Source organism: Equus asinus, chromosome 8 (genome assembly GCF_041296235.1).
Source record: "Equus asinus isolate D_3611 breed Donkey chromosome 8, EquAss-T2T_v2, whole genome shotgun sequence".
Lineage (NCBI taxonomy): Eukaryota > Metazoa > Chordata > Mammalia > Perissodactyla > Equidae > Equus > Equus asinus.
The window spans coordinates 15,705,996-15,778,084 of NC_091797.1; the positions used below are offsets into that span (position 1 = coordinate 15,705,996).

The 72,089-nt window shown below is 40.0% G+C and overlaps 1 protein-coding gene across 1 annotated transcript; it reads right to left on the bottom strand.

Moving 5' to 3' along the window:
- Positions 1–379: 379 nt before the first annotated feature.
- Positions 380–54,665, bottom strand: TFAP2D (transcription factor AP-2 delta). Its single transcript, XM_014834652.3, has 8 exons — positions 54,627–54,665; positions 53,130–53,627; positions 49,287–49,347; positions 39,094–39,259; positions 38,801–38,919; positions 23,626–23,767; positions 17,841–17,954; positions 380–599 (listed from the first exon to the last, which is right to left on the bottom strand). The coding sequence occupies exons 1-8, from the start codon at positions 54,663–54,665 to the stop codon at positions 380–382; spliced, it is 1,359 nt and encodes a 452-aa protein (XP_014690138.1).
- Between the last annotated feature and the right edge of the window lie 17,424 nt (positions 54,666–72,089).

The following is a 72,089-nucleotide window of genomic DNA, read 5'->3' on the forward strand; positions in this document are numbered from 1 at the left end:
CTAACTACATAGTTGGATAAGAAAGTGCATCAGTTAGATGTGAAAAAGCATATGCTGTCTCTCCAAAGTCCAGAAGTGCTTAAAAACTGTGATGTATATAATTCGGAACAATAAATTACGTGCACAAAAGGAGTTTATCATAACATAAAATTAAAAAGTGACAATTTCATCACACGGTTACACTGCTGTTTTCCTTTTTTTTCTTTTTTTTTGGTTTTGTCCTTTTTTGTTTCATTTTTCATTTCCATTTTTGTTTTTTATGGAGGGTTGGGGGAGGGTAGAGGTTTGGTCCACTGAAGATTAATCACCCTCAATGATATATATATTAGAAAAAATATCAGCAGCAAGACTCTCTGGAAATAGATTCTGTTTGATGTAGCTAGTCTGTCTTTTCTGTTTTGCCCTCTTTCACGGCAGCCTCTGAAGTTTTCCGCAGGGGGGCTTTCTCCGAATTGGCATGTCCTTGGCCAGAATCCGCTGCTCCGCCGTTTTTGTGGGTAGTGTGTTTTTCCAAGTAGTTCAGCATTTCACTGAGGACTGTTTGGAAAGTGCTTAGGGCTGCACATATTGCTGGAGTCCCAAAGCCATGAGTGATCAAACTGGAAATGAGAAGTGGTAGGAAAAAGAGATGAACAACTTACAGCATGAGGCAGGACAAAAAATCCTCTCATTAGATCCAGAATATTAAACAGGCATTTATTGTATTCCTAAATGGTGCCAAGCCTTGTGGAAGTTAGAACATGAGTCAATGTATTGCTTTTGACCATAAGAAATTTAGGACATATTTGGAAGAAGACTTGTCATTGATAGACTTGATGTGCACTAGTTATTAGCAAGTCTCAGTGTTTAGCACATGACTTGATTCTGATTCTATGTCTCATTAACAACCAGAAAATACAACTTTCTATGTGTGGGAATCATTTGGTTTTTGAGAACGGCATATATACTTGTATGGGCATAGATCACACAAGAAGAGATCAGAATTGGCTGAGTGTGCCTGATGGCCAGCTATTCCTCTAAATCCATTCTTCTTTTCTCCATAGTAATGGAGTTTTATCTGGGTACATGGCCATCCAGCTGGAGGCTACATTTCCAAGCTTCCCTTGCAGCTAGGTGTGGACATGGCACTAACCACCCCTCCCCACCCCACTAGAACATGATGGGAATTGTTGTATGTGATTCCCACCTGCTTAAAATGAAATTGAGTGCCCTTTATTTCCTCTCAAAATAGTTCTGCAGCTATGCAGATGAGGATAATCACCTTGGTGGTGAGGACAGAACAAGATGGAAGGAACCCACTCACCTCCAGTCTCCTAAATGAGAGAAAAATAAAATTCTATCTTATGTAAGCCACTCTTTGTGTTAATTAGCTAACTGATTAACTAATAATCATAACTAATGAGCAGATGTAAGGAGCATTGTGGTAGCCTCAGCATAGGTAGCCCTTCCAACCATGACAAATATCATCTCTAGTTGAACAAATGCATAATTATAGATTCACTCTCCTTGTGAACAGAATCCACCCAGATTGTTCATTTGGTTAATTGTTTCTGAAGTGACACTCTGCCAGGTTGTTCTCCATAATTCATTTCTTGTAATAATATAGAAAAACATGCTTGACATATGCATAACGTAACATATGCATATGTTATAATGTATATACAATGTGGCACATATATTGTACATTCACTAAATGAAGCTATTAACTGCTTACAAGTCCTTGGTCCTAGGCTGTTATAGTCGCCATGACATTAGCAGTTTTTGAATCAGATAGTACCATCCTCCATAATATGTTAACTAGTTAGTTACCCCTCATAGGGTATATAATCTTTAGGAGCAAAAATAATAAAATCTTAAAAGAATGCAAATGAGGAATTTAGGCTCCATGGCAGCCTACTGATATGCCTCAGTGGTGATAATAATAGGATCTACCACATGGAATTGTTATTTACCTTAAGCCATGCAAAGGGCTCAGGATGATGTCAGACCTATAGTAAGTTCTCAATAAATGGTAGATATTGTTGGTTGTGGATATTCACGGTGAGAGTAAAATTTTCTGCAGGTCCCTTATTACACTCGACAAGTTGCTGGCATCTTTCATCTGGAGATTTTACAAAGCTTGCCCTATGCCTAGGTCATCATTAACATACATTAAAAACAAAAAAGACTTCAGTCTCCAATTATTTAGAAAACAAGGATGGTCAGTACTTGGGCAACTATGCATGCCAAAATTTGTAATATAAAACATCACCATAGTTCAAGCGTATGCATATCTTTGTTGCAGTGTCTTGCTTTGCTGAGCAGGAAAATTGACTTCAGCTCCATTTCTACAAGGAGATGACTAGAGGGGAATTCGTCTGCTTTAGGTTCTATCAGGGAGGCTGGACAACAAATGGAACTGATTAGAGTGGTGGAAGAATTAATTGTGGCTGTGCCCACAGAAAGACCTGAGTGAAGCCATCCATTAATGTCTAGATGCTTGGCCTTGGGTACAACTGCCTCATTTCTCATGCTTTATTCCTGTTTAGGGCTCCTTGTACCATTAGATGAATTTTGTTTTCCTCTATACTGCCATATCCTCTTGGTTGTGACTGCCCTCTTCACCTATAGCTGAGTGTGCAAAATTTAGTTTCACTAGATCAAATATTAAAGTTAATAGCGGTATTTGAGTTCTGACCATATGCCAGGCCCTGTTCTAAGTGCTTTATTCTGTATCACCTCATAAATCCTGGCAATAACACTAAGATGTAGGTATTATTATTTCCAATTTACAGATGAAGAAACTAACAGCCAGAGAATTTAAATAATTTGCCTGAGAAATCTGAAATTCTGTAATGCCTCTGGACTTATGTTATTCTCAGGCTGAGGCTGTGTTTTACTCCTTTCCTTTGAGAAATCACTTTCTCCTGGCAGTTTTAGCTTGGTTTCTCTGACTTTGTTCTATGTGCAGACTTGTAGGCCTGGAAGATGATGAGTTTTCTTACTCACTTTCTTGTCTAAGACTAAGGTTTTAAAACATCAAGTACAAAGTGGAATGGTTTGTATAAATGCTTTAAATCTCCATGTCAAAAAGAGTTGTTGCCATAATTAAAGATTCTTAAATTGGTATCCCTTCTTGGCTGATGGTCTTGCTTGCTCCTAAAATATGTGTCTGACCATTAGCAGGTTGCGTTGTCATCTGCCATGCACTGAGAACCAGCTGTACCAAGTCTTCACGTTGGCTCTGACCTTAGGCACTTTGTGACTGAGCAAGTTACTTAGCCTGGTAAGATGACAATGGTCTGATTAGAACATCTGCAAGTTTCTTTCTACCTCTAAGCTTCAATTTACCAGTATTAATACTTATGGTGCTCTTTTGCAAACCCACATCATGGACAGAGGTTATGGAAGTTGAAAGACCACTGAGCTGAACAGAGAAGTCTAAAATTGAAATTGGAATATTCAACATAAGCAAAGTAACTACTTGAAGTGTTACTTTTCAACATGAAAAACATTACACAAATTTTGCTAGTTTCCTTAATTTAACATTACTTGCACATAAAAAATATGTGTGGCACACTGCATAGGATGATACTTAATGCAAAGGATAGCCTCTGTTCTAGCACTTTTTAGTGAAGTTTATGAAACCAAATAATTAAAGCCATCTAATATTGTATTAAAACAGCACAGAAAAAAGTGTGAAATCGCAGGATAATTGAAAAGAATTTCTGGGAACATCATGCTATTCTGCTAGCCCCAACCACTCCGGAAAAATAGGCGCATATTTCATTCATAGTGACATACAAAAAGGAGGAAAGCGATAAGATGGAATCTACAGGAAAAAAAAACAAAAACAGAAATGATAGGGCTGACTTTCAGTCCCAGACTGAAATAAACTAAGGTAATCTATAAGGTAATACACTGTAGTCAAATCTCCAAAATCTCTGATAATGGGGATCATTTTTTGCCTTTAGAAAGTCTTATTTTTCAGCCACAGACTTCATATTTAAGTTATACTTGGCATTTGCATATATTTTCATCAGATTAACATCAGAGAGCCTTTCACAAGCAAATATTACCTAGGTCAAATTGTAGCCATGATGGTTTGAAGTAGGCAGTCAAAATCCAGCAGTTCTTCTAAAATCAGATTCATCTAAAAGTTTATCCTCAATGAGACGAGGGAAGGAGACAACTAGCATTGTGTTAGATGTATTGTCTTCATGCCACATTTTAAAAATGTTACTGAACAGTGGCAGAGGATACAAATGTATCAGATTTCTTAATATATTTGCATTTCCCAGGTCTCCTTCCTTCACCCTTTGTAATGAAGTGTTCTCGACTTTTTTCTTGAAAGGCTTATCTCTCTTCTTTATCCTCAACCCTATGATGGCCATTCCTATTGCACACCTTTGTCCTTCCTCTTCTTTTCAGCCAATCTAAAGTCCACTCACCCTTCAAAGCTCCTTGGGCAATATTGAGAAAAAGGAATTAGTTTCCTGATTCTTTGATTAAGATATTGAAAAAGGGGTGCTCCTGCCAAAGCATAGAAACTTGCCAAAGTGATGAGAAGACTTAAATAGAATTCTAAGGAGAAAGGAGTAACGGTCCCCCCCCAAAATGTAAAATTAGAGCTCAGAGAAGACAATGGGAAGAAAATAGACAGGGGAGGGTAAGATCTCAGTCATCGAAGCGAGGAAGAGGAGTGGGAGCCCTAGAGCATAAGTGATAATCGAAATCTACCAGAGTTTAAGTTAAGAGACAAATAAGATGCTGTACATATCTCTAAAAACTTTTCATTTGGGCTCTTACTATAAATTGGTAATCAAAATTATAGCCTAATCTTAAAAAAAAATACAAAGAGTGTTAAAACAAAATAAAAACAAAACACAAACCAACAGCAACAACAACAAAACCAAACAGGGCTGAGATGAAGCACCTATGCTCTCCCTGATATTGTCTGCTGCCAGCATTTGAGGATTAGTCACCATCAGGAGGCAGCAGCTCAGTAGAGAAGGGGTGGGACTCCAGTGTAGGGAATAATTGAGTTAACAAAAGGCTCAAAGTTCCTTGGTTTCATCAGGGAAACTCTTATGCCCAGGTAAGTAGGATTTAAAGTTATATTCCAAGAATGGAGAAGAAGAACAATGCAGGGATAGGCCCAAGGCTTCTCGGGGGAGAGAGTGCTATGTTAGCACATGGAAGATTAAATGGTCATTAAGATACTTTGCTTTCTTTAAGGAGAGTTTAATCATTAAAATTGGCAATGGTATAATTAATGGAGTTGAGACTTTTTTAAAAGTATGTATAAGAAACTCCTATTTCAGGATAGAGAAAACACAGGTGTGTTTCTGAGACACTGAGTTTGTCAGGTAATCTTTGAAAAATCATGGAAGATGGGAGAGGAAGTAGTGAAATGGAACAGAGAAACATGCTTTAATAAAGCAGGGGAAAAAGAGATTTTAGCAACTCTGGGTTATTAAATTACATTTAGTTAGTCCTTTAACAAATTTCTTGAGATATTTAAAAAAATCAGATTTATTTGGTTTGAATTTACGTACGGTAATATTTACCCTTTTTAGGTATATAGCTCACTGAATTTCAACAAATCCATACAGTTGTGTAACAACTAACATTAGCCAGAAAGTTTTCTTGTGCTCCTTTTCAGTCAGTTCACTCTCCCCAGCCCCCACCCCTGGGAATCGGTGCTCTAATTTCTATCCCTGCAGCTTTTACTTTTTCCCCAAAAGTCATCTAAATTGAATCATTAAGTCTGTAGTTGCTGTAATTTGTTCATGCAATGGGTTATTACAAATCTGAAGTGTTAACACTTAAAAAATAGAAGTGCTCACTGAAGTGCTGGATGGGTTCAGTAAGGAGCCCAATATGGTAACTGTATTTCCTTTTATGAAAGTGTTATTAGAGCAGAGCAGTAGCAATGCAATTTACTGTAGGATTTTTAGCAATGCATCTGACAAAATCTCCCAAAATACCATCTGATAATTTCGGGGGGAATAATGAGGTAGATGACAGCAGAGTAAGGCAGATTCACGGCTGGTTGGATGACAATACCCAACGTGTGGACTTAAGGGCAGTTGTTAACCTTGAAGGACATCTCTAGGGGAGTGTTGCAAGTCTCTCTCATTAATTCCACTCCGCGCAGCATGTTAATTGACAATGTGGTTGAAGCCATCATGGATTTGTAACTGCATGGCTGGCATTAAAATAGAGGAAAATTACATCATTGGGTAGCAGAACCAAAGTTCTGAAATATCTTAATGCGGCAAAAGGCTTAGTTGGTGGGCCCAAATCAATGATGTGACATTTAGAGGAGATTAAGGAAAACATATCCACTTGCAGTATAGTGAGAGAGCAATTCTTAGGGAAAAGTCTTATGGAATCAGTAAGTCTAAATCAAAAAAGCTAGGGTCAAAATTTGAGGTTTAGAACACAGCCAGCCAGATTTGGAAGCTATTTTTACCTTGAACTATTTTCTCTCTCTCTGCCTAACTAGATTCCAGCTCATTGATTTCATTTTTCTATTACTAATTTCACACCGAGGAGCAGGAAGTTTCTGACAACTGACTGTGAGCAATGCAGTCACCTGCTGGGAAAATCGAGACTGCGATGGTTTATGGTACCTGATGTTAGAGAAAATGTAACTTACATTTAACAGTCATCTTCTTAATTTTATTCATGGTTTTAAAAACTCTTATTTTGCTAGACCTCCCAATTAACATTCTCTAGAGCATCTTTCTGCAACATAAACCATCTCCCCTAAGCATTAGGGTACGTTCACATTTCAGTAACCTGGGAGACACCACAGGGTAGAACCACGCTTTCTAGAGAGATCGTTTATGTGTGTGTGCGTGCCCACCTGAGGACCCACACCTTTTGCCTTTTTACAAGGTGGTGTCCTAACCTCTTCTTGACCAATGAACTTGACTTAAATAAGTTCTACCAATACAGACTTTAACTTTTTAAAAGAAAATATATCGCAACAGTTCAAACTGTATTCTCTGTCAGTGGGGTTAAAAATGAAGAAATTGAGACTCAGAAAGGAAAATGGTAATCAAGGATGGAAGAGAAGAGACTGCAATATGAAAGAGAATAAATTATAATCCTTTCTTCTTTTTCCTTGTGTGGTTTTGCTAATGTGACAATCCATCTTTAACTCAGCATTTATACTTATAACTACTTGACATTAATGATGAGGGCTATCAAGACACTTCCGTATACTAGAAATTTCACAAACTTCTCCTCATACCTGTGATTCCTGGGTAAGTGCATTTTTTTCCTCTAGCCAAGGTCTTATGTATTTATCTTTAAAATCTCCAAAGCTTCAGTGTTTACTTGGGATGGAAGTTAAAATAGGATTCTGAATGGACATCTACCAGAGGAATAAGAGCTATTTGACTTTCCTTAGTCTGAGTAAATATAGTTTACATTTCACTAGAAATGTATGCTAGAGAAATGTCACAAAGCTGTTTCCATATTGCTCTAATTGTCCTTCAGAAATGCTTTATCGTTTTTATTGATTTTGTCTAAACTAATTTAGATTAAACCACTACAGCAATTTTCTGAAACACAGCCTGAAGCAAACATCTATGGAATCTCCCCCTGAATTCTTCCTATCTTGGCAAGAACTGGGCCTGGGATCCAGTACATCCTTTCCACCTCCCTAAGCAAACACTGATTTTATATGTATTGAAAAAAAAATGAAAGCCACATTAGTATTTGCCACTGAAGACTGGGCCATTCAGTTGTGTCTGCCAACCATGGATGGATTTTTTCTGGCTTTCTTTTGAGATACAAAAAGCTGGAAGTAGTAGATACTATGATGCTACAAACTAGAATATTGAAAATCAAGAAAAAGTAGCGTGCCATCATCATTTAGGCAATTAGAGTAAAAGGTAATTTCATTTTGTTAAATTTCTACTTTCCACCTGGAAAATGTTTGACAAACAAACTTCTCTTCCTCCACTTCTTTTCACAGGGTAAATGTTGAAAAAGTTTGGGCTAATATTCCTATTTTATGTTGCATCGTTCCAATGGGTGTTTGCTATTATATATCTTTGATTTCTCAAATTGCATACAGATGGCACTGTCGCCAACCTCAGTTCTGCTTCTTGGTCTCCAGGAGGCATGCAGGCAGCAAGATTTAAAGAAGAGACAAGCCTTTTCCTTCCCTCCTGGATTATTCAGCTACTTCAAGCTTAGGTCCAAATGTAGCCCGAGGCTCAGTCTGTATTTCCCACTACAGCTTTAGGTAGCAGCCAGAAAAATGTCTTCTTGCACTCTTGAGAACAAATGTGAGGTCAGGAGGCTGGAAAACAGACCCTGGAGAACAGCAGCAAAGGATTGTGGGGCTTCTCCGCAAAACCTTACTTCTTTCCAAAGCTATGTGGATAAGGCACTTCATCTCTCTGAAGCAGCACAACCCCAGAACAGGCCACGGAGAGAGACCTCACTCGGAGGAAAGTAGCTGGACTTATCCTCCCAGAACCTGATGGCATCTATCCTTTGTAGCCTAACTGGTTGAGGAAATAGAGGAAAAGGGAAACTGGTTGATTGTGCTCATTTTCTACATAGATTATATTGTCTAATGGACCCAAGTGCTTCTAAAATGGAGTTTAATTAAGGTGCATAATGAAGATATATGGTTCTCTGGTGGCAAGGTTTCTTTGAAATCTATTCATTAGCAAGGCCTTGGCAGCATTCACAAATGTTCTATGGTTCCTTCAGCTGGTGGTTCTCAACCCTAGATGCACATAAGAATCACCCGGGAGCTTATTAAAAAAAGACCCGTGGGTCCCACCCCAGAGATCTTAGTTTAATTGGTCTGGGATGGGTCCAAAGCATTAGTATTTTTTAAATAGTACTTATTCAGTTTAAATTCAGCTAGGGAATTGAATGTTTTCCCTTATGGCCAAGAAATAGCACTTAACTGCTGTGTCTGCTATTCTTCCCAGGAAAAAGAGGATGATAAACTTCTTCAGCATTTCCCCTAAGAACTTCTGCAGTATCTTAGCTCCATGGGATGTTAATAGGTAGTCTGAGAGAAAACAGTTTCTGTGATCAAGTTTTGGAAACATGGGGCTAAGTATTGTGATCAAATGTTGGAAACATGGGGCTAAGTAAGCACTCCTTCCACTCAAAAATGGTCCAATTCAAAAAGTTCTGGGAGCCCTTGATATGCTAATGTGCAGTGGCATACTTCAAGAGGAGTGTAATAGTCAGAGTTTCTTGATCCAAAAAACAGTTGACCATGAGAGACTTTCAAGGAGCATCTCTTGGGACTAGTGCTCTATGAAATTCACTTTGGAGAAATGTGTTTCTGATGCCCTAAATCTCCTCCAGGTTGTGAGATGTGTTGCCCATCTATTGCCCAAACGTCACATTGTTCCTGCTTTTCTCAGCCACTTACTGAGGTCCCAAAGGGGAATGGATCCTTGTGATCCATTTTACTTCCATCCAGCTCATTAGCAAAGGAGGCTAAGGATACAGTCATTGCACACCCATCAGGAGAGACCAGAGTCAATCACATCCAAGTCAACTCTCTGATGGCAAAGACATTCTTTGACATCTGCATCCTGTTTTTTACATATGGGAATAAAGCTCTTAGGGATAAATGAACCATTTCCTTATATTTCTCTCTATCAGACAATTCACATTTTCTACTTAGAATAGGGCAATAGAAATGCTAAGCTTAGGACTCTTGTGCTTTTTTAGATGAATTTTATTCAGTTGTTGACTTTTTACTTTTTTAAACATTGGCACCTGAGCTAACATCTGTTGCCAATCTTCTTTTTGTTTCCTTCCTCTCCAAAGCTCCCCAGCACATAGTTGTATATTCTAATTGTAGGTCCTTCTAGTTGTGCTATGTAGGATATCACCTCAGCATAGCCTGAAGAGTGGTACTAGGTCCGTGCCCAGGATCTGAACCAGTGAAACCCTGGGCCGATGAAGCAGAGTGCTCAAACCTAATTTGTTGACCCTAATTTGTTGACATTTTTTTTTGGGGGGGGGCGGGGAGATTAGCCCTGAGCTAACATCTACCACCAATCCTCCTGTTCTTCTGGGGAGGAAGACTGACCCTGAGCTAACATCCGTGCCCATTTTCCTCTACTTTCTATGTGGGATGCCTACCACAGCATGGCTTGCCAAGTGGTGAGTAGGTCCGCACCTGGGATCCGAGCCAGTGAACCCCAGGCCGGCGAAGCAGAACATGCAAACCTAACTGCTGTGCAACTGGGCCAGCCCCTCTAAATTGTTGACTTTTTAAAATGAACAAGTTGCTAAAACATAAAGAAATGAGGTCATATGGAAACACAGCATAAATAATGATTTAAAATGGAGCAGTAAATCAAGAATGGGGTAAATCATTGTTGGTCTAGAAGGAGCCTTAGGGATCATCCAGTTTAACTGAATCAACTTTATAGATAACATGCAAGGGCTGGACCAGTGAAATGTCTGCTCTAAAGCCACACTTCCAGCTGGCAGCCAAGAGGAGACTGAGCTAGACCACCTAACATCCCACCTGAGAGTTTCCCACAATTCTGTGCTGTCTCCTTACAGACTCTCCCCCAATCCGTAGTTCAACAAAGATAGAAATTATTTCAATAAAAGTTGACCAAATTTCTTCCTCAATATATGCATTCCTCAAATTAATTACTCACACATGTAGTTATTATGGGCCATGTTTGTAACTTCTTGTTGGAAACAGTTGCCTCTGGTTTTCTGTTGTTTGAATTACTAGTCTCCTACATGCTGAACCTAAAAACCCACAAAAACGCCATCCAATGACCTACAACGGATGCTTTTATGTCTGTCTCTCCTGCAGCATTTGGTTTGGTGCCATGCGACTTGTGAAGTACAATAAATATTGGCAACTGATTTAATTCTTTAATTTTCTGCTTAAGGTTAAGGGAATGTAAGTAATTTTATGTAGATTCATACAAGAAGTGCATCATGGTTCCATTTGTCTGCTAAGGAAATGAAAGCTGTTGTCTGTTTTATTTTTAGTCCACATTTTTGCTAGTGAAAGTTTTACTTCAAGAGAGACTCATTTTTACTCTTATGTAAATACAGACTGTCCTTTCTTATTTAAGTAGTGAACAAGACCCGATCACTTACAGGTACATTTTTCTTTGCACCTGGGAACGGCACTCAGTTTTGGAGTTTCAGTTAAAGTTTTAAAATTTAATTTCAACCTTACACGAAGGAGCTTAAGTTTGGGGAACACAAGATTTTTTTCTTCACAATTCAGGCCCACTATTTTCAATATTCTTAAATAAAATGGGCTGAGACATTCCCTTTAATGGGCAGAACATCCTGAAAGAGTCTTAATCATTTTATTTCTTAAATGCTGAGCCTAGTTGTGCAATTTATTTCATGACGTTTTCTTTTGGGATCAGAGATTTAATTGAAATTTCTTCATTTCTCTTCCGACATTAAACAATACTTGCACAAGATTAAGAAAGTCATCCACTGCTGAATACCTTCCTCGCCACTTTCCCATACCAAGAAAATGAAAAAAGAAAACCAAAACCTGAAACTATTCACATTTTAGGCTCCTTGGAGAAGAGCAAACATGTTCACATTTAAACAGGACAAACATCCTCTCTTCAGCATGTTGCCAAGCACACAGCTCTCAGAAGACACCACTTGAGTTGACTGGAATGCATGTCATACGTGGAACACTAGCAAAAACAGGGATGAATAGCCCAGAAAGAGAAAACTCAGAGAGACACGAGAGCTGCCTTTAGAAATTGGGAGGGAAACAGGATTAAAATGACTCTGTAAGGCCCCCAAGGATGGGATGTTAGGGAGACAGATGTTGCCTCAATGGAAGGAAGCCATCTCTAATAGAGTTGTCAGAGATAGAAGGGATGCCTAGGTAAGAAAAGAGCCGTCTATCATTGAAAGTTTTCAAGCCTGGAGTGGGTAACAACTTCACAGGGATGTTGGAGAGAAGATCCAAATATTGAAGGAGAGTGGAAAACGTAAGGGCCTTCCAACACTGAGAATCAATGAAGAAAATTTAATCACCAGCAAACACACATATATCTGGGACTGCCTATACATTTCTTATTTCCAACATGTTATGGGAGCAATGGGAGGGTCTGTTTCCAAAAAGGTGTGATGTCAGTAGACTTTTTGAGTCAAATAGAAGAATTAAGCACATTGATCATTTCGCTTCTCCAGCTCATGGTCCAATTAAAACACCATGGCCCTGGGAATGAAGCAGTGGAGAATACAGGCAAGACCTAATAGAGATATTACCATAGTCTACATTTATTAACACATTTATTGGACACAAACTACGTGCTAAGTACTGTGGATAGACAGATGAAAGCCTTTCCTAATTACCCTAGGTAATTGTACTCTGCTTAATCCTCTATTATAAATCTCTCTCATATATTAGAAGTCTTTGTATGTAATTGTCTTCTACAGTAGAAGTTCATGGAGAATGGAACAATCGTTTAGTCATCTTTGCACCACCTGCCATTAGCACAGTAAAATGCAAGAAACAATAAAATTTCAGCCTCCTAATGTGGGTGCTGAGGAAGAAAACGTCCTCAATTTTCTGATAGGCCATTCTCTCTGAACTGAGCGTTACAGATAGTCTAACTTCCTCCCCTTACGTAAATTGTCAGATGTGCTTTTGCTTGACTTCAGATTCAAGGAGATCTTAAGACTGTAAGAGACAAAGAAGGGAAAAGTTGTTGAGATTTCCCGAGATCTCAAAGAGAGAAATTCTTAACATTTCAGAAACTTAGGGCTCTGGGTTTCTATCTGAGCTGAGTCTGTTCTGTCCGCAAAGCCCCATGCCACCTCTGTCTAATTGTCATCCCCATTCCTGGGAATCACGTCTTCAGGGTCTTCTGTAGATTTCAATCAAATCTCTTTCCTTTTCTGTAGGTGTTGTGGTGTCTGCTGTGTTCTCTACAGCGATACACACTTTTGATGGTACTCAGTAAATTATAAATAATGAACAAACCTGCCTCCTGTCATTTGGATGGAGACAAGCAGCTTTCTAGGCCATGAATCAGGAGAGGGGTCACTGCTATGCACACAGTTTCCCAGAGCACCCTGATATGTCAACTGCCAAGGAAAACTGGAAGTAATCTGTGCTTTACAGGGTCAGAGCATTCCCTAGCTTTACCTGCACGTATTCAGCCTGCTGAAAGTAAGCCACAGAGCTCAGGGTACCAAATCAGCCACCCTATGAGGTATAATGCAGGTGGTCTGCGTTGGGAAGGAGATTTTGACTAAATAAAATAGTAGCACACGTTGAGACTACTAATTAGAGTATGCTCTCTGCCTTTGCAATCACGCTGTGTCCTCACTTCTTTCCAGCCAGCAGTCAGCAAAAACACTGGAAAATCAGACTCTGCCACTTGACTATTTTCAAAGTCAGATGTGATGCGCTTCCTTTCTAACTCATTTTTCTCTTGAGTTCATGCTTCTATCAAAATTAAATTTATCGCTCTCAGTAGGAATTGATGACAGAGACACACTCCATGCGGACACCTTTTTGCCCAGATTATTAGCGCCATAACAAATGTAGAATCTTTTTACGATGTTAGTGTACAAGACAGAACTTTACATAACTCTCAGTGGCACTTTACAATGAATTAGAATTATTTTTCTTCCAAAGGGAAAAAAAAGCTAATAGTCTAGGGATATCCTGGGACTATGGTTCTTAAAGCTGCCTAACTATCAGAACCAACTTCAGAGTTTTGCAAATAACACAGAGTCCCGAGTCCAATCCTAGACCTATCCTATTGAATCAGATCTTTAAAAGTGTACTTCCGTCCTTGAGGTTTTTAAAAAGTTCCAAGAGAGATTTTGCTGTGAAGCCAGGTTTAAGGGCTATACCTATAAAGTGGGGAGTCTTTCTCAAGTCAGGCGACAAGCTGACTTTTACTGTTCTATTAAGATATTCTATTGAGGCTTCTTTTAATAAATGCATGGTAAAAAAAAGTATGCACATTTAAATTCAGTCTACATCAGGAGTCTTCAATTTTGGTTTTAATTGGAAATGTCAACCATGTATCTTTTGTTTAAAAGGCTATAGTTTAAGACAGGCAGAAGAATGAACTTGGACACTTACCTTACAACACATACAAAAATTAACTCAAAATGGATCAAAGACCCAAATGTAAGACCTAAAACTATCAAATTCTTAGAAGAAAACATAGGGGAAAAGCTTCATGACTTTGGATTTGGCAAGGATTTCCTGGATATGATGCCAAAAGAACAGGCAACAATGGGGCCAGCCCCGTTACTGAGTGGGTAAAGTTCCATGTGTTCTCCTTCGATGGTCCTGGTTTGTGGGTTCAGATCCCAGCATGGAGCTGCTCCACTCATCAGCCATGCTGTGGAGGCATCGCACATGCAAGGTAGAAGATTGGCACAGATGTTAGCTCAGGGCTAATCTTCCTCAAGCAAAAAAAAAAAAAAAAAGGAAGATTGGCAATGGATGTTATCTAGCTCAGGGTGAAACTTCCTCACCAAATAAATAAATAAATAAATAAATAAAGCATAGGCAACAAAAGTAAAAATAGGCAAATTGAACTACATCAAAAAGTTCTGTGCATCAAAGGATGTACTCAACAGAATAAAAAGGCAACCTACAGAATGGGAGAAAATATTTGAAAATCATATGTCTAATAAGAGGTTAATTTCCAGAATATATAAAGAACTCCTACAACTCAACAACAAAAAAGCAAATAACTAGATTAAAAATGGGCCAAGTACTTAAATAGAGATTTCTCCAAAGATGACATAGAAATGGTCAACAGATATGAAAAGATCTTAACATGACAGTTCACCAGGGAAATGAAAATGAAAATCAGGATGAGATATCACCTTGCATGCATTAGGATAGCTACTATCAAAACAAAAACAAATCAGTATATAACAGGTATTGGCGAGGATGTGGAGGAATTAGAAATCTTGTGCACTGTTGGTGGGAATGTAAAATGGCGCAGCCACCATGGAAAACAGTATGGCAGTTTCTCAAAAAATTAAAAATAGAATTCCTATGTAATATAGTAATTCTACTCCTGGGCATATATATACAAAAGAATTGAAAGCGAGATCTCAAAGAGATATTTGCACACCCATTTTCATAGCAGCACTATTCACGATAGCCAAGAGATAAAGCAACCCAAGTATCCATTATTGGATGAATGGATAAGCAAAATGTGGCATATTCATACAATGGAATATTATTCAGCCTTAAAAGGTAGGAAATTTAACACATGCTACATCACAGATGAACCTGGAGAACATTATGCTAAGAGAATAAGCGAGTCACAAAAAGACAAATACTGTATGATTCCACTTATATAAAGTATCTAGAGTAGTCGAATTCATAGAGACAGAGAGTGGAATGGTGGTTGCCACAGGCTGGGGAGAGGGAAAAATGGGGCATTATTTAATGGTTATCTAGGGTTTCAGATTTGCAAAATGAAAACGTCCTGGAGATTGGTTGCACAACTGTGAATATACTTAACACTACTGCACTGTGCGTTTACAAATGGTTCAGTTGGTAAATTTTATGTTATGTGCTTTTTACCACAATAAAAAGAGATGTAACTTAGGAAACTTGCTATAAAGTGAATTTTGCTTAAGTGATTTCTATCATCCTACTACCTTCCATTATGAGATCAGAAGATTTCATCTAAATAAATAATCTGGAAGGTAGTTAAAGCAAAATAAATGAAAAATCTGGCAAACATTAAAAAGGCATAATAAACAGGACATGATGACTTTTTGATATCAAAATACTCAACATATAAATAATAATACCAAAATTTTATAGATGACACTTGTATAAGTAGATATACCATGCAGTGTTAAAATATTTTAAAGTATGATTATATGTTTCAAATTGTTGTGACTGAGAATCTGCAGTCATGTATACTCTTGAGAGTTTTACACCAACATATCTTTCATTTTTAGAGGATGGGAGGAGCAATTTACTGAATATTTAGCTCTTTTCTGGGTAACACCAGTCTAGCTTGCCTGTGTTACACCAGACTGGCCTGTTACAATACTCTGCACAGAGAGGTGGAGAAGAGCATATAAAGCTCATGTAGGAGACATTCAGCTCAAGTTTAGAAGTGAAAGTTTCCTTTAAAGAGTTCTGTGGCATTATGTTGGCAACTAACGAAAGTATCAACAAATTAGCAGATTGTGCCTATGCTGAGCAAACAAATGGTTTGCCTATTTATTTCACACTGTAACTAATATTCAATTTACACATTGATGCTCTATTTTGTTTTCAGCCTGAAAAAGGAAAGCTCACTGTCCAGTGCAGGCTGTGGCATCTGTCGTTGGAAATAACCTAGGAGATACGACACAAAATTTGAATTCTCTGTATTTTGACAGTAAGTTCCACCTGAGAGTAAATTTGTAACCTAACAAACTTCCTTAAACCCAGAATTGAAACTGTATAAAAGTTATTAAGTTATGAATTGAACTGCTGTAAAAATTATAAATCTCTTTAGTGTGTACACAAATAAAAGTGTGGAAAATATTTGCACAGATACGATAGTGGAGCAATCCATACCTTTTGAACTTGGATCAGGGGTGGAGTAAACAATGCATCATTTATTGAATGCTTACTTTATATTCATTATCTCATTTTAGCTCACTACCACCATATAGTGGAGGGGTTCTTATTTCACTTAAAGCTGGGGAAATAGAGGCTTGGAAAGAGTGGACGTTACCCCAAACAACCCAGCTCACATGTATAAGAGGCTGGATTTGAAGACGGTTCTATTGACTCCAAAGCCTTCAGCTCTTAACTTCTGGGCATTGTATTTTCTCCTGGTTTTATTACACTCGCTTCACTAACCCAATTGAGTGGTAGGAAAAAAGTCCTGTGAAATATACCCTACATTTGGTGCATTTTTAGAAGATAAATCCTGAATTTAGGCTTCAGAGATGTATCTATTACCTATTGAGGAGCCTTGTAAAATTATAGAAAATAAAATATTCTATTTAAAACTGTCTGATGTTGCAGATAAAATTCCAATCTAGTGAAATACTCATTATTTTATATAGTGGAGTATCCTCCTCAACAGCATTACAATCATTGAGAGATACTGAAAACACTTTAAAATTTAATGTACAATAGTCTTTCCTCAGCATTGTTTTTAAACTAAATGATAATAATTAAAAGATGATAAACTATTTTTCACAGTTCACATCTCATCAAGTAAGGCAGTAGAATTCTAGAGTTTTAAAACTAGAAGTCACCTGAATAATCATCATCTTCTTTTTCACATTGCATCTAGGGCATAAATTAACCAGAAAAAATATTCTATTCTCTTCCAAAGCATCTCAGAAAAATGAAAGTTAAAATATGCTTTCAATAATACATTCTAGGATCTTTAAAATATGCTTGTGTAGTCTAACTTAAGAACGATTTACAATTTTTAATTGGGTAGAAATTATTAACATACTCCTGGAAAACCAGTCTATGATATCTCATTCATGTCTGTCATATCATCTGTCCATTTAGCAATTTATCTCACCAAGATAAAGAACTGTTTAAAAATTTCAGAATTCTGATCCAAAAGAGCTGTTATTTGAAATAATAGTGTTCACAATTTCCTGGTGATTGCACAAATATATTAAATTTTCTGATCTAATATGCTTCATGCATCATTTATTTTTATAATTTGATGTTAAATGCTTGGAATTTCAAAACATTCAGTCACCATATGGATATATAAGTGATATCTCTAAATGGAACTGTGATAGGAATGCAAAAATATCTGGGTTAGTAAGGATGGTTAAACAATTTAAGAGAGAGTCTGAGCAAATTGGAAAACCAGTCTTACCTGAAATGCGTTAAGTGTCTCTGGATGTCCAGGTCTAGAATTGGAGTGGGTCTGGAGGATCCCAGTGGTGATCGATCTTGACTCAAGAGGTCTTGGAATTCTTTACAAATTTGCCTAAAATAAAACATTCAAAATTGAAGTTGAACTCTTGAAATGGGGCTTTAATTTCATTCCACAATATTTTACCAAAGATTTGCTTTCTCTTTTAAAAATGGATTGGAAAATTTCATAAAGCAAGCTCCAAAGTTCCATCCACAACATGCAGTTGAAGTTCACAATGGCAACTTTGCTCTCAAGCGTTATAGTATTGAAAAACTTTTCAAGTAAATAACAGTCCATGGGCACTGACAAAACCAATGTTCATTGTTTAAGGTGAATATTCATAGATTAACCTCAGGATAAGGAAAAATCTATATGAAAGGATCACAATTAATAATTGGCTTTTAAAAAATTAAGTGGTGATTTTTTGCGGGATCTCATATTTGTAAACAATGTTAAACCAAGTTAAAGGCTTATTTCAGAGCCATGATTCAAGTACTTTGGAAAATCTTTTTTCCCAAAATTTCATTATAATTCAGACTCTTGTAGACTAAATTTCTATTTTAATATTTGAAGTAGACAATCACTTAGAATTTAGCTCACTAGCCTCACAAAAATGATTATGTTCCATGTAAGATGGTTTCTTTCAAAAAAGTACCCTTAAGAGCATTTTTCTGCTGCTTTTCTTACATTAAATGATTATGATTTCTGGTCATTGGTTTCAGTTTAAATTACCACATTACTGTGTATGTTGGATAATGGTAAAGCCCTTGCGATACACAGTCCAAATGATACTATTCTAAAGAAGCAAAACATATAAAGAAAATAGTTCTTTTTTTAAATAACAAAACACTAAATTAATGCAATAGCTGAAGAGTGAAGTACAGGACTGCCAAGAAATTGCTCAAAAGAATCCATCATTGGGCCAACTCCATGACCTAGTGGTTAAGTTCAGCACACTCTGTTTCAGTGGCCTGGGTTCAGTTCCTGGGTGCAGACCTACACCACCCATCAGCTGCCATGCTGTGGCAATGACCCACATACAAAATAGAGGAAGACTGGCACAGATGTTAGCTCAGGGCAAATCTTCCTCAGGAAAAAACAAAAGAGAGAGAGAGAAGAAGAAAACTCCATCATCCAAGTGAGGCCACTCCATATTCAAGGGATGGTGTGACAGTGATTAGGATTTTTGTCTAGATTTACAATGGGCAGTCCCAAAATTTAATTATGTAGCCCTGACCGTAATTATCAATGTAGCCAAAGACAAGAACAGAAGGGTTAAATTATTCCTAGCATATGTCGCTCTATGGTCCCAGCCACTAATTCTTCTCCAAAGCATTTGTGTCACTGACAAATAACTATTAAAAAGTGACAAATGTCTTGAAGCACAAATAGTTGATCTCTGAATTAAAATCAGTGGAGCCTTATTTATAATTAGGTGCCTAAAATTTCTTCCAAAGATCATTTGTGATTTTTTTTTAAATTAACAATGAGCCTCAGGTTTATTGCCAGTGTTCAAATATTGTGTCATTTCATAGAATTTGCCTTTTACATTTTGAATGCAGGTGAAAGTAAAGGAAGGTCCTAGGGAGAGGAAAAACAAACAAACAAACAAAAATAAGCCCTTATCAGCTCTAAATCTGACAGGAGCCTCCATATCCCCCTGCAACTGCCGTTTGGCGGGCATTGTTATCTGTCCTGCTTTGTGCTATTTAATACAGTTAGAACTAAAATTTTAAATACAGACTCATGCTATCATTTTTCACACTAGCAATACGGATTACTATGTGGTAGGCTGTCGATGCAATCCATTATTACAAGGAATATTGAGGTTGTTTAGAGAAAATTCTTTTAGTTTTCTATCAGATTAAGACACATCAAAAAATTAAAATAAAGGTTGAAACATTGCTTTAGTGTTTGAGTTATGATATGGGAATTATTTGGATAATTGAACAAATTGATTTATAAGTTGGCAAATCAACTTCCTTACTGTATAAACAGTACAGCAAGTTACAATAAACAAAGTTGATGAAGAAATGAGGAAAAGGCAAAATGTGGACAAATTTAACTTATGCTAAGCAATTCAACTACACCACACACGAAGCTGTATCAGGAGAAGTTTCAGAATTCTCAGCCTTTGATATTCAATTCTGCTGCTTAATTCACTGACTTAGGACAGCTTCCAGACTTAAAAACAGATGACAATTTTGTAGGTTTCCCTTAGGCAATTATCATCCTCATCTCATTATGACAGTTACAGAGTTATTATTTTTATGACTAGTTTCATTCTTATTTAAACTTTTATTTATGACGCTACAATAAGAAATACTCATTGTTCAAAACAAAATGTCACATTATGAATTACATAACACAAGATGATCTTCGATGAATCATAAATTCTAACTTTATCACTTACATCATTGTCCTTAAGAACAGAAGTTTTTGCTGACATCTGAATGTAAAGTTCTATGTTTCTCCTTTTTTCGATTAATGTTATGGTAACAAAACTTGTTAACTATTCTGCTTTACCCTAATGTAGATTAAATGTTAAGCATATTTAGCTCTAAATTCAATGAAGAGGCTTAAATGTGTTTTTCATGAATCAAATAGACATTTTGCCTGGTACATTTTTAGAATTCAAAATTTGTGTAACTTAGTTTCTATCCCTCCTCCTCAATACTTGTTAAATTACACCAAAATATTTGGTTAATCAACAAAACAGTAGAAATAGAGGAATTAGGAGGCTAATCACACTTAATTATTGGTCTGCTTACAATTGTATACTTGGCAACATAATCAAATTCAATGAAATCTGGTATTCATAGAGGTAAAAAAGCAATATATAAGCCAATCTGACAATGCAGATCAGAAACTGGATCTCTCATCCAAAGAATTTTGGATTTCATATATATTTTTGATACAAATTATCACAGTCTGGTGAACAAAGGTGAGCTGACTAGAATGTAATGAATATCCATGTAGGCTACTTAATTCCAATTTTGAGCATTTTAATTGAAAATATCCAATACTTTACCATTGTAAACTTAGAAACTGCTCACAACACATGTTGGATCCATTCATATGTTGCAGAAAATGGATACTATTCCTACACATCCCTTAATTTATCTACTTCTATTGATGACTATTTGTGTTGTATATGTTTGCTATGACTGCAGTTTCTAATTCTTTAATTCTTCTCTCATATTGTCTAATAAGAAGATGAGATGATATAAATAACCAAAAAGACAAAGAATTTATAAAGACTGTCTCCTAATTTCTAGATGTTTATGGTCTATTTAATCTTATGTAAAATAAGGTAATAGGAATTAGTGAACTCAATTCTTGCTTGACATTTATTGGTCTGCAAATGTCCAGCTATGGGCAGAGGGATTAAAGAAAATTACATGTTTTCACAATATTTTATGAAATAAAAGTTGAAAATAGCACCTAAAATAATATATATTACTTAGATCCAAAGTAAAGGAAAATGTTACTCTGTAGTTGAAACCACTCTTCTAAAACAGATGTCTCAGCAGAACTTTGACAAATATGGAAGTACTTCTCTTACTTCCCCCAAGTTCTTCTAACATTTACTTCTGTAAAAACAAATTCTTAGCATCAATTTGAATGCATTGACTCCCAAACACTTCAACAGATTGATGGGAGCTCCCAAGAAAATGGAAAATTGAGTTTGGAATGTTAATGGTGGCACTGCTGTGGGTGGTACGGGTGAACAGTTGTACAATCATTCCTGGGGGAAAGAGGACAAGACGAAGGATTTCTCTGAATTAGGGGGTGAAAGTCTTAGAATATGCACAATGAAACCACAACCATGTAATTTGGAGGTAGAGAATATGAAGGTGTTTTCTCCTGAGTAATTTGCATTTGGGGGTAACAGTGTCACTCAGAGGTATCACATAGGTATGCATATTGGGAAATCCGTATGATCCTGCCAGCTAGAATGATATTATGCTTTGGGAATACCTGGGGGACATTACCTAACTTATAGCACTGTATATTTTTCTTGATCCATCACATGTCTTTCTATTTCTCCTGAGATTATATTTAGGATCAAACCAACTAACTCCATGTACTGTCAGTTCCTTTTGGAGAAACTGAAATACGACTGATGAATGCATCTCTCAGCCAAGAAACTGTTTGGAAGAAGGAAAGAACACAAGCAAAATAGGTACAAAGACCCCCCAGGAGATAAACCATGCAAAAAGCCCAAGTGCAAAATTCCACTACCAAGTTTTCAGGAGCTTGCACAGCACAAAGTTCCTCCCCAAATTTTAAGTCCAAATTTGATACCTGCCTTATAATTTTCTTTCTCTAACTCTTGGTCTTAATTCTCTTTCCCCTTTAGCTCCTTGTGTTGCCATTTCCCTTCTCCTGTTGCTACCACATTTTGTTTTCCTTCTCTTTGGGGCAAGATGAGAGAATCATCTAGTACTCTCAGAAGAGCGATGTATGAATATATCCTAAACCCAAACAGTGACAGCTACGAGCAGCACAAACCACACAGAAGAGACTAAAGTGTCTTGGGCAAGCCTGTTGGGTGGCAGGTGTCCCACATAAACCTTTAAATTTGTAAACAAACAAAACACAACAAAACAAAAAAACCCAAACCTATGTGACATTAAAGTTGGTACAATGAATATTTAGTTTTGGTTTCATGCAATTCGAACCAATTTAAATTTTTTAGCTAACATGTAGTAAAGTCATTTTTTCATCAGTTTCCAAGAAGCAACGTCTTTAAAAATATCTACCATATACTCTCTCTTTAAAAGTTTTCCCCAAATAAACTAATTTCTAAATGATAATTTAACCATATGGGACTATTAGTTCTAAAATATGAATAGAGAGTTAGGAAATTAGATAAGATTATTAATGGTCTCCTTGTAGCAATAACTTATTTTAATAAAGAGAAGAGAGCAAGAATTAGCTACCACCTGAAAGATTTTTCTCTAAAAATTTGAACATGACATGCAGCAGCACTTAACAGTTCTGCTGGGTTTTCACACAATAAATGCAGTCCTTCCATTAATTATCAAAGACCTTTCAAGTCGAGAGAATTTGAAGTCATCTTATGCAAGCTTCCCCTTTCCTACATCATTCCCATTACTATTTTAATTCACATTTTAATTGGACTTTCTACAATTTTCAGAAGGTTTCACATACATTATACCTTTTCTTTTTGACAATATCACCACAGGGGGTGGGGCACTACAGGGATTATTTGCTTAATTATACACAAGAAATGATGGGGGCATTGATGGCGATCTTTGGTCCCAGAGGTCTCCCCGTTACCTCTCAAACATCTGGGTCCTCATCTTTTGTCACATTCCCCAAACACTCATAGTGTTTTAAGATCTTTATCCTCATTTATTAAGGCACAGTGAGTGGCTTAGACCAAATTACACAGCAACCAATGGCATATATGCCTGGAATTTACATCTTCTAAATATGCTTTTCTCCTAGGAATTCCTGCTTATTCTTAGGAGATTTTCTAAGACTTTTCATCAGTGTCAGTGACAGCCCCATCACTTATCAAGGGCAGTTGGTAAACCTTGCTATGGGCACAAGACGGTGTATGTGGGGGGGAGTTGTGGAGGGTCCTTCTTTCATACATCTTGTGATGCTCCCTTGTTTGAGAGAACTGATATTTTCTAGACTGTTTCCCTCATTCAAAGAAAATGGAAAAACTGAGAATGAAGGCATATAGAGGCTTCCCCATTCTGCTTACTTGGTCGCTAGGATCATCTTTTTTCTTGCTGTCTGTTCTTTCTGTTCCATATGTTGTCTGGCAAGATGTTCGCCTACTGCTTTGGCTGGAAACTCTGTTTCACAAGTGTAGCCAAAATCCCGAGCCAAGTGTAAAGCTTCCCCTGTTGGCAGACAATAAAAGTCAGTTCGTTACGAATGTCCAAACTCAATAAGAATACCCTTATTCTTCTCAAGCCTCATTCCTGGTTGTGGTCAGATGAACCATTTTTCCTAATCATTCTAAACAACCCAAGAGAAAGGACTTTGGAGGTGAGGTGGGTGGGATGAGGAGAAACTGAGAAACAGAAGCTGCTTACCAGAAGCTACTTATATCACACCTATATAAGCATTGTCTATAATCTGTACATGTTTATTGACATTACGTTGATATTATATATAATGCAAGCTATTGTATTACAAGTATCAAGTGAATGTTAGAGATAAAATGTTTTACATAAGTTCAAAAAGAGAGAAGGTGGTAATCATGGAGAGGTGATCAGGCAGGGGTATGTGGAAAATTGAGGGGAAAACCCAGAACAATTCTCTAGGAATTTTGATTCCCCTCGAGGCTCTGGCCACTAGACCAGACTGACATCTGAGGTCCTACACGTTAATGCCCTGGGGAAAATGTTTCATGGGCATGTCATTTTCTTGCTGCTCACCCTACAACCTGTTCTCAATATATCCGAAATATTCACATATCTTTTCCATGAGACCTATTAAAATATCAGCAAAGGGTCTTAATTATTCAAAGGAGTTGGAACACTTTGAAAAGGGAGATAAATGAATTGTATCAATTTCATAAGATTACATGGCTAAAGAGAGTATATTGCATGATGGTAGTCCTAGCATCATTAGGCTCTATGGTAGGCTTCAGGACCTTTTAGCACGATGAACAATGCTTTTGTTGTACATAACTTTTATTCGTTCGCAAAATCTTAAACCTGAGTAAATTTTTAAGAAATGGGGTAAATATGGCTTATTGGCAAAGTAAGATTTGGCAATGGACTTCAGTCTGGAAAACAACGGCCAGTATTTTTAAAGCTCAATCAAGCCAAATTATACTTGACCATTAAAACTTTAAAAAAGCAAGATTTCACTCCATTTACATTGAGCGCAGACTTTGTTCAAGGCTCAGGGCTCAGTAGGAGTAACAGGGAGTCTAAAAGGACACCAAAGATGGTCCCTGTTTCTAGGAAGATGACACTCATACCAATAACAGTAGCAACAACAACAACAAACACAAAAAAGCCTCAGCAGCACTTTATAATTTATATCACACCTGTATGAGCATTATCTATAATCTGTACACGTTTATTGATATTACATTGATATTATATATAATGCAAGCTATTGTATTACAAGTATCAAATGAGTATTAGAGACAAAATGTTTTACATAAGTTCAAAAAGAAGACAAGGTGGTAATCAGGGAGAGGTGATCCAACAGCCACATGGTCAATCAAATTTTGCCATGAAGAAATGAGACAATAGGCTTGATGACCAAATCACATGACCCTTGCTTGGTGGGTGGACAAAGTAACAGTCTAAGAAGTGATGGATTTGATCCTGCTTTATACTCATAGAATAACAGAGTAGTGGATGAATTAATACCAGAAAGAAATAAAAATGATTAATATTACTATAGAGAAGAAGGAAAAGTTTATAGGTATACAAAATAAATATATAAAATAGGCTAGTTAGTATCAACGAAAGTTTCCTTAGTAAAGATATTATTTTTTCTCTAGAAAAAAGAAATCTTAATCTTTCAAATTAGGAAAGATATTTATAAAGATTGACAAAGAAAATTGTTAACAATCAAAACCAGGAAAACATTTTAGGATGGTATAGAACTGAGAAAATAGAATCCTGCAAGTAATTTTCCCTTTAATTATTCTTGGATACCTTGCCTTTCCTACAGCTAAAAATCCTAAGGAAAAAAATGTAAATAAATTCCTAAGGATTTTTTCCAAACATTCTAATTATAAAAATTTCGAACATATAGCAAAGTCGAAAGACTTAGACAGTAAACACCATATGCCCACTCTTAATGTTATACTAAATTTGTTTCATCACATATCTATTCAACTTTCTTTACCTCTACTCATCCATCAATCTATGTTAATTTTGCTTCATTTCACAGTAAATTGTAAACCTCAGTATCTCCCTAAAAACTTCAGCACGTAAATAATTAAATAGAGTTCAATATTTGTTTATAGTTTTTTTTCCTAAAAGCTTTTATCTCAAAACTTTTCCCTGATATATATTAAGAAGAAGAAGGAATAAGACTAAGAAGTGTTTAATGATGGCTTATTTGTACGATTTATGCCAACTGAGTAAATTGGAACTGGTGAGATACCTACCCTTGTATACTTGACAGAAAAGCACATTTATACACTGAAAGGCTCCACCATGACTAATATGCAGATATTAGTTAAAATCTTGATTTTAAGCTTCAACATGTACAAATATTAACCAATCATTCAAATGAGACTTTTGCATTTATGCAAGTGTATTTAATTTTTATATTATCAAGAGATACAATGTTGTCATTCATTTTTTCATCCATTCCCTGAGTCTTTAACAACTCTTTTCATCCCCACCAAGTGAGAAGTCCTGTTCCAGGCCTTGGAAGAGTCTAATTTAATATAAAAATATTACAATGAAGTAAAGATATTAAATCAGATAACGTTTTGTGAACGATCTGATCATGATTTTCCCCCCTCTCTCTTTTTAAGCAGCAGTCTTTAGTTAAGATTTTTATGTATCTGTGGTAGAAAACACCATTGTTTTCCCTCTATTTTAAATAGGAAGATGACATAACTAAATGGAAAGGGTCTTTATATTGACCAGTCTGGGTAGTTGTTGGAGATCACATTGCGGCAATGTACAAACAATATTTTCAAAGTGCTTATTACCAGCAATTTATCACCCTAACCAATTAGGAAAGAAAATGTGTGCAAATTTGGTAGAAGAAATGGAACAAAGATTTTTTTAAAAGGACATTGTAATGCCCTATAGGATCATCACTTTTGCTAGAAAAATGAAAGAAGGAAGATAATTCAAGAAACTTCAAATTTGAGGTAAAAAGTCTTAAAGCTTGACCCATCAAATAACGGCCACAGCTCCTGACCAGAGGCTAAACTCATGTGACCTTAGGACTCACAAGTATCTTGCAACTAACAAAATAACACATTCATAGTGTCATCTTTGTATAGCAAGTCATGTGTATTGATATATCTGCATTTTGCAACATTCACACAGAAATAGATATTTAAATAACATTTTAACAGAGACTATTATATATATTTTTTCCTCTACTGTTTGTGCAATAGTGGGAGAAGTGAAGCAGAGCAAACAGGAGGATGGCAGCATGCCTCTTAAGTTTTGTGTTAAAACCTGATTCTTGAGGATCTGGCCCATTTTATGCAAAGCTCTCACCGTGTGGTAGTTTTAAAAACAGTTTGAATGGAACAGCTGCTATTTACATTTACACTGACAGCCAGATCTTTCCTTCCCTTAGTTCTGTTTACTGCTTTCTCCTGCTTGCGATGTAACATTGTTACTGGATGTATAGCGATGCTACATCAAAAGAAGTGGCAAGTGAAGACACTCTGATATGTAGCTAAAATGTGTATATCATGCCACAAAAGCTTTGTGTGTGAGGACTCAAGAATGAATAAACAAATGGATCCATGAGTTAAAATACACACGATATTCAGGAACGATGAGAAATCTATAGTTAAGCCTGTACCCCATATATCTTAGAGTCAACAGCTTTAAGAAAAATAGAAATTTTAGGATCAGAAAAGCACATGGCTGAGACTCTAGGGGATTTGACTGATTTGTGAAAATAAAGATCTAGAGTTTTTCTGTCTCTGTGGTGGTACAAAATGCCACATGAACAACAAGCAGGTGCAGTAAGCTGTGGTGAAAAGAGGCATCCATGAAGGGCTGAAAACATTTTCCCTTCTGTTCCCATGCGGCAAAAATGGCTGCTGTCACCTCATTTCCCTGCGAGATGAGGTAGGATGGTCTAGTTCTTTTCTTTTTTTTTCAGAATGGGTTTAACCTAGTCCTTTATTTCAATGTATTGTGCCGCTTGACAAACCGGTCTCCCCCGACAGCTGAAGCAACACATGAACCTTGGCATGTGCATCCATTTCATGTCATGTCACTTTAAGAATTAATATTTTAGAGGTATGCTACATGGATATTTTGGGGGGTTGAGTTAGCGCTTGGATAGGAGTATTCTTGAGTGCAGTGTTGTTAGGCTGTATACACCAAGCAGTGCCACCCTTCTTTCCAAAAGAGTGGAAAACACTGAGGGATATTCATTTTTCCAACAGCAACAGAGGAGTTGATGACTCATATTGCCTATCTCTCTCAAAAAGCCGGCACAAGTAAATCACAGAATACAGGAAGAACATAAAAAGAGAATTTGGTTTCAGGGCATTCATTTTTCACACTCAAAAGCAAAAAGTGAAAAACAGGGGAAAATATTAGGAAAAATTTAAATGGCAATCATTGATGTAGCCAAGAAACAGGAATTTAATGAAAAAATATTCTCTGAAGAAAGTTGATTGCTAATTTTACTAAGATTCTGGGTTCCCACATTGTTTACAAGAAGTAGATCTAAGTGCATTTTTAAATAGAAATAAATACAGCTGATTTTCAACCTTTTATACGCTCATTGAAGATTTTTCCTTCTTTGAAATTATTGTATTTTAGGGAAAAAATATATTTTAGACATCTAAAAATCAATATCTGGTATACTAATTTGTACTAAAGGGTACTTCTACATTGTTATTCACTAGATAGTTCTTACCAACTGTCACCGTAACAATATTGCCTTAAAAACAATTCAGATTTAAGTTAGTATTGCGATACCCAATGTTATTAAATAAAAGCAACAATTCACATGTGCTAAATTAGTCACATATCTATGTATGATTGCAGTCTTAGCTACATGTATGGGGAAACAGCACATTTAAATCTATCTCTGGGATTATTCTAAGAAATACTGATTAGAAAACAAATTTGAGAATATTTTCAAACCTGGATAAGATATTACATTAAATAAATTGTTTTATAATATCAAAGTGCAGTAAACCCTAGAGCTAGAAGGACAAAGTTAATATATTTGTTACAGGTTTCCCAAACTATTCTGAAAGGAGAGTACTGTACAACACTATATATCATACAATCTATGATATGTGCCTTATAATGTGTAGTTCCCTGGTTTAATGATGATTTCTTTAAACACCAATACTTTTTGTTAAAGCAATAGCTTTTTTCCCCATTCCATAGCCTACTTGGCACAGCACCTGATTCATAATTGGTACTCAATAAACATTTGTTAAATAAGAACATTTTCAAAAGTTTTATTGGTTAATCATAGCAATAGTCTTGGGAGGCACTCCTTTGAAAGAATATAGTGAAAAACTAGAGCAAAGAAGAATTGCTAGAAAGAATGAAATATATAGGAAACCCATAAAAATAGAGTATATCATTATTTCACAGAGTCATTTAATAAAATAGACTATACTAGAAGGCAGTGTTTTCCTCACTTGCTACTCCCATAACCTGGGAATTTGGTTAAAAAAAAAGTCTGGGTTTCTCCTTATATTGATTAATCTTTGGAGCCAGAACATCATCATTTTTTGAAAGCTCCTGAAGTAATCTGAGGTTAGGATTAGAAACGCTGTCCTAAGATGAAGGGAAAGCATTATGTAAGAATTAACTACACATCTTCCCCAAATACAAGGATTGTGTGCCTTATACAAAGGGAAGGCAGTCACTACAGAGTTAACATTAAACTGTAAAGACCTCTATCTGGGCTCTTGCATGATGAGTACTGCCTCATCTGGCTGATATGGTATGAACTTTAGAAACAAAAAAGGAAATGTGGTGGTAGAAGTAGAGATACTATGATTGGAGAAGCAAAGGCTATTGAAAAAGTATATTCGTGTAGGATGATTTAGTATAAGTTGAAGTTTGCTTTTCACAGTAGTAAGGAAAAGAAGGATTATCAAAGAAGGTGTTGGCACAACTGGGTGGCCATCTGGAAAAAAAAGTCAAATTGGATCTATCCTATACATCCAACAATGAAACAAAGTCCAGGTGCATCGACGATTTAAACACAAAAAAATAGAACCCACAAAGCAATTAGAAGATAATATAGGAGAATTCTTTTATAATCTTGGAAGAAAAAAATGTCTTTTAAAGTATTATAATAAAAACTAAAAGCTGTGAAACAAATTATGTGAGAAATATGATTATATTAATAATAAAAAGTTCTGTATGAAATAGACCTGAACAAATAAGCAAAAACAAAAAACTCATAAGAGCAAACAGGCAAACCAAAGCCAGAGGTGGGGGTGTTTTGCCAACTCATACAAAGACATTCGGCCAATTTTCCTGATATATAATGAGTTCTTACAAATCAATGAGAAAAATATTTTAAAAATTCCATAAGGACAAAGTAAATGGACAGAAAAACTCATAAAATTCTCCCAAGAATGTACTGAACCTTCTCTATAACAGAGGTAGCTTTAAAAAAAAAAAATCATATTAGCAAAGATCAAAAACTTGACAGCATCCTGCTTGGGTTAGAGTACAGGGAAGCACTATCATATCAATGCTTCTGATTCGCATTGCTGATGGGATTATAAATTTGCAACCAATATGGAGAACAATCTTCCGATAATCTGCTAAAATTACAAACACAAATCTTTGACCCTGCAACACGTTGCTAGGAGTTTATTGAATGGACGTACTTGCATATCTGCAGAATTCATTATGTGAGGTTTCTCATTGTAGCACTATTTGTGATAGCCAAAGACTGAAAATAACTATATGATAGTCAGTAGGGGTCTGGTTAAATAAATTGTGACGTGCTCTCACAATAGAATACCGTGAGCCCATTTCAAAGAACGGACAATGTGTAAACACCAAAAAACTACCACTAACATAAGGTATGAAAAAAAACCCACATGAAAATAGTGTGCATAGAATACTAGAATTTCTTTTAAAAATAAAAAGGAAACCTGCATGCACACATATATCCTTGGAGGGAAATAGAGAAATCAATAACATTTGCTTTCCTCCAGGAGAGGAACTGAACGACAGGAATAAAGAGAAAAAGAGGTATTTCACTACATACTCTTGTAACTTTTGAATTTTTTACCTTTTGTATAAATTATCTATTTACAATTATACTAATTCAAAGCAAAATTACTCTCTGATCCCATTCTTAGAAAAATTTAATTCTATGCTCAAATATTTGTTGTGCATTAAAACATGGGCAATTCCAAAACTTCCATTGCTACTCGGTAAGAGTTAGACATCAATAGGAATAACCACAGTCTAAAGTTTTATTAGCATACCTGTGAATTTTGATAAATGTAAATAATGGAAAAAAGTAGAAACTGAGTGTTTGAAAAGTACATTGGTTGAGGCATAAAGTTTGAAAGAGAGAATAAGATAAAAAAGAAAAGAAAATCACCAGGAAAGCAATTCAGAGACATGCTTTTAGGTGAGCATCCTGATTTACATGAGTGAGTAAGGAGCTGGACCAAAGGGAAAGGGCAGGACTGAGCCAAAAGGCTTGGATACATTTGCCTTTTGGTGCCACAGTCACCAAGAGCAGGAGCAGAAATAAGGACACCCCAAGCACGTAGTCAGACACAAAGGCATATGTGTAGTAGCCTGTTTCCTCTGCCTCTACATGTAAAGACCTTTCTCTTGTAAAAATGAATGAAATCATAAGGTGCAGGTCAGGGGAGTAATACTAGGAAGTAAGCAAATGATTTAAGAGGATGTCATCTGAGATGGTGTCCATTTGTCCATAATATTGTATGATACAATCTCTGGTTCACTGAGACCAATTATTGAAAAGTTTGATAAACACTTGCTCTTAGATATTCGACAACAATATCTAATTGTCCTCTAATTACCAGTTATGAAGGCAAAGTCTCTCAGAAACTATTCCATGACTTAGAATAAGAAATTTACAGATTAGACAATACCTATTGGTCTGGGAAAAAAGCCATTTTCCAAGAGTGACTTTAAAATGAATGGCTAAAATAGGCTCTACTAGCATTTACATTACTGAATCCAACTCCACTGGTAGCTCTGAAGCGCAAAGAGGCATTGTCAACGCCAGAGTGTTTGTGTGCAAAAGGGAACACCAGGGTCCCCGAGTGATTGGGCTTTTCCAGGTGATTGTCTGACTGAAGTGAGCACCAGTTTGAGTTATTATGACAAGAGGTCAACTTACTACCCTATTTATATCATGTACAGTTTTAGAAGAAACCTGGAAACCTTTATGCCAAAGCAAAAACCAATGAGGGAATGTGATGTCTGGAATGGCCAGTGGAGGAGTTATTTTGGGATGATGGTCCTTTCAGACCTGCAATTGTCATGAGTCCCTGGAGGCTAGGCTTAAGCTCCACATGTCCACAAAAACCCATTGTGCTACCAGGTGAAGACAATTAGAATATCAGCTTTGTCCTAAATCCCATAAGAAGAACAACTAATGATGAGGTTGCTCTATGCGCACATTATCACTAATACCTGGCAAAAGGATTTCGGTGTTTGAATCTGATGAGGCTCAAGCAGTGAACAATTTCTTCCGAAAGTAAAAAGCCACAGATAACCATATCCAGAAAACTGGATATACCCATGCTTGCTATATTTTATCTATAGGAAAGAATTTATTGCCAAGTCTGTTCTTTTCCCGTTTTTCCTGGAAATGCAATCATATAGGCTCAGGATTAAAGAAAAAGGGGAAATAGCACGAAGTGATAACCTTCCTTTATCCTACCTTTGCTTGGTTTGGCTGGAGTGGAAAGAAAAGTTTTGTATTGATAACTATTCCAGAAAAGAGGAACAAACCAAGATTTTATGTCATCCTAACTTTGGGGAAGTAAGCGGCAGCAGAGGATTCATTGATCAGGACTTAAAAAACTTGTGCTAGTGGATGCAAGAAAGCTGAACAAACTTGCCCAGGATTCCCAGCAGCAGGGGAGGTGCAATCCACAGTGAAAAATAGGCTGAAGCATTGATAACTTCTTGCTACCCCTCAGTCATACTTTAGTTAAATTCAGAAGTAGTTCAGCAATGCAACTGTTCATAATCGTCACAAATACAAATCCAAGGAGAAGATAGATAGTGGCATTGAAAGTCAGAAGACCTGCATTCTCATCCTCGCTGCTCCCACTTTTACGATTCTGTTGAGAACGGTTAATCTCACTGCACGTTAGCTTTCTCATTTTAGGATAATGATAACTAAAATGTACTGAGCACCAACTTTGTGCTAGGTACCACGCTAAGTGCTTTACAAACATTCTGACTGAACGCTGACAATGACCTCATGAGGAGGATACTAGTATTAACACTTTATACATAAAGAGAGTGATGCTTGGAAAGGTTACGTGCCTTTTCCTATAGAACACAGCCAGCAAGCGGTAGAAGTGAGTTCAAACAAGGTTATTTGATGTCAGAATCACACTCTTAACTGCTAGGACCTAGTACCTTTAGACTACTTAATTTTCCATTTTTCTCCAGGGCTAAAGTTTAATGATTCTGAGTAAATTCCACTATTAACTAACACTTGTTTAGGAAGAAAGAAGGTAGAGGACAGGTATTAATCTGTATTAAGTGCCTCTGTGCCACCTGGTGCCAAGCGTTTAATTTATGTGAAGGCATTTAATCCATGTGAATTTATTTAATCCTGCAAAAAACACAGAAGGCAGATTTTGCAGCAGAGATGGGTGCTGGACTGTCAAAGGTTTGTCCTTTCTTTATATGCCATAGAGTTGTTGCTGAGAAGCCTGTCCAGCTAGAGACTATATTTTCTCTAGTCTATATGGAATTAGGTATAACTATGCAAATTGTTCTTATGGAATGTGAACAGCAGTAACGTTCACATTCCTGGCCAGGAAGCTGTGTACTTTCACCATCATGTCTTTCCTTATCATCAGCTGAATGACTAGGGCTCCTAGGACCCAGAGGAGGGCATAGCTACAGATGGAAGGAGTCTAGATCCCTGAATGAGACTGTGAGAGGAAGGCAGGCCCCCGATGAGGAACACCCACATCAGACTGTGATGAGTGAGAGATAAGCTTCTATTCTGTTAAGCCACTGACAATTTGGGAATTAATTGTTGTAACAGCTAGCATTGCCCTATTACAGATATTTTGATCCTTGTTTATAAATTAAGAAAATGAAGCTTAGTCAGGTTAAGTAACTAGTTTAAAGTCAGACAAAATTTAGAAAGTGATATTATTGGGGATGGGGGATTGGTACTAAGCCAAGGGGATAATACATTTTGTGAGTGGTACGAGTTCCCATGAGGTAAGAGTGCAGGGTAGGGAACATACATTATTTTGAAACTAAATAAGGAAGCAACAGTTACAGAGGGTTTAAACTTGAAAAGAGTGAATGGAGATCATACACAATATCTGTAAATGGTCCCCTTTCTTTTGCTGATATATATTTACACCCTTCTCTGTCTCAAACTGTTTTAAAAATATATGTATATAAACAGAATTTGACTTTCTGTCATGACAAGCTATAAGCTTTCAGAACTTAAACTATGCTTTCAGAACTCCTGGTATTGCCTAAAAATGTTATGTGAGCTTTTGCAAATTCAGCACAAGTGTCCCAGGAAGGCATCCCACTCAAGTGAACAAAACTTCCCTCCAGCAGCACTCTGCAACTGTGGCCATCTTGGAAAACCTTAAGTCGGGTGGGAGTGGGAGTGATGGGGAGGAATGACTACACAACTGACTCCCCATATTTGTTTTTACACCCACCAACTCTGCAAAGATTGTTCTGGAGTAAAATACAAGGGAGGCAGCTACAGATGTTGCCAATCAACAAATAATAAATATATAGAAAGACTATTTGAATTATAATGATAATATTGGCCAAATTTTTTGAATGGTTTCCAGAGACAGAATTTTTTCCACTCTAGAAGAGTCTGGGATTAGCCCAAGATCTCAGGAAGATCAGTGCATTGGGTTAAGCATCTCTAGTACACTGTATTTTCCAGAGAGCAACACGTCTCTGATAAATAGATACCAGAATGGACAAAGGAGAAGTTGTAGCAAGGTGATTAACAAGGGGAAATAAAAAGAACTTCAGGCCTATGATAAATTGGGGTACAAGAAGTTGTACAAACCATCATTATGTATTTAAACCCCATGAAACAAAGACATATGGGTAAAAAGTTAATATGATCTAGTATTACATTCAGGGGACTCTAGACTCAAATATTTATATCTCATTCTAGCTCAAAAATATTTATGTTACATAAGCAAAAAAATATGTACTTTACTAAAATGTTCACTTTCAACAACTTTGTCAGGTGAAAAGAAGTCAGTCAGTCTTGAGTTCTTCCTCCCACTGTTACTAGGTGCAACGATATTTGTAACAGAAATGTTGTGAATTATTTAAATATATTATAAACTTGCATTAAATAGCCCTCTTATAAAACCCTAAAATAATGACTCTCATATGTTGATCTGGGAATGATGCTAGGATGGAGCTATTAGTAGAGAAAGTCTGTATAAAAGAAATACAGGGAAAAATGATGATAAATAACAAAAACCCAAATGACTGAAAACCCAGGGTAAGCATGGAAATATAGGAATATCATGATGAAATCACTGTTTTGTTAGTGACAGGAGGAGTTTTTGAAAAACATATGTTCATTTGCTTATTTCAATCCCCACCATCAGGTATCTTACTGTTCATTATTGGATCTTTACAGAGGTTAAATTATCTCTGCATGGAGAGCCAGCAGAGTCTTCATGTGCTGCACTTTCTGTGGAATTCCTATCAAATTAGCAACAATGGCCAGGCTGTATTCAAATCTTCCCTAGGAAGGGGCAGAGATAAGTGCTATAAAGTCACAGAAGACCGACCTTCATGAGACTTGGTTTTAAGTCTGCTCTATGAGGAATAAAGTCAATCCAATATTATCTATCTTGTGCTCAAGTATTGTATCAAAACAGGGAAGGAAGTGTGATTGGATGCCAGCAATGTATTGGGCCATCAGAATGTTTGAAAAACAGCTAGGCTAGTAATGGCTAGACTACTTTATGAATTTCAATCAACAGTTTTAAGTGACATTTAAGAGAAGCTAAATTACTAAGCATTGATGATTAAAATGTATACGTGGGTTAATGTAGAAAACACAGGAGATAAAGGAGAGATGTCAATTTCAAAAGAGAAGAAAATAATGATATTCTTTCCCACAAGACCATAGATTTATAAGAAAGATGATGGGCCATTTTTGACAACTAGCAATTTAATTTTAGGATTTCTGAAAAATAATTAATCTAAAATGTTGCTGGCTCTTGCAAAAGTGTTTGAGTGAGGGGGAAGAGTGTCACTGAAAGACCTGGTCGATTCAAGGTCTAAGAATACCAACTGGTAAAGAGGTGAAGTTTTAATTTACCACCTAAAACTGTACAAGCAAAACAAGCCTGAAAGAACTGATTCAGGTTCATGTCAGAAAGGATCAAGGTCTCAAAAGTGCTGAAGAGAAGCATCAACTACTTCAATCTTCCAAGAGGTTGATAAACCAGAGTTGGCTCACCGTTATTCTGTGTACACCCAGCATCAGCTACAGGATTCCAAGGAATGTGAGTCTAATGCATAAAATGGCATCTTGCTGGCTAGAAAGGAGCCATCAGCTATCACCACAAACTCGACTGAAATGTGGGAATAGAAATATATAAGAGAGTCTTCAACAATGAAACTGCTCTTCTTGTCAGCCCAGGTATAGAATGAAGCTTATTTTAATCTAGATGGAATGTCCTTGATCTTCAAATGTTAGGTTTTCCTTATGTCCCAAGACAACTTGTAGCTTTTTAAATGGTGGATCATGACCCATGACTCAACGGTGAGTCTTGAAATAAATTTGGTGGGTTTGCAATCAGCATTTAAAAATAATGCAAAAATATAGAATAGAATAAAATATCAGAAAACATAGCACATGGTAATGAAACAAAACTTTTATGTATGTGTGTGTTCGAGGGTCATAACATAATACGTGGGGAGTTGAGGGTTGCAAAAAGTCCCTCTGCCCCTAAATCTCTTTTCTTCAGTTCTATCAAAGTGCCTGGAATTCAACAATAAATGATTTATTTCTCTACATTGTGAAGATGTGGGGGATTTCAAAAGCATCCAGTTAAAGTATGATGCCTCTGGGAAGAATAAAGTCTTAGGTTTTATCAGCCAAGGCCAAGGTGGCTCTTCTGTGAGCAGAGGCCAAATGAATAGAACACAAATTGGGCACTTTTGTGATAGGAAAGGCATGCTGAAAGAGTGACGGCAAGACCATGAGATCATCCTAGGATTTCACGTATTTCACCTGCAATCCTTTCTGTTAGCATCAATCAATGATTCCCACACAGGATACTCCAGTGCTTTTGGCTACCATAAAAATAAAAACGAATTATGAATATACACTTTTATGGCTCTTCAATTGTACTGGCCAGTATATTCATAGACATCGTGGATATAGGTCTTTCTTAGGACCTTTACTTTTCACACCAGTTACAAATTTCATGAGAATTCATAGTCAGTCCATCCTGGGTAGTGGGAAGGATCTCTAGGAACATTCAGATCAATGATCCTTAAACCTCATTAAACATAATGGGGTGTTTTAAAAAAATATAGATGCCTGGGCCATACCCCCAGAGACTGAGTTTCAATTGGTTTGGGAATGGGGTCCAGGAATTTTTCAATAGACCTCCTCAGTTGATTCTTCCATGGAGTTGGGTGTGAGAACTAACAAAATCCTACCATCCATCTGATTCTTGAATCCACTCCATTATATCCTGAACAAGGGTTTTCTTCTATTGTTAAATAGCCATAATTTTAATGAAATTTTTACTTAAATTGAGCAGGAATCTGTCTCCCTTTAGTCATTTTTTCTACTTTGCCTTTCCCAAGTCCCCCCAACCCTAATCGATGGATGATAGATCAGCCCTCTCTCCCGTATGTCCACTCTCAGTATAAGCACACACAGGGAAACATAGCACAGGACATAGAACATAGTAACAGTGACACATTAAATGTTCATGGGCAATAATATTACTGTTGTGGTCGTTATCTTTGTTACAACTAGGGATCAAAGAAAGATAATTATTAATAGCAAAATCACCAAAGCAATTTTGCCAAGACAAATGTCAAGAACATACTACTTCACAAAGTTGTACAGTAAATGGTATGTATTGATAATCTGGAAGAAGGCAAGATGTTTGTTTGTGTATTTCACTGGCTTTTCACCTCCTACAGTGCCTTATAGACAAGAGAGTAACCAATACAAGGAAAGTGTTGCAGGTGTGGAGTCAAGTCAAAAAAAGCCCCTTTGTTCATATTTAAAACAATAGCATTCTGGGTTATGGAATAACTCTCCATTGACATCCAAAAGCTCCCCCAAAAAGTTAAGAATGTTTCCAATAATAACTCTTCTCAGAAGATTGAATGAGAATATGCAAAGTTTAGTCCATACAGAAGAAACAAAAGGGAAAAGGTAAATTGGAAAAAAATAACTACTGGGAATATATTCTCACCTCTCTCCCTACGCTACTGATAACCTTAACCTTTCTGTAACTCAGCTTATCCGTCCATAAAGCTGTGGAACTTCACCATACCTTATGAGATGTCTACGAGGATTAATACAATGTGACCCCAGGCTCTGTATCATGACTAGACTCCTGTGAACTCTTTATAAAAGATAATTATTTATCCTGTAGATTATGTTGCACTGAATTACGAGTTAAGTCAGATTTATCTGAACTCTAAAGTAAACAATAATAAAAATGACAATAGCACAGCCAGTTTTTTGTTGCTGTTATTTATGGAATACTTGTTGAAGTACCTAAGTCTTCCATTGTTATCTTCTTCCCTATTATTGCCCAGATTAGTAAATTAAATGGTGTTTTATGCATTATCTAAGCCTTATATCAAGTCTAATTTAATCATCATTGTCATGATTAATTGGGAAATTCACCTGTAACTCTTAACTGTCTTGCTTAATAGTATAGACAAAAATGAAACAGCATAATCTAACAAATCGGAGTTTCAAAGAACTGCTAACCCTCCATCACTACTTTCAGAGCTAAAAAGTCATACCTTCAACTAAGGAAGTGAGGAGGGTGACATTGGCTGCTTTCCGTCTTCCTGCTGGCAGGTTCAGGCCAAGCCTATCCAGTTTCTCTCTCAGGCAGCGGCCCCCATTCTTGGATTTTGCTCTGTCCAAAAACAAATAAAAACTAGGTTTTGAAAGTTCACATTCTGAAGAAAATGAGAAGACTTCACCACATGGGGAAATCGACATTGGACAGAAGACAGAAGAGCTGAGGCTGAGGAGTGTGATATCAGTATAGTTAGAAGACCCACAGTGCCAGAAAACAACTTTGTCTTACCTTCTCAAAATGCCTCCCAGGAGTGAAGCGTTGAGGCATTCAGGTGGTGAGAGGCGCCTCTTCACCTCAGCAATGGTCACCTTGTATTTGGAAGTAGAACTGAGAAGGGACAATCGACCAGGGACAGAGCAAAACAAGTCTGTGGGGTTGACCACACAGGTGCCACCTTTAGAGGAAGAGGAATATTATGTATCAGTCACAGTGAGAGTAGATACTGCATGAAAGACAGTTAATATCAAGGCATGACCCAGGACTTGGGAATGCATGACACCCTGTTCCTTACAGATATGTCACCTGGATCAGCTCAGAAAGCCACTTGGAAGATGTTCTTTCAAATAATACTCAAGATTTTGTCTTTCAAATATCATACAGAAAATGTTTCTGAGGGTATGATTTTGATTTTGGTGAAAGTTAGCATCATTTGGAGTGTCAGCTGGCCCACCAGTGTTAATTTTGATATAACGCACACCAAGAAACACTTCAATTAATGAAAAACCCCAAACTCCACCAGTTAAGTCTGCAAAGGGCAGGTATTATTTACGCATGGTGTGTGTGTGTATGTGGGGGTGTGTGTGTGTGCACATATACACAATGGTTGGATATTTTTTTATCCATGATTTACTATATAAACAAAAGTTTTAAAAGTTCTTTTCCAAAATGTTTGAGAACTGCCATCTCCTTTCCCTCATCCACCTACCAACTATAGGCACCAGAGTCGCTAACTCACCAGGTACCACTAAAAGCTATTTGCCCATTGCCAGAAACTTCCAACCCATTTGGATGGATGATAAGTCAAATCGCTCTACCACATGTCAACCCTCAGGGTCAGCACACCCAGTCAAACACAGCACAAACCTTAGAACACAATAACAGCAATACATTAAATGTTAGCGGCCGTTAATATTCATGTGATTGTTACTACCATTATTACTATTAGGGAACAAGGCAAAGATAACTGCTAATAGAAAAATCACCAAAGCAATTTTGCCATGCTGGGGCTTCTGGAGCAGAAGCCTTCCGTGTCCAAGGTCCAGAAAGCTCCTTGAGCTTTGCTCTCCTCCAGGAACAACAGAGTACATTCCCTAACCTCAGGCAGCTGAAGTAGACTTAAAGCCCCAAGGTGATCATCGGTGGGGAGAGTTTCCTGCTACCCAATCCTCCCTTACTGCAAAAATCGTGAGCCAATGTCCACACTGCTAACATGGTGGCCGTCATAGCCCCAGGATCAAGGCTGCCTTCCTGTGCACTGAGCCATCAATCTGAGGGCAGAGCTTTTAAGATTCACTGGTAAGTTCAAATTCAAAGCTTGATTTTCTGAGCATACATTTGATTTCTTCAGTTATGGATGATCTTAAGACCCATTTCCAGAAAATGGTAAAGTTCTATGAGGGAATAGAGAAACAAGTAGGTGAAGGAAGAAAAATGGGAAGGAGAGTGCTGTCCAAGATCTTTTTACTCAAATGGTGGTCCTCAACTGGAAGGATTGGCATCTCATAGGAACTTGTTAAAAATGCAGAATCTCAGGTCTAACCCAGACTTTCTGAGTCAGAATCTGCTTTTTTTTTTTTTTTTTTTTTTTTTTTTTGCTGAGAAAGAGTCACCGTGAGCTAACATCTGTTGCCAATCCTCCTTTTTTTTTTTTTTCCCACTTGAGAAAGACCAGCCCTGAGCTAACATCTGTGCCAATCTTCCCCTATTTCATATGTGGGACACCTCCACAGCATGGCTAGTGAATGGATTAGGTGTGAACCCAGAATCCAAACCCACGAACTTGGGCTGCCCATGCAGAGCACGTGGAACTTTAACTACTTGGCCACAGGGCTGGGCCCCAGAATCTGCATTTTAACAAGACCCTCTGGTGGCTCATGTGTGCATTAAAGTTTGAGAAATACTGGTCTTGGACTCACCACTGGCCTCCCACATAGCTCTTCTCTTCCTTTACTGAGCAGTTCAGTTGGAATGTTCTATCAGTGGAGTCTTTGGCACACCTACTCAGGTGTATTCTCTGGGCACTGTGGCTAAGGAACCTGAGAGGATGTTTAACAAGGCCAAGGAGAACATGCCAGCAAGGTGGCTGAGTGGTGAAATTTCCACATGATCTTCTTTGGTAGCCCAGGGTTCACAGGTTGGGATCCCAGGTGCAGACCTACTCCACTCATCCAGCCATACTGTGGCAGCGACCCACATATAAAGCAGAGGAAGACCGGCACAGATGTTAGCTCAGGGCTAATCTTCCTCAAGCAAAAGAAAGAGGAGGATTGGCAATGGATGTTAGCTCAGGGTGAATCTTCCTCTCACACACACCTACACACAAAAAGGCAAAGGAGTCCTGGACCTCGGTGGAGAGAACAGGCTAACTGTGTCCCACTCTTAAAGTGTTTCTACACCTGTATTTTCTGGAATCCCTCCAGGTTGTCTTACGGTCATCCAAGTTTCTCCTGAAAGTGCTGGGAAAAAGGTCTTTCTCCCTAAGCATTCTGAGGCTGGTGATCACCCCCAAATGCTCCTCACAAAGCAGAAGAGAAGACGTTGAGAACCTCAGAGTACCCAGCCCTCTCCAGGCTAGAAGACTGGTCCTGTACACTTGGCCAAATCCCCAGCGCTAGTGCCTGGAAACTTGTCTTCAGTCTGAAACCTGAGAGGTCATAATCTCAATTGTCAAACTGAAATCCTTTTCTTGGCATGAAACTTGTGGCCAACATAATGGAAACCATGCAAACGCTGCCTCAGGAGATGGAAACACAAATTCACTTGTGCTTCCCCACTCGCATTCTCAGAGAGAATTTTAAAACTAATAATAATGATAATATTAGTTTTTCCAGATTTCTGGGCTCAAAACTACTGTTGTACTTTTGTTGATCATCTCATTTTATACCTATAGACGCAAAATACTTTTAAAAAATAAACTCAAGTGATTTCTCAAAAGTTGAGATGAATAGGAAAGTAAGCTATATATCAATGAATCTGGGGTTTAGTGTCATATTTAGTGTCATATGACCCTGATAACGTCAGGATTTAGGTCATTGTGAGGTCATCTGAAGAAAGAATATTAAGAAAAGAAATCATAACATCTATATTCAAAATTCACACAGCCCTCTCCTGAAAATGGGCCTCCACCCAAGCAAATTTATATTCTTACATAAACCCCCTTCTCCTGCACACTAGCTAGTACACAAACAAGGACACAAGGAATCTCACCCAAGGGATCTCAAGATTATCATGAGTGAGAGAAGAGTGTTTGTTATGTGCTGTTTTCCTGGCTCCTGAGGGAAAGGACAGGATTTTAGACCTCTCCTGTGTTTACTAATCTGTAGTGGGTAGAAACCTAATTTAGGGGGATGCAGAAGATTATAATTTTTATAAAAGGAGTAAAATCAGGCTTTCTCCAATTGGAAAACCACCTCCTTTTGGCAAAGTGAACCCCATGTGCTGAAAATCAGCTGCTCCCAGGAAATCACTGGGTCTGCTGCCTAGCCAAGTGCTAACTCCCTGTGCCCCTGGTCTTTCTCTCCTGCATCCAGGTTGGGCTTCTGGCTTATGCTCAAATAAGCATTTATTAGGTAAAGTACACAGGCTGCATATTAAGAGTATGCTTTATGCACACACAAATTGCCTGGAGGATTTATTTTGTATTCAGGATTAGCCATCAACTCAAGAGTCTTTTATTTTTTATGTCACAGCATCTTTAAAGGGAATTTCTGTTGCTTTGATACTTGGCATTGCTGCAGCCTTGGGGAACTCTCTCGTCCTGGCTAAAGATTTGGCAACTTGTAGAGTTTACAGCAGCATGGGGAAGCTGATATCTTTCTTCACAGTGGTTTATTTTTTAGGGAGGAAGAAAAGAGTAATAGGTCAACATAACCAGAGTATTGTATTTGGAATGATGATTCCGAGGAGGTGGGGTGTCTTTACAGGGATCCAGAATACAGATGGCAACGATGAGAGTTCAAGGAAGGAAAGTCATGAAAGAGTCAACCAGTATTCATCCCCATGTTACTAGTTGAAGTTCCTCGTGGTGCCTGTGTTGCATGTCAGCTCTTATTGAAATTATGCAACATCCATCCTACATCCAGCACTTGGGTTAGGGGTGACTTTGGTGCCACAGCCAGGACACTCATGCAGAACTTCTCTAGAGTATATCCCTTTTCCATTCGGAGTGCACTGAAGCAATACTTCCAGGGAGGTCACTATTTTTAAAATTGAAATTTGGAGATAGGGCTTCCTATTTCCAGTGATGTAGCAAACTCAGGTAGGTAGCTATAGTAACAGCATAAGAAATCAGGCACTAATCTACTCAAGGTCACTTGTCTAGGACATGGCTATCAGAAAAGGGATAACTTTGCCATAGTGACAGGAAAAAGTCAGCCAAAGACTTAGAATGTGTGGGACAAAACCAGGCACAATACATAGATGCAGATCCTCCTGCTGCCAGACCTTGTTAGACCCCATGCAGCCAGAAGCAGATCAGGTTGGGACCGTCCCTTTCTTGGTGTGGTTGTCTGAAGACAGGTCTGGAGGAGCGGAACGATCACTGGGCTACAAGCAGAGGTTGGCCGACTAGCGACCCAAGCGACCTTAGGTGAGTAACTAGTCTGTCCGTCTGAAAAATGGAGATGTTCATACCTGCTCTACTCATTTCCCAACTTGCGAGGAGATGCAACGGGAAATGAACGCACCCATGCTCAGCATCCTGAGTAAAGGCCACAAACCCCACCATTGTGTTGAGCAACCACTAAGTCGCGAGGTGCGAGCTAGGCAGCGCGACAAGACCCCCATCCACCTTTTGCGCCACTACCAGATGGGAAAGCCGATGCCTGGGCGCGCTTTTCCTCTTCTCATCCCAGGCAATTAGGGCAGAGGAAACAGCCGCAGTTGTCTCCAAGGAACTGAGGCTCCCCTGGCGCCCCCAAATCTGCCTCTAAGCCACGCGCCCCATTTGGGTGCCCCCTACTCTAAGAAGAGAGCGAGCGATGGCTAGAGGCCCTGCGCGCTCTCCAGGTGCGATCAATTCTTCCCGGCGGCCTCCGGGCGCGGGACCGGAGCGCGCAGCCTCTCAAAGCCTCAGTGCCGCCCCACTCGCCGCCGCTTCGGTGTTGACATAATTAGACCAAATCTTGAGAGCAAAATAAATGTTCTGTTCGCCTTACAGCCAAACAGATGTTTACAATTCAAATGAAAGAAATACAAACGGCAGGGATTTTTTTCTCCCCTTCTTCATCTCCAGCGATAGCTCGTTTTTTTTCCTGACACATTAAAAATGTGTAAGCGATTACAGGAGTTTCCTGTCCCTGTTTTTCTGCGGGTGCATTTCTGCGAGGTACGCGTCTAATCCGGGTGGGGCAGGATCATTCTCGACCGCTTCCTCTCTACCCTCTCCCTTCTCAATCTCAATCCTCCCTTGTAATCCCCTACCCCCAAGGCAGCAGATAGTAATTGTAATTAAACAGCAAAGGGATACGGGTTTAATTGCATTCAAATAGGCCTCAGATGACGTATCAGCAGCGAATTGCGCTGTTTAGGGGAAGGATATACGATTGCAGGTATAACCGGATTACCAGGTCTGACTGAATGCGCTCCTTCCGGTGGAGATTCCAGCCAGAACAAAAGAAAGGGAGGTCTGCACCGGGACGCGTACTGGTTTAATGTGGCGGTGGGTGTGAAATGGTGTGTGTGTGTGTGGATTAATTCCCATTTTCCAATGCAGAGAGCGCTTTGGCTTTTGGTGATTTTCAAAGCAATAAAGAAAAGCAGCTCCCCCTCCCCCGCAAAAGATTTCCAACAAACCATGCCTCCAGATCCTTTGGTATATGAATTTTGATTCAGATAAAGGAGGTTGAATTCCGAATCTGCAGCATCTGTATTTGGGGACTAACGAGGCAGGCAAGGCTCCAGGTATATTTCTGGCTCTAGTTTCACAATGCCATAGAGATGAGTTTTGACGATTCGAGTGAAGAGATGGTTCCTGGGGCTCTGACAAAAGAAGAGGAACAAGGCTTCCCACCCGCCTCCAATCTTACTCCTCCCAGGAGCTGCTGAAGGAGCCAAAGGCTCTCTCTACCCCGAGTTCCAAAGCCTCAGGGCCTTCTCGCAACCTGAAGCAGCAGAGAAAAACTCATCCACCTGCCCAAGCAGCCTGTGGGCAGCCGTGAGGGCTGCAGAAAGGAAGAGCGATCAGGTCCATCCACCCAGTTATTGGCAGACTGGGCGATTGATGCTAAAGCTCCCTTTCACGGAAGTTTTTTTTTTTTTTTTTTTTTTTTTTTGTGAAATTAAATCAGATCTGACAATGTTTGTACCGCAGCGTAAATGCCTCCGCCTTGGCGTGCCAGTCACCTTTAAGCGATCTGACAAACTACAGCTCTCTTAAAACGTGCAGAGTTCAGATCATATTAATTCCCCAAAAATGTTTTGATTCAAAGTAGTTTGTATTTTGTGTAGCCACGGGCAATCCAGAAAGCGCTCCTGCCAGCCCGTGGCCGGGTCCGCTCCCTCTCCGCGTGGCCCAGAGGCTATGGCGGTATTTAAGCTTGTGAAATTAGCCTGGGGCTGCAAGGCAGAGTGATCACAAAGCGAAACAAGGGCGCTTCCCCTCTTCACTTTTTTCATTTTTTTCTTTCTTCCTTTTTTTTTTTTTTCAGTTTGCCATCCCGATTTTACAAAAAAGACCAGGGCCAAAATGTCACTTTCCACCCAAATATGGAAAAGCTGGGTCTTCTCATCTCACCTTCATCCTCTTCTGAAAGCCACAGCCCCCTACCCTATTGAACCCCTACCCCTGCGATTCCAATCCGGATCCGCTCGTTATTAGCTTCATCATCATCGTCGTCGTCGTCATCGACATCGTTCTCCCACTATTGAATTCTCAGAGCGAGAAATGAAAGGGACCAGCGCCTGACAAAGGGGAGGGGGCCATGAGGGAGCCTCAGAAGATTCATGGGGAAAAGAAGAGTGGGTTTTCCTTTCTTTTTTAATGATTAAAAACACAGACGACTCCTGTAAATAGAAGCCTCATTTCTTCAAGAGACGCCTTTTGAAACCCAGTATCTGAATATTCAACGAAGGCAAAGCTCCACTCTGTACGTACAACATTAATATGATCTCTGCAGAATTTGTTACTCAGAAATATTAACATATCAAAGCCGACGCCGGAGGCGAGAGAAGCTATCGATACCCGAGCACAGGGTAAAGTAAAGATTATTGGTTCTGATGGTTGGAGTGGCGGAGCTGCGGGCAAAATCGCGCACACCATTAACCGAGAGTGAGCGCGCAGGGAGCTGCACCTTGGAGGCGGTGGCAAATATTTTATCTAGGTGGTAATTACCTCGCCGCTGCCCCTCTTCCGCGCTTTCTTTGGCTACCGTACGGCCTTCATTATAGGCAAAAACAGTATAACTGCCTCTTACCAAAGTGAGTCAGGGAGGTGGTATTTTGTTCTTTGCCAACAGCAGTGGCCAAATTTAAAGGACTGAGACTCCCCTCCCCGCCCCCGCCCACACACACACACCACTGCGAACCAAGATAGCCTCTCCCGGTTGAATTCGGGGCACTTAGTGACCTGTCTTCCAGAAGAGCATTCAGGAGTCTTTGGAAGTGCAATCTATTTTTTCCCTCCCACAGTAAATTCTGGAAATCATTAGAGATGTAAGAGCTTAGCAGGAGAGGGAAAATGGCAAAAAGTTGTGCTTTTCAAGAAATGATGTTTCATGTGGAAAGTCAACTGTAAAGCATGGATTAGAAGAGAAACAGACATTCGCACCTAATATGGCGATATGGCAGAGCGCTAGAGTTAATGTCCTCCCGATTTTTGATGAACAACGGTGACATGAGCTACTGATATTAGGAATCCTGTGCACTACCGTAGTAACAATCGAGAAAAGAGGTTTCCTTAGCGTTTCTTCAAAAACGTGGAGTCCTGAGATGAGCGGCTGGGCGACTCCCGCAGGATATACACTACCTTTTAATGCAAGACTTTTGCTACCCATTTGTAAATTGTCATAAACATGTACCGTTTTAGAGTAAACAGACACACACAGACACACACCCTGGGCTCCCGGCTCAACCAAGTTAATTGGCCTTTCTCTAAGACACGTGGCAATAGAATAAACTCAGCAGCTAAATTCTAAATTCCTTTGCGGGGGGTGGGGGGAGGAGTAGGGTTTAGTCACACAATACAGACATAAACCCTAAATTACCTTTCCTTTCTCTTTGGAGCCATGTTATTCTCCTAAAAGATCAATATTTGGTTTACAATAGATTTGGCGCTGATTTTTAGATGAAACGAAGTGGCACCGAATTCTACAAGAACAATAAAACATTGCCTAAGGAGGACCATTTCTGTGGCTCTGATAGGATAGGACCGCAGTTCTCATCTAGTAGTTACCCAAGAGCGTTGGCCTTTCTTGGGAGGATGGTGAGGAGGTGTCTCTTAAATCTCTCTCCGAAAATTCGACTCATTACACAGCCGCCTCCCTTCCAGCTCCCGCCCTCAGCCTCGAATAATTCCCACCCTCTGTCAGCTATTGTACGATCTAATGCAGTTTCCAGCGTTTGAGAAGGTGATCTTGGAGCGAGCGCGGAACTGAACGTAAAGACCGCAGTAGCGCGAGCCGGGCTCTGGGAGGAGCCGGCTTCGGGCGCTAATTAGTGGCGCTGTCCTTCAGCACCACCGACGTCTGCGTGCGCCCTGAGTGCTCGGCCTCACCTCTCGCGTGACCACCCCAACAGACCCAGATCAGCGCATCTGACCTGGCCCCTCTTTCACTGTGTATGAAACCCCTCCCCACAACAGTATGTATACTTTATTTCAGTTTTCACTAGCCTTGGGCCTATTTCATGCCATTTCAATATGGCTGAGTATTATTGGCCTGACAAGTGTAATATTGCTCTTTTAAAAGCAACACAAGTAGTTAAAAAAAAAAAAGTTTCAAATCTCCGTGGAGTGAAACAACAGAGGTGGAAAGCTATTTGACATTTAATGGAAGTTCCAAGTCTCCACTATGACAATAGTCCGTTCCGAAAGCACTCTGTTTTCTTTCCTTCTTTTAATGGAGTTTCACTTTGGACTTCGGGTTGCAAAATTTGTAGTTTAAACATGAAAGAATACACCGTTTTCTATCAATGCATTTCTTTTTTGGGAAAATCACTGGAATCTTTCAACAAGCTTTGAAAGTTATGGAAGGACATTTATTTGGTGCCATCAGAAATGACCCAGTATTTAGTGGTTCAGTTACTAAAGATGACTGAGGCCCTGGAGCTGGAATTAGTCCTGGTGAATAGGCCATATCTTATTAATTCGTATGAAGTTGGGATAACAGCTGGTCCCCCTTGCCTTGTGTGTTCCTTGGGTTACTCAGCTTGCTAGGGAAATAAGCTTCAGAGGCTCTGGGTACAGTTAAGTGGGGAAGCCAGCAAAATCTGCACTGCCTTGAGGCCCTTAAAATGTCGTAGTTCAAAACCTTTTGTCAGAATAGAACATCTGAGATGCAGCCCCCTTCAGTGTCTGAGCTGAAATCAACAGCTCTCAACTCTTTCCTTCCCCCCACCTTCCAGTTCCATGGGTAACTCTGGATTCAGATGTTTTCCTCAACAGATGGGAACAAGAAAGCTTTATCCGGTACAGTTAACACCACCTCCTCCTCCCACCCTCCCTTAAAGAAAGAAATGTTCTGGACACTTAAAAAAATAAGGGCAGCTACAATATTGGTGTTTCATTAGCTTTCCCTGAAGCATCAACGAATGTAGCCTTTCACAGACTCCTTCAAAGCCTCAAGCTAACACCATCACCTCAAACACCCAGGCTGTGGCTGGCACATTTAGGGCTAAAAGAGACCAGAAATTCTGCTCGAGGATGTGCTGATGGGGGAGGGGATGTGAGAAAAATTTCTTTCTTTCTTTTCTTTCTTTCTTTCTTTTTTTTTTTTTTTGCCTCTAACTTTGATTCTGTCACTGTTCCATGATGAACAGCAAATCTCTTCTATCACAGGTCTTTTGGGCACAGTCTGTGATCAAGCCTCGGTGGAGAAAGGGAAACTTTTTAATGTGGGTATGTCTGTGTGGGATAGGAGTAATTGACCAAGAGTAATTATTTTCTTAGTCGTCAGACAAGGGATCTGATGTTTAAAAGCACCACCAGATCTTCAAAACAAAGTAACACATGAGAGAAGAATGTTTAGTTTTAACATGTTGTTACTTACCTCTTCTTATCACTCCACCTTGGCCATTGAGAACAAGCCCACACTGAGCTTCCACGGAGCCCTTAATAAAAGAAAACGAAATAAAATCACTCAAATAGATGTTAATAGGTACGACAACATGAGTTAAGTCTTTCAATCTGCCCCATCCCTGAGCCCCACATCCCCATAATCCCATAGTAGACATTTAAAAGCAACATTGAGCTGGAGCAAGTTTGGCACCACACATGATTTTAAGGAAGAAAATTGCCAGAAACCCTACAATCTAAAAGTTGTATAAATCTTAAGGTATGCATTTTACAGCACCATACAATATTGCACTTCAAAGTGCCTGAGTACCTTTCATCTTGGCATAAGAGAATGAGAAGCCCTTTGAGTCCCATCAAGGCACATAGGATATATACAGACAATTTCCATGGCACTTTCTGCGTGGAGCAAATTACACCAAAAGTGTCAGGTCTGGCGCTGTAGGTTTCTTTGGAGCTCGGATGGAGGAGCCATTTCAAGTGCAGAATTCAAGACATCTTATGAGGGCTCTGCTCTACCCCAGATGTAGGAGCATCCTATAATCCTACCCAAAATGTGTCTTACAGAGGAAACACCTTCAGGTTCTCTCATGGTAGATCTTCAGGCACCTAATGGATTGAGGGATCATTTGAACTAGCAAGGAGGAAAGAGTTGCTGAGTTTTGATTAAGAAAAATAAAAATTTCTCTCTCTCTGTCTTTTTTTTCCCCTGAATCGAAATGTGTTAAAGGCTCATTTTCCTTTACAAACAAACGAGGTATTGGACATGAAAGAGGCCTTGAAGGGTGTTAACCTACCCAACAGCCCGTGAAGAGTTAAGTAAATGCGGAGAGAGTCGGTGCATAATAAAAACCCACTTTACAAAACAACCTTTACAGCCCTGGCTCCCTTTCGCTTCCCCATTTTCACCATATTGAGGCAGGCCTGCAAGACCCCCCTTTTCAACCTACTCACGCGCTCTTTCTTATTTTAAATGTTCTGCCTTAAAGTGATTATCAAATCAATATGAAAAAAAAAACTTGGAGACTGAGCATAAATTAAAGCGGTGATGGGAAAAGGTGTGACAGTTTCCTTTGTTGGCCATAGCAAATCTTTTTAGGGGACTCAAAGATGGAACTGAAGCCACAAGACTGTTTGCATCTGTTAGGCAGACTTAGACCGCCCTCCAAACCATTGGACTTTCACTTAAAATTCTGTGCAGGGAAAAGTATATTTACATTTGTTGCATTTGAAATGAGGCATATGCTGATGAATGTTTTAAAAAGGGAGAAATAAAAGGAGAGAGACGGGTTTGTCCCACACATCCCCTCCCCATTTCTCTTTTTAAAAGTAGCTATGACTTTTTTTCTCTTTCTTTTTCATTCTGCCAACTACATCCAGGAGGAGTGGAAGAAAATAACTTGCCAGATTTACAACTTGCTTCATACATATATATGTATATATCATATACAATGATATATACATATATAGTTATGTCTGGATCTGTGAATATACCATATACTATACTCTTTGATTTCTTCTAGTATCTTGGAGTGTTTCTCTCAGTATGAATATTCCCTTAGTACGAGTAATAAATGGGAAAAAGGAGGTTAATAATATAAAAAGGACATGGGCTGACAAAAAGGTTTCAAAATATCTGAAATGTACAAGGTCAAGAGCCTCAAAGCTCTCCAAGGAAGTGAACTTCTTTCCCTCTCACTCTTTGGCGCACCGTTAAGATGTTTATTTTCTTAGAAGAAACAAATCTTGGTCTCTTCACTTAACAAACTTTTCCCCCTCATAAGTAAAACATGTTGTCTGGTCGGATGACATTGCATAAATGACCAGTTGAATGGCACTAAGTCGAAAATTGGATAAACTACGGTGTTCTTTTGCACGGGATTCGCTCTTTGTCTGGTGCTTGCAAATGTTCTAATCCCCTCTTTTGAAAAATGCCCGGCTTTGTGCCTAGCACAGAAAAAAAATTTGTACAGATACAAAAAAATCAGCAGCAGACGCGGCTATTAAAAGGAGTAAATAGGTTTTAGTTGAGCTAAGCATTGAATGGCAGATTTTTTTTCCTCTTGAGACATAAGGGGATCCTTGTGAAAAATGTAAAAATGCCCTGAGCGTATAAAATTATTTCGTGAATATAAATGTAGAAAGTCAAGGTTTATGGAGCCAAATTTTTTTTCTTGTGTGCCGATCTCTCGGCTACGGCTCTTTGTTAGGACTGTAAGGGCTTTCACTTTAATTTTAAAATAATCCCTTGCTCGGAGGTAAATGAGGGGGAAAGATTTTCTGTGCGCAACGAGGGATCTCTTACGTCTCCAACTTGTGCTCCGCGAGTATCTCCCCTGTCGTTGTGGAGACCGTGGGGAGGGTGGCCAGCTTTGTGCGGACTGAAAACGTAGGGATTCGCAGGTAAAGCTGCACTTTCAGCCAAAAGAAGCTACAAATTCCCATCTTCTGTGTTCTTTTTTGGACATTTGTGGGTTTATTTGTTTGAAATGTGCCTGTGACAATATGTTTTCATAATTGTAAATTCTATTGTTGCAAAGAATATGCAAAACGCATCAAGAAAGAAAGTGGGAGAAAGAGATCTGGTTGAATGTTGGCCTCCACAGTATCTGAATTTCTTTTTTTTTATCTTTCCTTCCTGCCTGCCTTTCTCTCTCTCTCTTTCTTTCTTTCTCTAGCTCTCACTTTCATGTTCCTCTCTCCATTCCTTTTCTCCTTTCTCTCTCCCTTCCTATTTATTTTCTTTCCCTCTCTCTCTCCCTTTACTTCTTCATTTCCTTCTTTTTAAGGAGTTGCATCTTATGTAAAAGTTAATGGCCTGGAGAGGAAAAATAAAGTTGTGAATCATCCACCTGGGCGGCGGGATTGGGCGCTCCTCAGGCAGAGAGAATTAGGATCAACCCCACAGACTGGCAAAGTGCATTGTGCATATTCTTTCATTGGGGTAAATTTTTGAGGATTCCATTTGCGATTCTTTCCACAGCAATTTAGTTATATTTGGTGAAACTTTTCTTAGAGCTCAGGGTCCCAACAATGTCCAGAGAACAAAGCAGCCCCCCAGTTTATAGTCAGCTTCCTACAAGCTCAGTCTGGGGCAAACGCCTGGGACACGCGGGGAGATACAGAAAAGCACCGAGACTGAGGGTGCGATTGGTCATCAACTTATCGGGTCTTACTCTGAGTCCAGTTGGCTCAACCCCAGCTTCCTTGATCTCCCCCACCCCATCCCCTCAGGGACAGAAATGTGGATTCACAAAAGACGTCTGTGCAGACCGACCGAAAGTGGGGGCCCGAAACTAGCCGGACTCCCGAGCGTCCAGGTGAAATGCCTTGATCCAATGAGAGGGAGAGAATGGCACACGCCTCCTCTAATTGTTTTTTTTTTTTTTTTTTTTTTTTTTTTTTTTATTTTTATTTTTTATTTTTTCCTTTTTCTCCCCAAAGCCCCCCGGTACATAGTTGTGTATTCTTCGTTGTGGGTTCCTCTAGTTGTGGCATGTGGGACGCTGCCTCAGCGTGGTCTGACGAGCAGTGCCATGTTCGCGCCCAGGATTCGAACCGACGAAACACTGGGCCGCCTGCAGCAGAGCGCGCGAACTTAACCACTCGGCCACGGGGCCAGCCCTCCTCTAATTGTTTTGATAACTTTCCATAAGTGGTGTGTGTGTGTATGTGTGTGTATGCGTGTGTGTGTGTGTGAGAGAGAGAGAGAGAGAGAGAGAGAGAGAGTGGAGACGGCTTACAGTCAGAGCACTAACGGAGCGGGAGGGGGAGGGCGAAGAGGGGAGGGCGCAGACAAATTCGCTGCATGCTTATTTACCTGCAAGTCGTCTGCTCCCGCGGCGGCCAGCCCCAGGCTGGGCCCTGGCAGGAGTCTTTGATCTGGGTGCATTCCATACTGAGAGCCATGGCTCATGAGGGACAGGTCGTGGCGGCGGTAGGCATCGAGGCAGCCCAGCTCCCGCCTCTGCTCGTCCAGGCAGGACGACTTGAGCGCCCGCGCATTGTGCAGGTTAATAAAGTCGGTGGGCTCCCCGTGGTGGATCTGCTGGTAGTACTGTTGCGAGTGGTGGAGCGAGTTCAGAGAGTAGGCGTCGGGGGTGACGGCCGGGTGGCTGTGCTGAAACTCGTAATGGAAGGACTGGTGGTGGAGCGGGGTGTACTGGTGGTTAGTGGAGAAGTAGGGGGACGCAAACTCGGTGCCGGTGGTGGAGTAAGTTAAAGGAGAGGAGGAGGAATAGGCGACAGTGGAATTGGCTACGGACTCCAGACAGCCAAGCTGCATCAAACGGTAGCTGTTTGATCCGTCGTGACGTATCTGGAAGGAAGAGGGGGAAAAGGGAGAGCAGAAAAACTTGAGGTTTGTCATTTTGCAACCAAGGCGCCGCTCTTCCGGAGCCAGGCGCTTTCTCGGGCTCTCCAAGGAGAGCGAGAGCGCAGGGCTCGGGCCGAGCGGCAACCGGGGCTCGGCGCCTTTGCCAGAAAGCCTCTTCGAGCAGGCGAACTGGGGGTGGGCGGCCTCGTCCTCGCAGTCGAGAGAGCGGAAAAAAAAATCCCCCACCCTATATAGGTGCGGGTGACACCACACACACACACACACACACACACACACACACACACAGCCCCTGCCCAACTTGCGCAAGAAGCTGGGCGTTGGGAGCCAGGTTTGCGTCTGACTCCGGGGCCGCGGGGAGCAGGAGAGAGTCCACACGCACAGAGCGCGGGCCCGCGCCTGGCCACTGCCGCCAGATCCCAGCACAGAGGTGCCGCGGCGGTCCCTGCTGAGATGTTCCGCCAGAGCTGCTCAAAATCATGGTCCAGATATTTAAAAATCCAGTCTGTGTAAATCGTTCAACTTGTTCATTTTGTTAACTATTAAGGGCAAGGAATCCGACCCCCCCTTTTCTGCTTCACTTTTCTAGAATAAGCCCATTCCAAAAGGAGTGCGTCGCTGCCCACCCTCCTTGTCCACCTACCACCCCCCCATCAATCTCTTTACTTTTCCTTTCTGAGTATCTTTTTCAATTTCTATCTCTTTCTCCTCGCCCCCTCCTCCCTTTCTTTATTATTAGGATTATGTTTTCCCCCTCATTATGGCAAATGTTTCTTAATGTGGCAGAGAGTTGCCCTTCTTGGCGACAGATGTCATAACGAACTTTCTCCCCTTTCCTTCCTTAACTTCCCCTGAAAGCCAGATTATAATTAAACGTAACGGTCCAATATAGATTAGAGAGAGGGGAAGCCGCCACTGCCGCCGCCACCGCCGCCGCCGCCACACACACGCGCGCTCAAAAAAAAAAAAAAAAAGTAATAATACCTCGGCATCGTGGACTAGTCCCGGAAAGGTAGTTGACATGTTGGGTTTCTCCGAAAGCTTACGATGCAATTTCCCCCTCCAAAAAAAGAATCGGGAAAAAAATCCAAACTTCTTGTATTTTCCAATTTTTTTTAAGGAAAAAAAATGTTCTATAGATAGAGATCTAAATTGTAATGGCTTTTCCCGGATCAGATAGCTCCTTGCCTCGTACCCACTTAAAAACCTGTAGGAACAAAATTTTCCCTCTGCACAAAAGCAGCTCCCTGGAACAGATTTTGTACTTGCTGAGTATTTCTTTGGCTGATGTCGTAGGTCCCTTGGTAATATAGAAGTTTTGAAAATTAAGCATCAGCACTGAGAACTGGGAGGACAATAGGCAGAAGAGATTTATCCCAGGAGACAAGGAATAAATATTGTATCTTCGCCTAATAAGGAACTGGAGGTTCTTTCAACATTTTTATCCATTTTTTCCAACCTTTATCATGCTTTTCTATACCGACTGAAGTGGGGATTCATCTCTGCAGAGACCATTTGCACACATTTTATTGTGAAGATAAAGATCTTGCTCCTGATATGTGTATATTAGAGATAGAAATATATATTAATTAAAGCTTCCTTTTACATGGGTAAGTGTTCATTCCTATTGGTTCCACTCCCTGGATGCTGAAAGCTGTTTTTTCCAACAAGCACCCAAATCAATTTCACCCAGATTGGGGTGTCTGCTTTTGCCCAAATGGAAACAATGATGCTCTTTCCATATTTACATCGAATTTGGGTTCTTTTCCTTTTTTTAAAAGGCAACACCCGGCGGTAGCTTACACTTTCAGCAGCTTTTAAAATAAATAACCATGATGGACAGTCTCAAGTTTCCATCATAAGGAAATGGTGCAATTGGTAATATATTTAAGAAAAATACAAGAGAATAAAGATGTGTGACGAGATTCTACATTTAGGTAAAACGTTGTCTTCCACTCCCCAACCCAACTCATTTTCCCCCTCTTTTGTGTTTTCGTTCTTCCCTTTCGGAAACAGTGCTGAATGGGGGGTGGGGGGGTGTAGACCATTCAGAAGTGGCACCAGGTATTTGAACACCACTACCCCAAAATAACCCTTAAAGACTTGAAAGTTGTATTTTACAAAGAGAGGGCAGGAAGGAGGCAGCACACGCCTATCTCTATCTCTTCTGTGGATTTCTCGACTTTCAAACAGTATCTGAGCTTTACTTCGTTCAGAATTCAGCTTCCCGCACCAAGTGTTCCGGCACCCGAAGGGGGTAGCGGTGGCTATATGCCCGAAATACTGAGGCTCTGCAAGGTCCACTCTCCACCCGTGTCCATCTCATAAGAACTGGCTGGCCCCACAGACTCATCTCAGAGATAGAAGGGGTAATTTAGTCTTAATTGCCATTTCATTTGGTTAGCTTTTAAGTATTTAAGCTGAGAAGGTGTCTTAATAATAAGCCGCAGGCAAACAGGCATGTGGCTTTTTTTTTTAGGTCGGGGTTTGGGAGGGTTTATTAGGATCTGCTCATGCAGGCTAACTGGGGCTGTCACTCAGCGCTCTTTGCTTTATATAAATGGACAAAGGCACACGACAAGAATTGAAATGCACTGTCTGAAATGGAGATCCGTGAGGCTTCAGCCCTGCACAGGGTCAGCAGCCAGCACTTGCTCCTTTTTCAAGGTGCGCAAGCACCCCCCACCCCAACTTCTTGAAATTCCATATTTTGCTTTAATGAAGTCAGGACACTGAGAGCCCAATGAAAAGGAAAGGAAGAATGCCCCACTTGGTCTTTAAGTAGGAGGGGTAAGATGAGTGCTGTTGGCACTGAGGGGTTGAATCCCCAAATGCTTGCAGAGGAATCTTTTGTTTGCCAGGACTGAGTGAGGCCTCTATATTCCACTCACAAATGAAATAAATAACCGTCCATGGGATCTGGGCCCTGCCCCACGACCTTACACCGGGAACCCCTGCCCCTTCAGAGGTGCAAACCTCCCCCTCAGAAGAACGTGCGGGGCCCTCAGGTTATGTTGGGAATGGCTAGACGCGCTTTTCCTGGTGGATGATGCTGGTTTCCCAAGACCGAGTTCAGATGGAAAAGGATGACCCCTTCTCAGACAAGCCGCAAACCCCTCCCCCATCTCCTCTACTGTCAAATATATCTTCATTGGAGGCGAAGGGACCTTCTTCACCGGCTTAGGTCCAGGCAGCAGACCTAAGCAAAACCCTCTCCCTCGGGAACAACCAGGAGGCTCAGGACGTCATGGCCGCCTGCTCTGCCTGCCGTCCCAGCGCGTTTGGTCCACGTATTTGTTCCCGTCCGGGAGAAGATCCACACGCAGGCCCCGCTCTTCGGATACCCTCAATAATGAGCTCTGGCCTGGAGCAGAGTACATCCACAGAATGACCTCTATTTGTCTGATCCGTCTGGATGCTTCAGGACATCACCCAAGAACTGTACCTCTCCATTCCGCTCCCTATCCCAAACCCGTTTTCCCCAATGACTTGTAGACAGCAAGGCAAAAGGCGTCCAGGGGTTCATTTTCTATGCTTCTTGAACCCGTCGTGGAATTAGAGGAAAGTAAAGATGACGCAGAATGAGAAAAAACTTGTATTTGTCTTTAAAGGAGATGAAGCGGGGAGGGTAAAGTGCATCTCTTTCAGTTTAGGGAACTACTTTGCCAGGGCCCACGCCTCCTTTGGAAAGCTATCCTCCCACCCCAGCGTCCCAGTTTCCCACACCAGCGTCTGAACTGTAGGGGAACTCCATTTGGCCAACTGCTCCCTCTCGCCTCATCCCAACCAAAAAAGGAAAAGAAAAAAAAAAAAAGCTGTTTGTCCCTGAAAGAAAAGTTAGGGAAATCATCCGCGCCATATGCACATACTGGTCAGCGCTCCCTTCCATCTGCTCTGGGGTTGCTTGGCGAGCCCCTTTTCTAAAGAAACTCATCGAGGCAGGTGTGTGGTGTGCTTGGGGTCTGTGTGTGTGTGATGTGCGCGCGCGCGCGCGGGATTTGTTCTGTCAGACAGCCCCCCCACCGTCTCCCCTTCCCATCCAATTAATAGTCTTGACCAATTAATAAGTGCCATCCTGCTTGACCCAAAGGCTGGGCTTTTCAGCAAAGCTAATTCCCCTTTCTCTGTTTTGCCCCTTTCTGGGAAAGCGATCGGCCACGCATTCTCCAGCGGGCGGCGTAATTGAATTAACTGGCCACGGCGAGTTGGAGACACAGTGACAATCGCCTGGGGCTCCCTCCCTCGGGAAACCGGTAGTGAGCATCCCAGCCTAAGCCCCAGGCCCAGCCGGCTCCCGCCCACTCGAGATAGCTCATAAAAGCACGGAAGAAACCCCGCCAGCCCGGTGCCCTAGAAGCTGGGGAGGGTCTCCCTTAGCACCCAGAGCTTCTGTTCTGCCTTCTGATTCCATGTTCCACACCCTGGGAGGGATTGTTCTCCTGCAGTCGCTTTAGGGATCTGCAGAGAAATCTCTATATCTGTCATTGTTTTGGTTAGGATCCAGAGCTGGAGGAGAGAGTTTCTGAACAGTTTCCTACTGTTGAGCAGTGGTCCGGGAAGCACAAGTCTCTCCCTGAGCTTCTGGGCTGGGTACTATACAAGTCACCCCAGTTTTCATTCAATCCCAAGCATCTCCGCCGAAAGGACCTGCCACCCACTGCATGCTTGAGGTTGGTGGACAATTACCAGCAAAGAAATCTCTACCCTCGGTTTATTAAACATGACTTTCCCCTCCTCCTCCTTCTTTTCCTATGTAGGATTTCCTTTGCTCCTCCAAATGGGTCTTATTTGTTTTCCTGTTGCTTGAATAGACTTTTCCCACAAAATTGCCTGCATAAGGCTAAGTGTAGTGGAGTAGTTCAGTATTGTAATTATTTGGACATCTTTAACCAAAAATATTCCCTTGGGTATATTCACACACTTGAATCAACCAGAGCATCTCCCTTCCTCCCTCTCTTTTTCCTTCTTTCCTTCCTTGCATCCTTCCTTCTTCTTCCCTTTCATCTTTAGAGGAAGGAAGAGCTGAGACTGAATCCATTAAACATATGCCTTAAGAAAGCATGTGTGTATATTGTCTAAGAATGACATTTAGTGTGCTCTGCTCCAGCGGGACATGCAGTTCCATAACCCAGACATGAGTTTGAACAACAGGAGACAACTTTCATGATCACAAAGACTCTAGCTTTGGGAGGTACTTGCACAGGAGAACAGTGGAGAGCTGAAGATCCAGTACAGTAGGCAGATGTTCTTTCCACAAAGCAAAAGAAGAGGATATTAGCAGACCTGGATATCAGTACCTCTCCTAACCCAAGCCTCTTTCCTTCCACTCCTTATTTTGAATGCACATAAAGAGCAGACATGCAGTTAGAGAATCCAAAGAAAGCCAATGACTGCCATGCCCTATCTTAGTGGTGTCTGATTCCACCCTCTCTCAGGCACCCTTCCACCTCTTTGTGAATCCCTTGCCCTCGGAGGGCCTCCACCTTCGATAGGCTTCTAAGACAAGTTCAGCTTGGGGTCTCCAAGAACCAACCAGACAGGGAGCTCTCAGGGCCCTCTCCCAGGGGGGGTCCAAGTTTCACAGTGACTGGGGATTTTAATGACATATAAAGGTCTTCTTGTCCAAGGATGTCCTCAGGTGGGATTCTGCTAATCTCTGCCAGTTACTGATGCTTTGGGTGGGGGAAATCCTTCAGGTGGTGGAAAGGCAAACTCGTTGGGTCCACCACACAGTATCCTAATCCCTGGTTCATTCATTTTTCCTCATTAGGCAGGATGGGGAGAAAAGAGTGCTCCAAGTACCAGGAAAATTCTGGACAGGAGCCAAGAATCTAAAACTTGACCCAGTTAGGAGGACCAGAACATTTGAAGAGAAAAGGCTTGGTAGGGTGGGTATGTGAAGGCACTGGAGGTCAGCGCCCCACCAACTCCCCCTCCCCCCAGTCAAGAATGAATTGCCTGCCTTTCTTTCTTCTATTAGCCTGAGCTGATGCTGCCTCAGAGTGTCTTTCCAAAGGTCCCTCCCCTCCTCTTTCCAGTTAGGATTTGACGGCTCTTGTACCTACTCTCCTATTCCATCCCCCATCCCCATTCCACTTTCAACAAGAGGACCACTTTGCAAAAATTGTTACCTAATTGCAAACGAGAAAAGGCAGACCAGTTTTAAAAAGAGCTTTGGGATATTTAGGGGAAATTAACATTTCTGACAGATTCTCCAGTCATTTCAGTTTAAGTGTCGTCATTGATTTTTTAAACTCCTTTTTCTTACTTTTTTTTTTTTAAACCTCCTCCTCCGCGACCCTACCCCGCCCTCTGGGCTGTTTGTCAAAAGGCTAACGCGGATCTGTATTCCGTCTCAGCCTCGCAGCCGACAGGCAACACGGATTCCATAAGCGTGCAGAGAAGATGCGTTTGCAAGCAATTAAAAAGTCTTGCGAACGTATTAGTCGAAAATTAAATGGAAGAACTCTCTCGTCTGAAGTCTTCTCTTTGATAACAGTGAAACTTGGAGCTGAGGCCCTCATCAGAGGGAGCAGACTCCTCGCCCTTCTGCAACAGCTGTCGGGCTGGACCCAGGCGGGGCGCGGACTCGCCCACCCTCTCCTCGCAGCCCGGGCGCCGCGGTGCCTGCCTCCCCGCCCGGCGGCGTCGGAGGGCGCTAGGCAGGCCGGGCAGCAGGGCGAGCCCGGGAGGGCGCGGCGCCCCGGAGGCCCCCGGTCGGCTGGGCTCTTTGAGGCAGGAAGCCCGCTGTCCGGCTAAGGCCTTGCTCTCCCGTGGGAAGCTGCCCCCTTTCAACAAGAACTGCGTGAGTTCGGAAAGGGCCGCGTTCAGTCCTCTCTCTCTTCCTGCAGCTGTAGAACCTCGTAGCGCTCTGGGGGTTTTTGAGAGTACGTCTGTCGGCAATCGGTGGCCTATGGAGCCTTGGTTTCCTAGGCACTTTTACCAGTCGTGACTCATTTGATCCTGAGAACACCCCCCCACCCCCCACAACTCAAGTAGGGAGGGCTTGCATAATTATTACTTTCTTTTTACAGAGCGAAAAATAACAAATAGCGACAGCTAACATTTTTTGAGCACTTACACACGTCAGGCCCGGACCTGAGCTCTTTACAAGCATTGTCATAAATTTTACTCTCACGACAACCCCGTGAGGTAAGGATTAGGAGGTCGGTGTAGTATGTATTCGATTAGTATGAGGTTGGGATGAGCGCAAAGGAGGGGACGGAAGCACTTGGCGGTTGCTCAGGATCCTGCCTCCTGACCCCGCAGGTAGGCAAGCCCGGAAAGCGAGGCTCAAAGAAGGACAAGTCATTGCCAAGGTCACACGGGGCTTTGAACTCAGGGATTTTAGCTTCAGATCCAGAATTGTTTTTTCCTACTCCATCTTCTGGGCTTTGCTGCTGCATCTAAACTTTTCCAAATTTTTTAGTTCCTCCTTTTGTCCCACGCCTCCATTCCTTTCTAGAAGCCTAACGGAAAATCCCCACGTAGAGGCCCGGTCCAGGTTTCCTATGCAGTAAGGGAGGCGTCATCTTGCCGCCTTCGAGCAGAAGTCTTACGGACTCCTGCGGCGGCAAATGCAGCCTCCCTTACCTTACCCCTCTCTTTCCTGGTGATTGATTGTGCGCAGGGCTTCCAGAGCCAGCGTCTTTGCCGTCGTGGTGTCCCCCCTCTCTAAGCCCCCCATCCCCACCCCGGGCCGGTTGGTCTCCGACTCCATCTCCCGGAGTCAGTGGCCCCGCATGGATCTTCCGAGGCTGCAGCACGTCCGCAGAGCCAGGCCAGCGGCACCCGCCAGTCTGTTGCACCCGCTCTCCTGTCCCGCGGCGGCTGCGGCTTTGTGGATCCAGCTCTGGCCTGGAGGATCCCCTCGTAGGGAAGATTACTGAGCGGCGTTGTATCTGGAACCACAGGGCCTGAGCTTCAATCTCAGTTCTACTTGAGCCTGTTATTTAATTTCCTCACTCGTAAAATGGGAAAAATAGTACTGACACTTAGCTCGTCCGGCTGTTGTGAGGCATAAGTAAATTAATATGTATGTATCCCTTCGATCAGGCTGGACCGTGGGAAGCGTTTAATAAATGTTGGGTATTATTATGGAAGGAAGTGGTTGTTAAGGAGGCCTCTGAAGAGAGATGTTATTAGTAGGGCATCCTCTCTTCCCTAGAGTCGGCTTTCCCAGCCCTTGGACAGATGGCACCAAAGAAGATCCTGCTGGGAGAGACTTCAGAGGCCATAAGATCCTACCCTTTGCTAAAGTATAAGATACAAATTCACACAGCTAAGCAAGCGACAAGGCCAGGGCTGGAGCTCCAACTCAGATGCTTGCGTCTGCTCCATCCAAAGCCTCTCATTCAGGATCCAGGCAATGGACAGCTCTGTCCTCCTCCTGCACACCCCAGTGACTTTTGTTTTATGGCCAGTTAGTCTTTCCTCCTGGCCTAACATTTTAGAATTTTGAGTTTCATTTTTTCTCTCTTTTTCTTCTCACTCTTTCTTCCCCTCCCTCCTTCCCTCTCTCTCCATCCTGCTGTTCCTCCCTCTCTCTCCCCTCTTTTGCCCCAGGGTCCCCGTATGCCTTCCTTGGATTCTGCTCTGACTTAGCTCTCTCTCTTGTAATCTCCAAGGTTTCTGTCTCACTTTTGCCTCAATATCCTGGGCATCTTCTCAATGACATGGGGATGGGGGTGGGGGGTGCGCTTTTCCATCTGCAATACTTCAAGTCCTGGCCATCCTAGTACATATCTCATCCGCTACCTTCTAACCACCCCTGTGAATCTGTCTGGTTACTGACCCCCAGCCCCTGCCTCTTCTCCCTCCTAGCAGCCTTGGGGAGATTTGAGGCAACCAAGGCCTTCAGTTACTTTTTTAAATTCTTTTTTTTTTTTTTTTTTTTACTGAAAGAGCTTTGTCTGCCTCTTCTGTCAATTACCCCAGCAGCCTCTCAGAGGTCCCGTTTATTTTTCCATTGACCTTTTCTTCCTTATGTACTGGAACAATGCCTTATTATTTTATTTATCTTAATCTCTGGTGCAATCGCCCTTTTATTCTTCAACTTGGCTGTGCTAACGTTTGCCTTTACACTCTCTTGACTTCATTATGTAATCTTGCCGAATCTCCACGCTCCGTGCATGCTGTTTAGACCTCACGTCTGTCTTTTACTTACCCTTGAATAGTTTTGTTTTGAAACTCCTGGTCCATCCATATTTACCTTATTCCTTTGTTTCTGACTATCTGTCTGCTGCCTAGAATGCCCAGGGATATTGTCCAGAAATTCATGCCAGTTTTGCTTTATTACACGTCTTACCCAATGGGACATTCCATTTAAAAAAATTTGTCCTACTTTGGCCCTGCCATTTTTGGTGGCCTGTGGTAATGCCCCTTGCTCCCAAGTCAGTTCTGGTTATAGGCATCATAAGGGCATTAGACAATTGTTAGGTTGAATTTCCCTCTTTTGATTTCTCTTTGAGCAAGTGGAGGATGGTGAAGAATGCACAGATGATGCCACTGATTGGCTTTGTGACTTCAGATAAATCACTTAACTACTCTGCTCTTTTTCACAGCCAGGTTGTATTAAATGGGTGTAAACATATATAAAGCAACTTTTTTTTTTTTTAAGATTTTATTTTTTCCTTTTTCTCCCCAAAGCCCCCCCGGTACATAGTTGTGTATTCTTCGTTGTGGGTTCTTCTAGTTGTGGCATGTGGGACGCTGCCTCAGCGTGGTCTGATGAGCAGTGCCATGTCCGCGCCCAGGATTCGAACCAACGAAGCACTGGGCCGCCTGCAGCGGAGCGCGCGAACTTAACCACTCAGCCACGGGGCCAGCCCCTATAAAGCAACTTTTTAATTGATAACATGCTTTAAAATGATTAGTTATGACTTATTTCTGCAAATCATCTTCCTGTTGGTAGGCCAAGCCTCTTCACTGGGTTTGTATCAACCCTACTAGTGATAAACAGGATTGCTTCTCTTCCACGAACTATCCTTTCCAACACTAAATTCTAGTTCTTCTGTCTTCATTGTTGACATTTCTGCTGACTTCCATGTTACAGGACTGTGTTCTAGAAGTCTAGATTCAGAAGAGGACACCTTTTGCTCAGGCCTCTTCTCCATTCTAATGTCATGAAAAGCCTTAAGGGAACCCATAGGCACCCTCCTGAATCCCCTCTGTCCCTCAATGTTCTCTGCAAAGGATGGAGGTTGTAATCCCAGAAATAGCCTATCACCACTCCTGCCCTTTGGTAAGCCTCTCCATCAATTTTCTCTCCCGCTCTCAATCACTCATTGCTTTTCTCTCTCTGTCTGCAGATACAGAATCTTTACTGAAAAAATTACCACAGAAAAGAAGGCAGCCCACACTATTGATTCTTAGAGTGGCTCCCCCTTAGGGGTATCCTCCCAATTTGGCTGGGAGTAGGTCATGTCATGGAATATCCATTTTAAGAATTTCAGTGAAGTGGGGCAGTATGGGTTAATTCTTTGCTATCTTCAGATGTGAAAATCATACCTCTCAAGCCCTCCTTTTTGGAGGAATTAGGACTAAATCCAACATTGAGAATTCTCCCTAGTACAAGACACTGGAAACATGTATAGACTGTGATGTATTAAATATGTACCATATATTAGAAATATCTGTAATGAATGCAGACATTCTGCTAAATAATACAGTGTAAGGTTCTTTGTATGACTGAACACTATCTACCTCTCATATATTTATGTGCCAGCAGTTAAAGAGAACAGGTTTCTTTTCCTAGTTAAATAGGTTGAAACAGCATTAGTCTTTTAGGAGTGTGTTCCAATCTGAATGCTCAGATTTAGATGGTGACAAAACTAAGCACATGTAGGTGCTCTGCCCTGGCACATCCAATTTTGACTTAGAGGAGGAAGCCCTTCCATTAATTTTCTGGACTCTGGTGATGGAGGAAGAGAAGTAATGCAGAATGTTAGGGAGGCATCATTTTAATGTACTTTTCATTGACAAGGTCAAGTGTGTCTCGGATACAATTGACAGCAAAATTCAAAATCCTTGAGATGTAGAAATTATATATCTTGACAGTGTACTTGTTTGCTATTGTTGTATAGATTATGGTGGCCAAAATAACCCAAGCTCTGAAGAAATCTGGCATTTCAAATTGTTCACTCTAACATTTTTTCTCCTTTTTCAAAATCAGCAGACAGAAGATCACTCAAAAATCTGTGTTTTTCCCGAGAACATGGAACCTACTCATACTTCCATAAATAAGACTACTGGTCTATTATGAAACAAGTATAAAAAGTTCATCCGGTTCCTGCTCAAGATGGTGTATCTAACCTGAGAGAGGCTATGTCATGACTCTTACTAGGTTGGGGAGAATCCCAGTTGCGGGGCTTAGAATGATAGAGTTAACATTCATATGACACCAGAAAATCTACTCTTAAGAAGTGATGCATTGACTGGACTTTATAAAATCTAAAGAGTAGGGAGCTGTTTCACCCACTTTATTTAACTGATTATGCAACTCTACCCCAATGCAGAAAATTGGGCTATCTTAACACCTAATTACAGAACTCTTTACCATGAAATCAGTACATTACATTATAGGGGAAGGAGGTAATAAAAAGAAAGACCAAAGAAAATGTAGAACTACTTTACCAGCAGTGAAACTTGCAAAATCTTTTCGATTCTACTGAGAAATCTCTCGAGTCAATGTGAGTCTCTAGCAAATAGACACAATGAATTTCAGATTGTCAATAACTGTGCTGTCTTATGCAGTAATGACTAACCGCATGTGGCTGTTGAGCACTGTTATGGACTGAATTGTGTCCCCCCCCAAATCCATACAGTGAAGCCCTAGTACCCAATGTGACCATATTTAGAGATAGGGCTTTAAGGAGGTAATTAAGGTTAAATGATGTTATAAATAATCCATTATGACTCATGGTCTTATAAGAAGAGGAAGAGGCACCAGGAAAGGCCATATGAGGACACAACAGGAAGGCAGCGATCTGCAAACCAAGGAGAGAGGCCTCTGGAGAAATCAAACTTGCCAACACCTTGATCTGGGACTTCCAGCCTCCAGAACTGTAAGAAAATACATTTCTTTGTTTAAGCCACACCGTCTGTGGTATTTTGTCATGGCAGCCCTAGCAGACTAATACAAGCACTTTGAGATAAAAACAGAACAAAACAAAAACCAAAATGGCTCCTGACATCCAGGACTTGGACTAGTATTATCGGCTAGGCTGTGGTGTTGCTGCAGGCTGGCCTGTCACTCACAGTCAGGTCTTGGTGTTCTGTTGGACACAAGTCATCTCACAGAACATTGGCATCAGACAGGGCCACTCTGTGACCGTGATGGATCAAGATGAAAACAAGACTGCTCTGTAATCATGTGTGAACACAGACAAAACATGAACACTGTGGTAAGCCCTGAAATGCTAAACATATTCCTCTCCTGACTAATATGAGTGACTGCTACTTCTTTACCAATTACAGTGTTAGCTTTCTTCTTCTCTCCCTAGAAAATGTTTATTCATATACTCAGTCATAAAATTCTTCCCTCTTTCTGAGCGCACTCAATCCTGTGTGAACCTGTGCTTCCTTGGACCATCCCTGAAGGCTCCCAATCAAAGTCCAAATCCTATAATAAGTTCTTTCTAACACCTTTTATTGGGATGTTCAGTGATGCCCCATGATGTGTGTCCTCCCTTGCCACAACAGGTTATAAACCCAATTTCCTCAACTGTAGTTGTGTGTTTGGTGGTCTTTGGCTATAAGGCATCGACAATTTGAAATAAAGCTAGTCCAAATTGAGATGTGCTGTAAGTATCAAATACATACCTGATTTTAAAATACTAGTATAAAAAAGATAATGTAAAATACCTCATAATTTTTTATATTGATTATACTGATAATATTTTGGATATATTGAAAATAAATTATTAAAAGTAAATTCACTTCTTTATTTTTTCTTCTTAAAATATGACTACTAGAAAACTTAAAATTGCTTACATGGCTTATGTTACTTCTGCTGAACAGCATTGGTTTATAATCTCCCAAGAAAGGTCGATCATTGACAATTCTGACCATGGGCAGCTTGCTGTTTTTTTTCTTTTAAAAGAGTTTATTAGTCACATTAGAACCCATTGCACTATAGTAACAAACAGTTCTCAAATCTCTGTGGCTTAACCTAAAAAAAGCTTATTTCTCTCAAACACACAATCCATTGTGAATTTGGACACTTCACCAAGGCTGCTATCCTTTGTTTGGAGGCTGAGGGATCTAGTGAGATCTTTATCTCTGCATTATCACAAAGCGGAGGTTGGGAGGGGTCCAGAGCATCTGGCACAAGTAAATAAGTCATTGTTTCAGAAACACATTGGTCAGATCTAGTCACGTGGCTCTGATTAACTGTAAGAAAGAGAGAGACTGTAATCTTCCCATATGCCCAGAAGAAGGAGAAAACTGAAAATGAGGAACAATAGTAATATCTACCATAAAGGGAGAAGTTTAAATAGAAATGCATGTTCTAGGTTTTAGTTTAACACAAATGTGTGGCATATATGATATATGCCTATTGTATTTTATTTAAGAGACCTAGATTCAGAGGACATCAGCACTCATGTTGAACATACAGTCAAAAAGATCCTTAAATTTTCCAACTCATATTTCTATAATAACATTTTAATGTTTCAGAGTACTTAAATGAATGCAATGTGTGGTTACCAGTAGATCATAATTCCTTACATCTTTTTCTTATACTGAGATGAGCTTTAAAACAAAGTTCAAACTTTGTTTGAAAACAGTATGTAATTGGATTAAATAGAGAAGATACTTTTTAAGATCATGGATATTTTTAAGTTGGTTGATCACATTCTACTTCTATCTCTATCTCTATCTACATGTATTTTCTTCTCCCTCTATATATACTTGTACATATACACACATTCATATATATATATATATACACACACACACACACATATATGTGTATACACACACGCACGCACATGTATTACTTTATTCAACAAGGTTTCTTAACATTAAAAACAAATGTGATCCTGGAGATTTCATTAGTTAGAATCCTCCTATCTGCAGGAGGGATTCCTAAAATGCAGGCGAACTTGCCTTTCTTATCTTCAAAGGTCTTCTCTTAGCATCAGAAAAGTTGTTTGTAGTAAGCCCAGGGGAGGGAGGAGGGTCTGACAAGCTTTCTCCTCCCCTTTTGTGGCTGAACTGAGAAGGCTTCTAGTATGACTAATTTTACCAATATAGATCAGTGGGCTAATTTCTGGAGAAGGAAGCCTATGGCTGTGTGGGGTATAAGAAAGAGGGGGAGTCAGCACTTGATCTCACTCTTCTGCCCACTCCTCTCCCCTCTCTCTCCAGGGTCTGCCACTGCCCTTATAGACTGCTAGCCCCCAGCGCACAGCCCGAGAGAAAGGAGCTGTCCGTTCAGTACCAGGGCCACGTGCAACCTGCCCGCCAAAACACAAAGAACTGAAATATTAATTAAAAAAAGCCAATCTGCTCAATCCTCCGCCCGCAGGCAGGCTCTAACGGAAAACCACATATGCTTTCCCTTTCTCCTCAATAAATCTTCATGTGGGCATTAAAATACCTAAAAGGATTAGTCATTAAATGCTTGTACATTTGGCTTAATTCGAAAGAAACTGTATGTCACAGGGTTACATCAGAACTGCAGTTTAATCTAATTTGCAGTATTTGCGTAAATGCTTTATTTCTTCGGCTGATTGTTACAGAGGATAATATTAATATCCCAAGTGTCCAGAGGGAGAAGGTTAACACACCAGCACGGAAATGAGCTGGATGCTGACTGATGTATAAAAATATCAAAGCTTCTTTTAAGGTAAAACACAAAAAAGAATAAATGGGAGTGTGGCTTTTCCTCCTCAAGCTGCATTTATTATTATTATTTATTATTTGATCCTAAGGTAATAAGGAAAATGCGTTTTTTGAAAAGAATTTTTGCACTTCAGTTGGTATGCTGTCCTACATATTGCATTCAAAAGCTGTCTATATGGAAACAGTGAAACAGCTCTTCAAAGGATTTAATTGCAGAATCATTCTTATTTTCTTCTGAGGAGTCTCCATTGTAGCAACAACATCCAGTCCAGTTACGTGAGCCATCCCTCCCTCTACACCCCGCCAAGCATTTCTCCTTTCTCTGAACTACTGGAGTGTGCATCGTCTGAATTATGCCTCTACATCTGGCCCTGATAATTTACTTTTTGGTGCTCCTACTTATTTTTGTAAGTGGTTTTTATAACTTTACTGTACAGTAAGACTCTAGGCAAAAAGGGATCAAAGCTCCAAAACTATCTTTAAAAATGATTTTACTCATTAAATATGTATTTATTGATTATCTACTCTGTGTAAGTATTCTGATGATTTTTGCTCACGGTATAGTTTCTGAAATTATTTTTTGATTGCATATTTGGACACATCCTAAATCAATGAAAAGCCCTTAATTTGGGTTAATTCTTGTTTTCTTTTGCCAGAACATTCACGGAATACAGGTTAAAGTATTTATGAAAGTTTTTTTAAAGATAAAATTTACATTAATTTTGGTGGAATTAGTTTTTAAAAATACAATGAGGTATTTGAATATGAAATCAACACTTGATTGCCCAAACTTTATCGGTTGTTGAAAAGTAGCCTCAAACTCTGGTAAAGAGTCCATTTCAATCTAGACTTTTCCTTTACTGATGATGTACTGTATGACATAGACATTTAGGTTTCCTCTACCAACTGGGAAGGTTAACAGTTAATACTCTATTCCCATATTGTGCAAGTGGTGAAAAAAGATGAAAAATGGACAATATCAGGCACTCATTGGGAGAGAAATTTTTCAGGGTATTAGAAATAACAGCACTTACAATTGAGCCAATGTGCATTGTTATTCATGACAGAATAGGTGAATATTTGTATATTGTTGTAAAAAGAACACTTACAGAAAGTTAGATGTTTTTCTATTCCTGGTTTAGTCACTAATTTTCACACCCATAGCAAATCTCAGAAGCTCTCTTGGTCTCTGATGCCTCATCTCTTACGTTAGGCAGGTCTACCAGGCACCTTTAAGATTTCCTCACACTCTGATCTTCTGTGAGTCTAATGAACATCTTTAGCTCCTGAAGTTTCCATTCTGAGTCCTATCATGACATTCTTATCTAAATTAAAAGTTACCTTCTTTGAGTTACCTTTTTTAGTTTACTTTTATTCAGACTTAAATAACATGGAAATTTTAATTACTAAGCAAAGCTGAAGTCAGCATTTACTTATTTTTTCCTGACAATTTACAGTTTGCTATTTTTACTCCTATCATCTTTATCTCATATTATTGCTGAATAATTAATTGTTTGTCAAAGCATAAATTATTATTATTGCTTTTTTTTTTCCCTGAAGAAGATTCACCCTGAGCTAACATTCACTGCCAATCTTCCTCTTCTTGTATGTGAGCCACCACCACAGCATGGCCACTGATAGGCGAGTGGTGTAAGTCCATGCCTGGAAACTGAACCCCCACCACTGAAGTGGAGCATGCCGAACTTAACCAGTAGGGGCTGGCCCTGTTGTTACTTTCTTGATAGTCAATCAAGGTCGTGCCTGGACTTATTTATCATCAAAGTTTTAATTTGAAGTGGCTAGTTATACAAAATTTGACTGATTCTGATACTCACTGCTAGTTTTACTCTTCTTTAGATTCAAATTTAACATGTAAACTCTCCATAGTTTAATAAAGTCAAACCAAAATAATTAATTATTAAGCACCTATTATATTTATGTCCAACACTTTATTAGATAGTGAGGAAGGCATTAAAAAAGTGTATAAAGCAATTATTCATACTTGGAGGAATTTGCAACCTAGTTGGGGAAACAGCATTAACATATAAGAAAAGTTAATTAAGAGTAGGAAACCAATATTTTGAAGGGCAAATGTGGTAATAAAATGTGACATCATGAAGTGGTGCAGACCGTGCTATAGGTTAGAAATTTCTGAGACTTGGTGGAGAGAGACATTCTAAAGCAACATGGTCATAGTGTAGGCATTGATATGTGGCATTAAAAATCAATATGTCAGAATCATCATAATTTATTCACATTTTCAACCTCTACCTCTTCTTTGACAGATAATTTTTTCTCCTACTTTTACATTAGAACATGGCTATCATTTTGTCCTTCATATAAAGCCTTTTTCTTTCCAGGAAACTCTCATGTTTTCTTTGCTCTAAGGAAAGAAATGATACTCACATTCAAAGCATAAACCTGAGCTTCCCACGGGACTGCTTGGATGATAACCGGACAAGAGAATTACATTAGGGCAGAAGTGCGGGTCATATCATATCAAACTAAAAGCAGGAGTCTAGAGTCAAGTTTGGTGAATTTTGTTTGTATCTGATCGTTTTCAGGCCAGGTCTGCAATTTAAAGGCTTCCCAAATAAGGATAATATTCTTGTCACTAAACAGTAAATTGAGTTTATTTTAAACTAATAAACTAGCGAACAGATACCACAGACTCAGAAATTAGACTTGATCTGGAACAAATTGAAATGAATAATTCCTAATTAAAATAATGACAATTAAAATATGTGAACCATAGAATCTATTATACGAGCTTTTAGGCCAAGGATATTGCTTTTTAACAAGTGCATGATTTCTAATGCACTGGTAATTCCAGGGGGGAGGTTTTGGGGAAACTTTTCTACAAGACTATTTAATATCATCTGTCATCTACAAAAATACATAGCATTTACATCTAATTTGTATTTTTAACAATTATTTTGAGAAAGTTCTTTCTATGACAAACGCTTTCTTGCTAATATATTCTGTCTGTTAGTTTTGATACATATTTACAAACTCTGAAAAGAGAATTCAAGATAAAGGATGCCATAATAATTAAAAATAACTTAAAAACATATATTATGTGCTATATAATAGCTTTGTTTGAATAATATTTGAGCTGTAGTCTTAGATCTCAAAATATGTGATGTGTTCAGACCCAGACTACATAGGTAAAAAATTTGCACCTGAGTCCAAAAATACAATAATACATCACATGGGAGTTTTAAAACTTGTCTGCAAAATCTTTTACACACTTTCAACCAAGAAGTGTATGTGTAGATATGTGTGTTGCTTATCCTTGAATCGAGACTGACTTTAGTGATTCTTTCTAACTATAGAATGCTCTGGAAGTGATACTGTGTGACTTCCAAAACTGGAAAAGCTTCCACCTTGTGGGTAGAACACTTATTTTGGAGCTTTTTATTTTCTTGTTCAGCCTAAGAATTCCTATAGTATCCCAAAAACATTACAGGGGGAAGAAGCAATGAGTGATTGCTAGAGTTTTGTAATATCCAGGCAAAATTCTAAAGTACTTAAAGGTGGCCATTTCTCTTCTGTTTCTTCCTATTTTTGTATGCTTGTGTCTCTATTTTTCCTTTGACA

What these genes read in the sequence shown, in the direction of transcription:
- TFAP2D (XM_014834652.3), bottom strand. Translation starts at nt 54,665, where the DNA reads ATGTCAACTACCTTTCCGGGACTAGTCCACGATGCCGAG. An exon ending in CGGGAGCAGACGACTTGCAG is followed by an intron (nt 49,348 to 53,129) that starts GTAAATAAGCAT and finishes TCTTTTATTAAG; the next exon opens with GGCTCCGTGGAAGCTCAGTG. An exon ending in AGGTGGAGTGATAAGAAGAG is followed by an intron (nt 39,260 to 49,286) that starts GTAAGTAACAAC and finishes CTTCCTCTAAAG; the next exon opens with GTGGCACCTGTGTGGTCAAC.